This window comes from Oreochromis niloticus, linkage group LG4 (assembly GCF_001858045.2).
Source record: "Oreochromis niloticus isolate F11D_XX linkage group LG4, O_niloticus_UMD_NMBU, whole genome shotgun sequence".
NCBI classification, from domain to species: Eukaryota; Metazoa; Chordata; class Actinopteri; order Cichliformes; family Cichlidae; genus Oreochromis; species Oreochromis niloticus.
This window is the reverse complement of record NC_031969.2, coordinates 28,955,919-29,016,866: the sequence shown is the minus strand read 5'-3', so window position 1 is coordinate 29,016,866 and position 60,948 is coordinate 28,955,919. Positions and strand designations below refer to the sequence as shown.

The 60,948-nt window shown below is 40.9% G+C and overlaps 4 long non-coding RNA genes across 5 annotated transcripts; 3 read left to right on the top strand and 1 right to left on the bottom strand.

Annotated features, from left to right (window-relative positions):
* Positions 1-15,695: 15,695 nt before the first annotated feature.
* On the bottom strand, positions 15,696-27,324 carry LOC109202050 (uncharacterized). Its single transcript, XR_002062033.2, has 4 exons — positions 27,116-27,324; positions 25,391-26,975; positions 24,834-24,953; positions 15,696-19,209 (listed from the first exon to the last, which is right to left on the bottom strand). It is a non-coding gene; the product is annotated as an uncharacterized LOC109202050 (long non-coding RNA).
* On the top strand, positions 21,132-24,241 carry LOC112846718 (uncharacterized). Its single transcript, XR_003219850.1, has 2 exons — positions 21,132-21,960; positions 23,930-24,241. It is a non-coding gene; the product is annotated as an uncharacterized LOC112846718 (long non-coding RNA).
* A 304-nt stretch (positions 27,325-27,628) lies between the features above and the next one.
* Positions 27,629-32,765, top strand: LOC109202048 (uncharacterized). Of its 2 annotated transcripts, none has more exons than XR_002062030.2 (2): positions 27,629-30,124; positions 32,097-32,765. It is a non-coding gene; the product is annotated as an uncharacterized LOC109202048 (long non-coding RNA). The 2 variants fall into 2 exon arrangements; XR_002062029.2 differs by having other exon boundaries at positions 27,631-30,124; positions 32,093-32,765.
* Positions 32,766-53,826: 21,061 nt separating this feature from the next.
* LOC109202049 (uncharacterized) lies at positions 53,827-56,846 on the top strand. The gene is made up of 2 exons (XR_002062031.1): positions 53,827-54,212; positions 56,179-56,846. It is a non-coding gene; the product is annotated as an uncharacterized LOC109202049 (long non-coding RNA).
* Positions 56,847-60,948: the final 4,102 nt, after the last annotated feature.

Genomic DNA, 60,948 nt, shown 5'->3' with positions numbered 1-60,948 from the left:
TAGGAACAACAAGTAAGCCTGCAGAGCGAGAGCGAAGTGCTCTAATGGGGTGATATGGTACTACAAGGTCATTAAGATAAGATGGGGCCTGATTATTTAAGACCTTGTATGTGAGGAGCAGGATTTTGAATTCAATTCTGGATTTAACAGGAAGCCAATGAAGGGAAGCCAAAACAGGAGAAATATGCTCTCTCTTTCTAGTCCCTGTCAGTACCCTTGCTGCAGCATTTTGGATCAGCTGAAGGCTTTTCAGCGAGTTTTTAGGACATCCTGATAATAGTCAATTACAGTAGTCCAGCCTGGAAGTAATAAATGCATGAACTAGTTTTTCAGCATCACTCTGAGACAGGATATTTCTAACTTTAGAGATGTTGCGCAAATGGAAGAAAGCAGTCTTACATATTTGTTTAATATGTGCATTGAAGGACATGTCCTGGTCAAAAATGACTCCAAGGTTCCTCACAGCATTACTGGAGGCCAAGGTAATGCCATCCAGAGTAAGAATCTGCTTAGATACCATATTTCTAAGATTTTCAGGGCCGAGTACAATAACCTCAGTTTTATCTGAATTAAGAAGCAGAAAGTTAGCGACCATCCAGGTCTTTATGTCTTTAAGACATTCCTGCAGTTTAACTAATTGGTGTGTGTTACCTGGCTTCATGGATAGATAGAGCTGCGTGTCATCTGCATAGCAGTGAAAATTTATGCTATGTCTTCTAATGATGCTGCCTAAGGGAAGCATGTATAATGTAAATAGAATTGGTCCTAGCACTGAACCCTGTGGAACACCATAATTGACATTAGTGTGTGAAGAGGACTCTCCATTTACTTGAACAAATTGGAGTCTATTAGATAGATATGATACAAACCACTGCAGTGCAGTACCTGTAATACCTACAGCATGTTCTAATCGCTCTAATAGGATATTATGGTCGACAGTATCGAACGCAGCACTGAGGTCTAGCAGGACAAGCACAGAGATGAGTCCACTGTCAGAGGCCATAAGACGATCATTTGTAACCTTCACTAAAGCTGTTTCTGTGCTGTGATGAGCTCTGAAACCTGACTGAAACGCTTCAAATAAGCCATTCCTCTGCAGATGATCTGTTAGCTGTTTGACAACTACTCTTTCAAGGATGTTTGATATGAAAGGAAGGTTGGAGATTGGCCTATAATTAGCTAAGACAGCTGGGTCTAGAGATGGAACCATATTTCTCTTTTAGTTCAGTGAACTTCACTCATAGGCCGTCAAAGCCTCATCTGAACATGGATGCACCACTTGCATAGGTTTAATATCTGTAAACGAACTGTTAATCCCACAAATCACTGCAAAATCATAGAAACCATAGAAAACATAGTTTCATGTTAATTCTGGACCCCTCCTCTTGACGCATGGACACTCCCATGAGTCAACTCATCAAAACTACATTCCTGTCTTAAAGAAAAAGGTTAGCTAGATAATTTCCCAGGCAACATCAGGGCTTCTCCTCTGAAGCAGCACCACTCTGGACCTATAACCCTGCAATAAAAGATGTCAGTGTGTTTTGCACATTAAGTTTGCTTAACACCTGGCTCCGCCAGGAGCCTGCATACACACCATCGTGGCCTGGAAAACAATATCTGGAAGTGTAATCAAACTTCACACTTGTAAACAATTGTAGATCATAAGAGTAATAAAGTATTCAGCATCAAAGACAAGTATCATGTGCAGGTCTTCTCAAATCATTAAACCATAATTATTGCCATAATTCGCCCCAGACATGGATCATCCCATGTGGTTAGTCAACATTATTGTAATCGGTGACTTTCTTTAAGCAAAGTCACTCCACTCATTTATCACTATGAGCTCAATAGTGGCCAGCTAATGAGCCCCTATTATTAAACTATTCCATAAACACTGCATCTCTCATTTGTTTTCTCATGTCACTTGGCTGTCTCTGCTGAATCCTCTACATGCACTCTTAGAAAATACAAACATTAGCAAAACACATGGACCCTCCTGGTGGTCAGGCGCAGGTCGACAGGTTCCAGAGGTGCTATAAAAAGACCATAAAGTTAACCATCCATAGCTGTGAAACGGAGTGACACTGGTTTCAACACAGTATGCGTCTCATATGTTATACTCATAGTCAAAGTAATCTTCAACATTTCCCCAACAACACAGTGTAATAGCATCACCAACTCATAACCTGTAAACACAGTTTCCTTCACACATAAACCCAGGAATCCTGTGGTAGAAAAACATTAACCAGTTGTGTCCTGTTAGAAATCTCATAATCAAACCACATGATGAACCCTCTGTGGTAGAAAAGAGAATGTGAATGTTAGCGCTGCGCAGATGTATACACACTTTCTCACAGTGATCTCTGTGAGCAACACAAGGTGATGAATAACACCCTCGGTAAATTCAAAACACCCAAAAACATTACAACTAAAAAGGTTAAATTTGCAGAATTCACATAGTGATGTGACCCAAGTTTCCTTTTCTGGTCTCCTCCTGCAACAAGAGACCGATACAGAGATACACCCACACCTTTATCAGGTGGGGGTTAACTTCGCACAGTGGTGTTACGTCAGTCAAGTCTCGTCAGCTTTTACCAGTCAGTCAGTTCCCCATTTTTATTTTCATTCATTCATTCATTCATTCATTCATTCATTCATTCATTCTTTGCTGATAGTGGAATTTATCGTCACATTCCATTTCCACCCTCAGCAAAATGACGTCATTTCAAAAAGAAAAAGAAGAATTTTGGATCGGATTACCTCGCTGAATCCTTTTTGGGCAGGGACTCATTTTCTAATAGAGATTGAAAATGTGATGTCATTGAGGGGTAAAACCACAAAGGATTGTGGGAACCCGTGGCAAGAGGTACTAGCGCACGCAGGCTTTCAATTGAAATCAGTTACACAGCGATAAAAAGAAACACAAAAAATGGCAAGAAGCTGTTGTATTATTAACTGCAATAGCCGGTCGCATGACAGCCACGGGAAGCCGACGGGTAAAGAGATCGGTTGTTATCGAATTACGTCGTGGAAGAGAAATTGTTCAAGCCATGTTTCCGAAGTAACAAAGAGGCGACGGATGGCCTGGATTGCAGCCATTCAAAGACCAAATATAACGTCCCAGAACACTCGAGCTCACATGTTAGTCTGCTCCAAGCATTCCCACAAAGGTCAGTCTTCTGTTGTAGTTAATACGCCATTTTTCATAACATAATTGGTGATATAGGTTACAAGCAAGTCTGGCGCTGAACAGAAATTGTCGCGCTATGCTCCTTTATTGTGCATAAATAGTGAATTGTCCTGACACAATATTGCGTTTCGCTTCTGTTATTACCATGGTACATTGACAAAAACATATACTTTTATTCACAGGATAAAACGGTTGTTTTGTATCACTAATTGCCCAGTACGATTACAGCATACAATATTATTGTCACTGCTTCATTTCTGTAATGCTACCAGAAATTATTTCCACTACTAATTAATTACCGTTGAGCTCAAAGGTCCTATTAATAAACGGTTAACGAATGTGTATTTATGACGATTTGTGAGACTGGTAAACTTGCCGTTGTTCGTACGATGGTCTTTCGTTCTACACGGTGCATTTCAAGGTCCTGTACCCATCCGTCGGTAAACTGTACCTGGGCTTGTTGCAGTGACCTGAAGTTACTAAACTTCACGAGTGTATGCACTCACTCCAAGAACCGTATAATTATAAATATGAGCGTGGTGAAAGTTGGGCAGCACACTAACGTCTTTTGTCCACTCTGTGTGCTCATAAGGGTCTGACCCTTTCACTCCTTTGATTTTTTCCTCGTATCTTTTCTTTGACTTTTCATCAAGTCTGTCTTTGTACGGTCCGGCATTGTTCTCCTTCGTTTTGTACATAACTTTTTTGGGGGGCAAAGAAAAAGCAAGAAGGTATTGGAACCAGAGAATAAACGTTTTGCGGTGCTGCAAATGCTTGCATTTGATGCGGTACTTGGATTGTTTTGCCACGGGTTACCGGCATGCAATGCGCGAAAGGCACGTGGTCTGTCAATCTCTATTGTCCCAAATAAGTGACTTTCTCCTGAGCCCATTTTAATGTGGAGAAACTCACTTGCAACAGTTTTCCCGACGACATGTCGTATAGCGCTTTCGTTCTAATCGTGCAGATCTGCTCAAATGACAGAGATTATCAAAAAAAACTTTCAGTGCACTGTGAAAGTATCAAAATAAAAAGGCCTTGTTAAGTCATGACACATGCTCCTCATCTCAGGAGGGTAAATCATACCAAATCTAATTGGCAGGCTCAACTTTGCAACAAAAGAAAAAACCACCAGCTAAATTAATTTCAAAACATCCATACTATCAGCCGCACAACACACAACATAACCCTAATGTCTTATTAGATATGGGTTTAATCCCCAGGTCTGTGCTTTTCACTCATTTAGGCCACAGACCCATTTTATAACTTGGTTTTAAAGCCTCTACTTCTAAATATATATATAGTTGACTCATATGTGAGAATGCTATTCATAGACTTCAGCTCAGCATTCAACACCATAATACCACAACAACTCATCTGTAAACTGGACAGACTGGGCCTTAGCACCTCCCTCTGCAACTGGCTGCTGGATTTCCTCAGCCAGAGGCCTCAAGCGGTGCGTGTGGGCAACAAGGTCTCAAACAGCATCACCCTGAGCACGGGGGCTCCACAAGGCTGTGTGCTCAGTCCTCTGCTCTTCACCCTGCTGACACATGACTGCACAACAACCTACAGCTCTAACCACCTTGTGAAGTTTGCGGACGACACAACGCTGGTGGGGCTCATCACCAAGGGCGATGAGACCCACTACAGGAAAGAGGTTGAGCTCCTGACCACGTGGTGCAGAGACAACAACCTCCTGCTAAATGTTAGCAAGACCAAGGAGGTTATTGTCAACTTCCAGAGAGGCCCCACCTGTCACCCCCCATTGACCATCGACGGCGCTGCGGTGGAGAGGGTGAGCAGCACCAAGTTCCTGGGGATGCACATCAGCGAGGACCTCTCCTGGACCACCAACACAGCATCACTGGCCAAGAAAGCACAACAGCGCCTCTACTTCCTGCGCAAACTCAAGTGGGCAAGTGCTCCACCACCCATCCTGACCACATTCTACAGAGGAACCATTGAAAGCATCCTTTCCAGCTACATCACTGTGTGGGGCGGTAGCTGCACTGACTATAACAGGAAAGCTCTACAGCGCATTGTGAGAACAGCTGAGAGGATAGTTGGTGTACCACTCCCCTCCCTGCAAGACATCTACACCACCCGCCTTACCCGCAAAGCCATCACAATTGTCAACGATGCAACCCACCCCGCGCACTGTCTGTTCAGCCTCCTGCCCTCCGGAAAAAGATACAGAAGTCTCCGCTCCCGCACTACCAGGCTCACCAACAGCTTCATCCACCAGGCTGTGAGACTGCTGAACTCTCTCCCCTCCCGGCTCCCAGCCAGCAGAACCACCAGACTGGCAGGAGTATAGGAAGACAGACTGGACCCCCCCCCCCACACACACTCCACAACAAGGAAACACTCTCCACATTCCTGACTGGAAACGACTACCTCTGCATTACAATTGCACACACCTGCTGCTATATATTTTTAGTATTTTTAGTATTTTTAGTATTTTCTTTAGCACTATTTATATTATTTATATTACTATTACTGCTGCTACAGTCTTATGCTGCATTAAAACAAAAACACTTACCAACCACAACCTGGGACTACGTCAAGTAGACTAGTACACTACTTTCCAGGGCGCACTGTGGAACACTTTATTATATGTTATGTGTAGGTCCTGTCTTGTTATATCCTGTATGTTACCTAAATGTTGTGCATCTGCACTTTATTGTTGTCTATGTCTACGCATGGGACAGTGTGAAACGTAATTTCAATTCCTTTGTATGGCAAGTACATCTGAAGAAATTGACAAATAAAACTGACTTTGACTTTGACTTTGACCTTAATCTTACAGAGAATGTGATGATTTTATGGATAATTAAAGTCAGTCATATATCCACAAACACAACAAGCTGAAAGTCAGTGATGCTGCTCAGTTTGCAGTCCTGAATATCACGGCACAAGCAGGATTCACTGCACTGTTAATGTTAGCTATGTTATATTGCTGCCTCTGTTTGGTGGTGTCGAGCCAAACGGACTTTAACGTGTGTTTGAACGAGCTGACGGTTCACTCGTTAAGCTGAAAGAAAGATACTTTAATCACAGGAGTCACACATGTGTCCACTGTACCATCTGGAACTCTTCTTGTTTAGCACTCGTAATAACACAAACACTAAATCCTCCTTCTCTTGTGCTGTTTTGTAGCAGTGTATACACCTGAGACTGTCACCTGTCTGTCTGTCTTGCACTCTCTCTCTTTTTCTTTCTCTCTGATTGTGGAATAAAAGTATGAACATGTGTTTATAAGTTACACTTGTGTTTGAATCCTGCAGCTTATCACACATTTGATTTCCATGTGTGACAACTGCAAGTGTCCAGAGTGAGGACAGACTGAGGGACCCACTGCTGCACATCATCTGTGAGGCTTTGCACCCCTGATGATCCACCAGGACAAACTCAGCAGTGTGTGAGGAAGAGGAGGAGGAAGAGCCAGCAGCAGCTGACAGATGGAGAGAATAGACAGACTGTTCCCTGTTTGTGAAGGACTGCTAGAAAAGTTTATCATAACTAATTGTCTGTCCTGAATCAGTCTTATTAGGTAATGTTCAAATAATGTTATCATTCCAGTGTTTTCAGTGTGGGAGAAAGTACTCAGGGCCTTCAAGTTACACACTATGAAAGGCAGAAACAAGTTTAATATTCAGAAACCTAAAGTATGTATCAGCAGCAGAATGGAGCTAAAAATAAATGTTTGTTTCAGTTCTATGAAGCTTTGAGTATTTTGGATTAGTAGCACTGCTGTGTTTGTTGCATCATATTGCTGTAATTGTTTATATGCTTTATATATTCTGAGGTAAGTTGATCTATAGTGTTACATCATATTCTATAAGGATGTTATGTGTTTGTATACTTTCTGCCCAGTTTGACCCATTTAGCAGAAGTCAGCCTGTTTAAGGCTCTGATATCTATTCTGTATGACTTAAAGCAGTTATGACATGGTCTGATTTTTCTCACCCAAAAAAGGAATATCTAATATATCAGTCTACTCTTCATTCTATCAGAAACAGTTATCACAGCTCGTACATTTTCTTTTTACACATATATGTAAGCATTGAGCCAAATTTAGTAATGCCAACACATTTTTTTTTTCGTCTGTCCCATTTGGTTCTTAAGCCGTCAGAATTGTTGTCTGAAGACCAACAAGGATACCAAATGGATTTATTTTGCCAAATGGATCATCATGGCATTGCCGTATTGGTCCATTTGATCAAACTTTGTTGTTATTATTTATTTTATTTTCAGTTGTTACAGATGGGACAGACATGACTGGGGGATAGGAAAGGGAGAAAGAAAGAGAGAAAGGAAAAGAAAAACAGAAGGGAAAAGGGACAGTGAGAAAGGGCACTTACAAAGACAAAGAAAGAAAAAAAAAAAAAATCTCCTGGATCACCTGTTGAGAGAAAAAGAAGAGAAGACAAGCAAAAAAAACCCCAAACAAAAACAAAGCAACATACTAAACACAACACCATCACGTTAATCTAGCTAAGTGTGAACAGCAGTAAATACTAAATATTGAATGTTGTTGTGCAGCACGCAGGACAGACAGCGCACAATGTGCTTTGAAGTAGCAGCTAAGAAAGGTGTAGTTTATGTCTACGAACAGTGAACACCCGTGTGCACACCTGTGTGGATCAACGCGCTTGTATACAAAAGGTTTCCCCATGTAACGGTCTGCTAGAGGGTGTGGAGGCCCATAGCCCCGTCCCCCAGGGCATGAAGCAGGCATGGAGGAGATCCAGGCTCCAGACATCCAGAGGCCCCAGAGTGCGAGAGCCCAAGGAGTACCACCGGAGGGGCATCTGTGCCACCTTCCTGGGAAGGGCTGAGGAGATCCCCAGACGAGGGGTCACCCAGTAGCCACGGAGCAGAAGCCAGAGGGGGCTGCACCGGCGTGCCCGCCGGCTCTGCCGGCAGCCAGCTGTGCCAGAGTGAACCGAGTTGCAGGCCCCGAGGCCGGAGGCCCGAGGGCCCCCTTTGCCCCGGAAGAGGCCTGACCGAGCGACAGGCACCAGGCCCCGCCAAGTAGCCACCGGGAGTGAGCTGGTGGATACCTGAGGGCCCAGCCCCGGACACCAAGAACCACCAATGCACCAACCCCTGAGGGCATCAGTCACCAGCAGGGAGTGTGGTGAGGGGAGATAGGCCTCCACACTTGGAGGGCCTGGGAGTACCCAGGGAGGTGGAGTCTAAGACCCGACCTGACATATAGACACAGACAAACAGGCACACACAGACATAAACATGCTTTCCCACCCTCATGCACACATATACAAACACTCAGCACTCACCCAACGTAGGGATAGACATACATAGACATGTACACACAATCATACTCCCCAAACATACTCTATGCCCGGGTCCAGGTACCCTCGCCCCAGAGGGGGAAACGGCACCCAGACCCAAGAGATGTGACCCTTTCCCCGGGGTGGAGGCAAGCAGACCGCCCCAGGCTCCGCAGCAGCAGGGAGGCCAATCGGACAGCCAACACCTCCTCCCAGCCCCCGCCCCGATGGCTAGTAGAGAACGGGGGTGTGTGAAGACCCCATACCTCCCTCCTCCCGCTCATGTGTAGTGTTGCTGCGTGTTGTTCTAAAGTGCATTTAAAACAAGGGAGGGCATGGTGCTGCTGCCAGAGAGCAGCAGGTGTTAGCACGGCCCCTCCCGAGAACCCTCAATGTCTACATGGATTTAAAATTGAGAGGTGGGCACCGGCGCCAGAGGTAGGGTTGAATACACAGACCGTCCTCTCAAGGCCCTATATATATATGTGTGTGTGTGTGTGTGTGTGTGTGTGTTATGAGAGTGTGAATAATGTGGATGTCTAAGTTGTGAAATAAAATTGAGGCACAGGTGGCCAGAAGGGGACAGAGGGGGGGGGAATGCCTCCCCTGCACCCTGGTGACACACCCGCACCCCAAGGCCCTACCTGTGTGGGTGGGTGTGGTGGAGCGGGAAGAGGGAGGCAGCCGGGGATGGGGAGGAAAAGAAGGGAGAGGCAAGATGCCCCTCCTTAGGGCCAGCTCCCCGGCTGACCCCAGTAGGCACCCCCGTCCTCTAGTACCCACCAAGGCAAGAGAGCCCAGGCCCATCCAGACCGGGGCCTATGGCAACAGCACCGCTAAGCCCTACAGGACCTGGGGAAGCCCACCCCACCCCACCGCAGAGGAAACTATACCCACCCCAACATTCAATCATCTCCAGACTACAAAAGACAACAGACACCCAGGTTAGGTTTATTCTCCACCTCTCCTGTGTCTCTCCCCCACCTGCAGAGTGGACTTCTGCAAGGATGGAACAACCTCCCTGCCAGTTGAAGAGTCCCCCAGTTAGGCCGATGCACCAGAGGCCCCTGCGCCAGGGCTGAGCCCCGTGCACCACCCGCCCACAACCTCGGCGACACACCGACGAGGACCGAAGCCCCCAAGGCCCAGCCAGAGCCCCATCACGGAGACGAAGCACCCCCGAACCCCAAGCCCCCCGCCTGCCCCGGATCCACTCAGGGGCAGCCAGGCCACCAGGCCAGTAACCTACGTCCGCCAGTACAAACCATCCCCCAGCCCCGCTGTACGCAGCCACGAGGAGAACACCCTCTAAGAGCGACCAGAGCCACTCACCAGGTTATGACCACAACCCCCCGGGTTGAGCCCTCCAGGGATAACGTCTCTAGGGGTTCTCCTGGCGCCCTAAGCCCATCCCAACCTCCACATCAACCACAATAACGAAGGCAGGACCAAACCATGACCCCCCCACCCCCACTAGGTGATGAAGCCAATCAAAGGAGCCCAAAGGGATTGATCAAATGTGGTGGCAGAGGCTCTATCAAGACTAATGTGATCTATTAGATGGTTTTTATATTGATTAGAATTAAGATTATTTTTATTTTTCCAGTTAAGGAGGACCGTTTTCTTGGCAATGCATAGGGCTGTAAAAACAATGTGTGCTGTGTTTATTTCTGCAGTGACCTCATCCAAGTTGCTCAGCAAGCACACTAAAGGGGAGGCTGGAATGTTACATTTCAGACACTTTGATAAGTCTTCACATATCTCACGCCAAAACTTCTGCACTGGTGGACAGAACCAAAGGGCGTGGATGTAATTGTCTGGTGTATTGCCTTGACAGTGTGAGCAGTTGTTGGAAGATGTAAAGCCCATCTTGAACATCCGGTGACCAGTATAGTGCACTCTATGTAGTATTTTGTATTGTATTAATTGCAGACTGGGATTTTTAATCAGTTTAAAGGTTTTTAAGCATACCTGAGACCAGAAGTTTTGGTCTAAGCTTACTGATAAATCTGCTTCCCACTTTGCAATAGGAAGGGATATTGATTCATCTATTTTAGAAAGTGTTCTGTATATTTTAGATAATAATTCGGGGGATTTAAGAGTAAGAAAGTGTACCGCACTTGGTGGTGTTTGTAATTCAGCTTGACTGAGGTTAAATCTCTTTTTTACTATGGATTTAATTTGTTGATATTCTAAAAATCTTTTCTTGTTGATCCCATATTGTGTAGCTAGCCTGTCAAATGGAATAAATTCTGTTCCCTCTAATATATGTTCTAAGTATTTAATTCCTTTACAACTCCATTCTGGAAAATTAATCATATTATTGTTTTGTAATATGTCAGGGTTGTTCCAGATAGGTGTACGTTTGCATGGGATTAATGAGGACGCTGTCATTTTTAGAAACTCCCACCATGCTGTCAGAGAAGAGCTGATGTTGATGCTTTTAAAGCATTCATGTCTTTTGATGTTTGAGCTGATAAATAGTAGGTCTGAAATTTCTAGATTATTACATAGTGCCTGTTCTACATCTAGCCAGGGCTCATCTAAGAAGGTGTGTTTAAACCATCTAGAGATGAACTGAAGCCTGTTGGCTAAAAATAGTGATTAAAGTTAGGCAGATCTAATCCTCCTTTATCCTTGGTCCTTTGTAATGTTTTTAAGCTGATACGTGGGGGTTTGTCTTTCCAAAGGAATTTAGAAATACATGAGTCTAGAGATCTGAACCAATCTTGTGATGGCTTATTTGGGATCACTGAAAACAAATAGTTTATTTTTGGTAAGACCATCATTTTTATAGCGGCGACCCTTCCCATGAGTGATATGGGTAAAGAGTTCCATCTAGCCAGATCGCTTTCTACTGTCTTTAAAAGCGGGATGTGGTTTAATTTAGTTAATTCTGAAAGCTTAGGAGAGACATTAATACCTAAATATTTTATATTTCCAGATTGCAGTGGTGTAGGAGAAGAATTATGGAAGGAGCAATTAATAGGAAGAACTGTAGATTTTGACCAGTTGATTGAATAATCTGAGACTTTTGAAAAAGAATTTATCAATTCAATCACCCCAGAGATATTGGTTTGTGAGTTTTGGAGAAAAAGTAACACATCATCCGCATAAAGGCTGATTTTATGTTCCACATTCTTGCATTTTATGCCCTTAATTACTGAATTCTGTCTAATTGCTGCTGCTAGTGGCTCAATAAAAATTGCAAACAGTGAAGGGGAGAGTGGGCATCCCTGCCTGGTGCCCCTCAGGAGACAGAAGCTGGAGGATGTTTGATCATTTGTTCTGACACAAGCTGTTGGGGAATTATATAATATTTTTAACCAGTTTATGAAAGAGGTTCCAAAACCAAATTTGTGTAAAGTTGCAAATAGAAATTTCCAGTTAACTCTGTCAAATGCTTTTTCTGCATCAAGAGACAATATTATGGTTTCAATGTTTTTACTGCATGAGTAGTCTGTTAAATTAAGTAATCTACGTGTATTTGTTGATGAGTGCCTACCTTTTATGAAACCAGTTTGGTCAGGATGAATTAAAAGGGGGGTCATTTTCTCTAATCTCTTTGAGAGAGCTTTGCAGATTATTTTAAGGTCTACATTAATAAGGGATATTGGACGATAGCTTGAGGGATGTACAGGGTCTTTGCCTGGTTTTAGTAAGAGACTGATATTTGCAGAGTTCATATTTGGTGGTAGTCTACCATTTTCTTTGATTTCCTGCAACATTCTGTAAAAAACTGGTGCTAGAATCGTCCAGAATTCTTTGTAGAATTCTGCAGGAAAGCCGTCTGGACCTGGAGCCTTATTATTGGGCATACTTATCAGGGCTTCCTGGAGTTCACCTGGCGTCAGTGGCGAATCCAGTGCCATTGCTTGGGTGTCTAATAATTTTGGAAGAGTTATGTTGTCCAGAAACTGATCAATTTCGTTTTTAGATGGGTTTATTTGTGGTGTATATAAAGTTTCATAGAAATCCCTAAAAATTTTGTTTATTTTTTTAAGATCATATATTGTATTCCCAGATAAATCTTTAACAGCACATATAGTTGTTTTTTCTTTATTGATTTTTAACTGGTTAGCAAGAAATTGTCCGGATTTGTTACCGTGTTCATAATTTTGCAGGCGAAGTCTTTGTACTAAGAATTTAGTCTTTTTATTAATAATTTCATTTAATTCTAGTTTTGTTTTGCATAAATTGTTTAATATTTCTTGATCTTGGTGTGATAAATAGGCTTTTTCTAAGGATTTGATGTTTTTTTCCAGTTCTTGAATATTTTTGTTTTCTTCTTTCTTCTTATGTGATGAGAAAGAGATTATTTTACCTCTCATCACGGCTTTCCCTGCTTCCCAGAGGACAGATGCTGATGTTCCAGGAATGTCATTAAAGTCTAAATATGAAGTCCATTCTTTTTTAAAGTATTTGATAAACTCTTCATCTTTAAGCAGTGATGTATTAAATCTCCAGTTTTTACTTGGTGTGGTATTATTCTTCTGCATTAGTGTTAAAGATACAGGAGCATGATCGCTGACAGCTATAGGATGAATCTCAGTGTCTGAAATGTCACTCAGCAATGAGCTGCTGACCAAAAAATAATCCAGACGAGAGTAGGAGTGATGAACATGTGAGAAGAAAGAATATTCCTTACTGTTGGGGTGGAGGGAGCGCCATGCATCGCAAAGACCAAAGTCGCTCATATACCGTTTGATTATATTTGTGGACTGCCAATTACGCTGAGTTCCTGTTGTATTGAGCCTATCCATTTCTTCATTTAGTCCCAGGTTGAGGTCTCCCCCAAGAACAATTGTGCAATCTAGGTGTTCGGAGAGTGCACTAAAAAAAACGTGGAAGAATGAGGGGTCATCAACATTCGGACCATATACACTTACAATACCTAGCTTTTGGTTAAGTATAGATAGTTTGACTATTAGGAATCTGCCCTCTGGATCTATAACTGTATCGAGTACTGTGAAATTAATATTTTTATGTATTAGAATTGCTACTCCTCTTTGTCTAGAATTATAACAGGCTGAGAACACATTAGGAAACTCAGGTGTTTTAAGTTTATTCAAACCTGTGACAGGCATGTGGGTTTCTTGTAATAAAACAACGTCTGCCTGTAGTTTTTTAAGTTGGTTAAGTATTTTTAACCTTTTTTCCCTAGAGCCAGCTCCATGCACATTCCATGAGACAAACCTTAGCGTGCCCATAGTTGTGTGTTTGTGGCTAATGACATATGCTGTGTGTCTTGCTTAGACGGGTGAGGAAAATGGAAACACATCATATTTTTTTTTTTTTTTTTTTGTAAATAAAGAGAAGAAAATGCGCAGCGTGAAGCTCCATAGGTCTGACTATGTGTGTGCATAATAACTAAAATGAGCAAATGTGTGCGTGTGTGTCCTATATCTGTGTGCACTGTGTGGCTGTTGTAAATTTGTTGCCTTTAAACGTATGTGTGTGCGTGATCGTGCAGAGTGAGCATGTAGAAATAGACAGTGTCGTTTGTGGATGGATAGGGAAACAGGTGATCGACATAGTGAAAGCAAAGAGAAGCAAGGAAACCAAAGAGCAAGGTGAGCGACAAGAGAGAGAGAGAGGGAAAAAGAAATAAAAACGGAAACATTCCAATTAAAGCATTGGCGGAGAGTGACGGTGACGTTATACTAAATTAGCAAACTGATATTACATAGTTAAGCAAAAGTTAATACAAGAGAGTGTGAGTGAAGAGAATAGCGTAGCGGATTCTTATCTGGTGTGCGGTCAATACAGCCATGGAGTGATGCCGGGGTCGCGGTAGAGCTGTCCGTCCACGTAGAGCCGGTCCACGGCGATGACAGCCCGGGAGCCTTTCTGAATAAAACTACGTCGGACTGGGAACAGGACCCTGCGTCGTTCCAGGATCTCTCTGGGGAACTGGTCGTTCACGCTGAAGTCCGTTCCTTTCAGCTCTCTGCCGCGACTCTTCACCTGCTCCTTCTGCTTAAAGTGGCCGAATTTGGCCACAATAGGACGTGGTCTCCCGCTTCCTGTTTTCGGAGCCCCGATGCGATGCACTCTTTCAAACCCTATGTTTTTCACCGTGTCCTCCGGCAGCTTCAGGTGGATTTTAATGAAGTTTCTCACGGTCGTTTCCGGGTCCTCTCCGGCAGACTCTGGAATACCAGAAAACACAAGATTATCTCTCATGCTACGGGCTTGTAAATCCATAACGGTCTCTTTTATTTTTTTATTTTCTATGTTTAATTGGGTCACATTTTCGGTTAGAGATTTGACCGAGTCCCGTAGCGTGGCGTTTTCTGCAGCAAGTGTTTCCACCTGCTTCTGGCTGAACTCCAGGGATTCTTTTAGAGATTGAAATTCCCGGTGTAAGATCTCTACCAGGGACAGCCTCGCATCAAAACTGGACAATCGCTTATCGATTGACTCCAGGATGTCGACGATATCTTTGCCGGCAGGCGATGTTGTGCCGGGGGAGTCTGCCGGGCGATATCTTTTAGATGATGGCGTCTCAGTTTTGGCCGGGGAAGACATGCTCTGGGCCTTCTTCATTACTAAATTTTCGAAGCACCGGTCGATGTATTCTTGGAGAGCGTCTATACTCTCCTCGTTGTCCTCCAGGGTGTTAGAGATGATTAGGACAGATGTTGTTAGTTATATGACAGTTGGTTAGTTTATTTGGCAATACTGAAGATTAAAGAAACTTTGTTAAATTCTAGGCTACCATTCGTTTGTTTTGTTTTTTCCGCCAAATCTCCGGCGTCTGACGTCACCTACAACATGGGTCCTTACCTTACCGCCGTCACTTCCGTCACTTACCTCCTCTTCCGTCCTCTACCTCCATCATCTGTGAGGCTTTGCACCCCTGATGATCCACCAGGACAAACTCAGCAGTGTGTGAGGAAGAGGAGGAGGAAGAGCCAGCAGCAGCTGACAGATGGAGAGAATAGACAGACTGTTCCCTGTTTGTGAAGGACTGCTAGAAAAGTTTATCATAACTAATTGTCTGTCCTGAATCAGTCTTATTAGGCAATGTTCAAATAATGTTATCATTCCAGTGTTTTCAGTGTGGGAGAAAGTACTAGGTATTCCTCATAAAACATGTTTGTGACATGAGGCTCTTTGCATTTTTATTTATTTTTTCATTAATTTTAAGAAATTGCACTTTTTGTATCACTTGTATCACTTTCGTATGCTTGCGCAGCATATACTGCAGAAGCTGGGTCTTCCCTCTGAAAGGCACAAGTTGTTCATCCACTGTAACACAATCACTGAGGATGAATTGCAGTCTGCAGTTGACCAGGAACAGGCCCCATATGTAGCAGAAAGCTGCCATGTGGTTTATTTTCAGTCGGTAGGCTCTGGTCCTCTTGTCATCAAAGTGCAAGAAACGGCGAATATCTTTAAATTGACATAGTGGCCTTTTACAATGGGTTATGCAGAGGACTCCCAAAAAACACACCAACTGGTACATCCCAGTTCTTCTCACTTCCTGCAAGAATGGTCAATCAAATGAAGGCTTGGAGCTTATGTTTGATTACATTTTTCCACTCTTTTCCCCTGTCTGTGGCGACTCTTCGTGCCTCCATGTTTATGCATGTCAGAACCTCTTCTATTATATTATCAGACATGAACATCTTCCATGCATTTACTGGGGAGACAGTACTAAACCCAGGTGCAAGTCCTGGCTGACTAATTCAGAATATTGTGGCTAAAGCAGTAAGAGGGGCTCATTCTGTTAGACTCAATATCCATTTCCTCTTCAGAGGACTCATCAGAGGACTCCTCTGTATCTGACTGGCCTTGTTCAGTGGGGGGGGACAATAGTCTGGGTCCTCTATATCTTAGATGTCAGATTCTGAGTCAGTGACTCCGATGGGCTCTTCATCCCATCCGTCCTGGATCATTTGTAGGTCCACAGGGATCCTAGCTGGCCTCATATTCAGCCATGTTACTTTAAATATTAAAAAAAACATCAGAAAGGACAATTTTTGAAATGCACAGGAAACTATAAACAGGGCTGCACATAAATGGTCCGCAGGTGCACAGTCGATGTCAAAATAAAAGACGCGTACCAGATAAGAAGTTGGAATGCTCGTTTTCGTACATTAGATGTTCTGGAGGAGGACAGACATTTGTTCAGAACTCTTAAAGATGTCGAATAAGCAAGCTCTGTAAGCAATTACTTTGGTATTCCTCCACCACAAAAGAAGCGCATATTCTCTGAATTTCCGAGAATACTTTAATTTTGACAGCGAATGCACACCTGCGGACCACTTATGTGCAGCGCTGACTATAAATCATGTATGTTACTGTGTAACATACAGTAACATACATGATGTAAAAATTAATTCTTGATCCATCAGAAGTGTAAGTGGGTCAGTCAGAGTTGCTAAGAATGAAAGTTTCATAGAAGATTCCATAGTAACTGCTTGGGGTCATTTTCGACCCCACTTGTGGAAGAGTGGGGTAGTGATACAAAATCTGCATTTTTTTTAAATTAATGAAAAAATAAATAAAAATGCAAATGGCCTCATGTTACAAACATGTTTTATGAGGAATACCTGGAATATGAATATACTACAACTTTGCTTTTTAAAGATTTTGAAGAAAAACAACCCATGGGGTCATTTTTGACCCCACGTGTGCATCTAAGGGTTAAATAAATGTGAATGACTAGAAAAAGTTGTTTCCTAAAGAAAACTGCCCAAAATCAAAATATTTAACTCCAAAATAAAGTTTATTTCAAGCCACTGAGGTTACAGTGATCCTGAAATATATGTACATGTGCTTTGCAGTACATTAGGCAGGTCAGTTCTTTATTAACGAGGCCACATATTACTGAATAAAGTGAATAATCGATGGATCCACATCCATAAGCACATTTCTCCATTTGTTTTACGTTGAGCTCGAGTGTGTGTGTGACCGTTCTCATCTCCGTGCGGGCGGGTACATGGACGGGGCGGACACTTGCTGACTCGCGACGATGGCAGAGAACGAAAGGCCTGAAACGAAGGATGTCAGAACTGCAACAGAGAGGCTCGCACACGCCACTCATTAAAAGCAGCTGCAGGCTCAGAGGGCTCAGCGAGATGAGGTGGGCGGGCTCAAAGGGGCAAAGTGGGCGGGAAGATCCAGAAGATCCCTATCCAGCTGTGAATCATGGGAGGAGGGATCAGCTTGGTTTGGGGTGACCTGCGGCACCAGGTATTACCCCGTCCTCCTCTGCTACAAACATTTTCAGCGAGTGTATGAACACACTGCAGGGCTGACATCACACTGCAGGGCTGACATCATCTATCTACATTTACACCTGAAACAGGTCTTTGTGTGATATTGTTGCATATTTGTCTGTTTGATACATGTTTTAGATTATAAAACTTGTTTGCATTTTAGACAAAGATAAAGATATTACAAAAAGTATTGTTTAAATTATGGTTTTATTTATAAAGGGAAAAACACTCTCCAAACCTGCCCTATCTGCAAAAGTAACTGCCTCCTAAACCTAATAACTGGTTGTTCCACCCTCTGCAGCAGGAACTGCAATCACGTGTTTGTGATCCTTCATCCAGACCATCAACCTTTCTGACTGAAGGTCATTTCTGCCAGCAGGACTTTCATCAGCAACACAACACTTAATGCTAAACACAAAGTTACAAAACTCAGTTCACAACTACGCAGTCTGATCTAAAAAAATTTTGGTGAGCCCAGACGGCACAGCGGTTACCCTCTAACCTGAAACCGATTTTTAAAAAGTCTCTTCTCTTTTCTTTCCTTCTGTAATCCATGTATGAAGCAAACACCTGTCAGTATTTCCTTCAACAGGACACAGTAATGTGCAAAAGTGTTGAGCTGCCCTTCACATTTGATTCAAAGAATGTTTAAAAATATGTTTTTGATATTATATAATATTTCAATTTTAATATTATATACCTCCCAATCAAGGGTTCATACGCCTTTTTCTGGCTCGAATTCAAGCACTTTTTAAGCACTTTCAAGGTCCATGTTCAAGCTTTCCCAGCACATGGCCGAAAAAACAAACAAACAGAAAGCATGTTTCACTTTGCATCACCTCACTAAGACCATGTGAAAATGAAAACGAATCATCTTAGGTTGACTCAAAAAGTCTTTCTTCCCCACAAAACAGGAAAACTGCACCAAACATCACATATTTCAAGCACCCGTATGAACCCTGTTTACAGATAAATACAGATTCAATGAAACTGCACATTAATCCCATAAACATGAAGCTCTGACCTCCTACGTGACTGAAGGTTGATCAGTGACGAAATCAGTGGATCCTAACAGTGAGTCCGGAACACACTTCCTAGTTGCCCTGCACAGTGCCTCAGGACTCCACTGCTGATGTTGTCAGGGCCAAGATGATGAAAAGCTGTGGGAATTCTCTGAGGAGGTAGTAGGGGCACAGGGAAACAACCAGAAGCTCGATGTCTCAGGTGCACAGCTTCTCCCTCACGGTGACTGGGCGGGTGCTCAAGTTAAAAAGGGGCACATTAAACCAGGCTGAATAACAACAACACACATTCATCAAGAATCTAATATGAGATCGCATCATACTATATCAGTGTTGTGAGGTGGCGATAAGGCAAAGCAAATATAGCCTATGTTTTACCTGGTGGGGTAAAATGTTGCTGTTGAGGGGTTTCTGCTGCTCCCGCTGCTGATAGTGCTGGAGGGCAGGGCTGTGTTGATCTGGGACTGTAGACAGGAAAACGTCCATAGGAGAGATGGTCGCTGATTAAACAAGTGTTATGAGATAATAACAAAATGCAAAGACTGGGGAAAGCGCTTGGAACCATAAGGCAACAAAAACTGTGGTAAATAAACTAGGCTCTGCCTGTGAATCACTCTTTGCCTCTCTTCCTCCTCCCATCTCCTCATCTCATCTATCACTCTCCACTTGCTGTCCATCTGAGAACAAGGCGCAATTTGCTATTGCAATAAACTATTATTTAATTATCCACACTTAACAACTCTTGCACTTAATCTATAATAAAATGATGACAGAAAATATAATAAAATATATTTGAAATAAAAATGTAATCAGTTTCTTAATGTATGTTCTTTAAAACACAGTGTGTGTTTATTAAATATCATAATTATAGTAATCCATAATTATGTGGATATGCATATTACATATATACACACAGAAGCAGACAGGATAAGACTAGCGTCATATCTGAGACAATAACCAGGGCCGGACTGTTTCTGAAACCTCCATCATTTTCATTGTGCAACAACACGGCAGCAGAGGACAATTTGATTTTGTCTTGGGAATAAAGCACTACTGGAAATCACAGGTCTCAGATCAACACACGATCTGCTCAACGATCTGTGCCACAGTAAATCTTATGCAGTGCTAATTTTAAAACTCTCACATATTTGGACAATCTATAATCTTCTACCACAAAAACATACAATTGTTCATTGAAGTAAACACACAGAGCAGCAGTGGATCTTTTAAAAATGTGTTTTCTTTATTTTGATTTGCTGCTAACTGCAAGGTTTTTATTTGTAGTTTTTGTAATAGGAAGCACTGCAAAAACTACAAATAAAAAACAAAGTGCAGTTAACAAATGTAGTGCTCTCCACTATGTAAAACCCTCACCTGAATTTTTAGGTTTTTCAGTTCAAGCCAATTAAATGAAACCCAAAAATTCAATCCCAACAATCAAATGATCCCCTATGAGCAAGCACTCTGGCAACGGTGGAGAGGAAAAACTCCCTTTTAACAGGAAGAAACCTCTGGCAGAACCAGGCTCAGGGAGGGGCGGTCTTCTGCCATGACTGGTTGGGGTGTGAGGGGCAAAATAAAATCAAACATAAAGGAGAAAAAGTTGTGCACAGCATATTTTAGAAGGGTGCCGGCCTCGAGGCAGACCAAAGAAACGGTGGATGGAAAAAATCAAGGAAGATGGAGAAACCTTTGCCGAAGAACGGACCCTGCACCAGCGGGAACAGCGCCAGGATGAAGGTGGACTGTGGCTGGAAAACATTATTACTGTTTTTAAAGGGTAACTGGTCCACATCCACAATTACAGTAGGGCTGTAATTGTGGATGTGGACCACAATCCACAATTATAGCGAGCGGGACATTCACTTTAGCTGAAAAGCTGTGAGATGGCCCAGCAAGCTGCAGGAACAACAATGGCCACTGCGGCAAGACCTGAACCTACTTTAAGTAGGCGCTGATTATTTTCCACAGTTTTCATGAGTTCTGCATTCGCTTTCCTGCTATTTTCGAGCTCTTCCCTGAGCTTTGTGTTGTCTTTCCTGCTATTTTGAGCTCTTCCATGAGCTTTGCGTTTTCTTTCTTGCTATTTTCAAGCTCTTCCCAGAGCTTTGCGTTTTCTTTCCTGCTATTTTCAAGCTCTTCACTGAGCTCTGCGTTGTCTTTCCTACTATTTTCGAGCTCTTCCTTGAGCTTTGTGTTCTCTTTCCTGCTGTTTTCGAGTTCTTCCAGGAGCTTTGCGTTTTCTTTCCTGCTATTCTCAAACTCTTCACTGAGAACTGCGTTTTCTTTCCTACTATTTTTGAGCTCTTCTCTGAGATCTGTGTTTTCTTTCTTAATATTTTTGAGCTCTTCCATGAGTTCTGAGTTGTCTTTCCTGCTATTTCGAGCTCTTCAAAGAGCTTTGCGTTTTCTTTCCTACTATTTTTGAGCTCTTCCCTGAGAACTGCGTTGTCTTTCTTAATATTTTCGAGCTCTTCCTTTTGGTCTGCAGTTTTTCTACGTTTGTTCTCAAATTTAAGCAACATGTCTTTGTGAGTCTGAGACAGACTCATCTCACTAGCCTCAAGCTGCAGTCTTAGTGACTCATCTTCACTATCGCTTCCAGAAGGTAAGTCATTTAATGATTCCCGTGACATTTTTTTTTAAAGGTTTAAAGCACGGTGTCACAGGTTAAACACGTATTAGCTTTGTCTAAAACAACTGGCTGTTTCTGAAAATGCTCCAATGTAAACTGTTAAAGGCGCTCCCCTATTTAAGGACTCGGAGACCGTGAAGTCGACCGTGACGTCAGAATGGTCCTTTGAAGGTCAAAGGATCAAAGAGCGAGGGGGCGTTCCAAGATGGCCGAGTAAGTACACGCTTACTGCCGAGCTTAGCAAACGTAACCCTATAATACGGTAGGAACACTGTGTCAACTCAGACCTCAGAAGCGTTTTAGGTATTTAAGCCAGAAAAGGACTGATTTTGATCAATAAAGCGACAAAATGTCACAGCGTGACAATAAAAGACCCTCGGCTAGCTCCACAACGAAGCTACTGCTAAAGGCTAATGCTAGCCAAACAGCCGGGTCGGTAAACCCACTGCTTGACAACTGCCATGACTACACGGCTCTTTCACTACCTCTCCCAATAACCGAGGACGTAATGGACGAGTTTCCACCTCTACCCGTCTCACCCAGCCAGTCTCCGGCGCCAAAGAAAGCGTTGCATTCAAAGGTAGATAGCGTGGATATTGTTGAAGCTCTATCGAAGCTAATAAACGAAAGAATGGATGACCTTGCATTACAGATTGTCGAGATCAGAAAAACTGTGGACTTTGCATGTGAAGAGATAAAAGATGTCAAATGCAGAGTGGGCACTTTGGAGCAGAAAATCTCCAAAGAGGAAGGGCGTATGGATAAAAACCAGCAAAGAATCACAGATCTCCAGCGATACTCCAGACGGTGGAACCTCGGGCTGTTTGGTGTCAAAGAAGAGCAACAGGAGGATACATGGAGAGTTGCTGTTGAGATTTGTCAGGCCGTGTTGCCTGAATGTAATGTTGCAGGTTTATAATGAAAGTATTGAAAGGGGCACTCTTCCCCCCTTAATTCCCAAACCTAAGAAGGACCTACTTTTTATAGAAAACTGGAGACCAATAAGCCTCCTATATAATGATTATAAAATATTAGCTCTATTGCTAGCTAGATGAATGAAATATATTTTGGATGATATTGTAGATGAGACACAGTCTGGATTTATGACAAACAGGCACATCTCCAATAATATTAGACTCGTCTTGGATATTCTGGACTACTCAGCATTAATATCTGATGACTCATTTATCCGTCTCCTGGACTTCTATAAAGCCTTTGACTCAATTGAGCATGAATTTATATTTCTTACACTTCAGGAATTTGGTTTTGGTGATATCTTCTGCAAAGCTATCAAAACTCTGTATTCCAATGCTAATAGTTCTATTAGAATGAAAAATGGCACCACTTCTTGTTTTAGTCTTAATCGAGGGGTACGCCAGGGTTGCCCAATTAGCCCTTATCTTTTTTTACTTTGCACCCAAATTCTTGCCTCTCATATTTCGAATAGCACTGTGAAAGGTATAAATATAGCAGACAGAGAGACTGTGATCAGTCAACTGGCAGATGATACCACAATTTTTCTTAAAAATGCCAGCCAAGTGCCAATTGCTTTACATGTAATAGAGTATTTCTCAAAAGGGTCTGGATTGGTGCTAAACTTAAATAAATGTCAATTATTACCTGTCAAAGAGAGTAATGTTCAGAGTATTTGTAATATAACAGTTAAAAATGAAGCAACATATTTAGGTCTGATTATCTGCAAAGATCCAAAAGACAGAATTTCACTAAATTTTCCCCCAATTATTAAAAAATCTCAAACCAATTTAAATCAATGGTTGCAGAGAGATTTAAGAGGAAGGGTATTGCTCTCAAAAGCAGAAGGTCTGTCTCGACTGACTTATGCAGCAATTTCTCTGCACAGCAAAACTTGTAAGGATATTGACCGAATGCTCTTCAACTTCCTCTGGAAAAACGGGACACATTACATCAGAAAAAGTGTAGCGATGAATGACTATGAACACGGTGGTCTCAATGTTTTGGATTTTACTACTCTAAACAATACATTTAAGATTTATTGGGCTAAACATTTTCTTAAAAATCCGGTATCCATTTGGAATTTTATTCCTCAGCACATCTTCTCTAAGTTTCTCTAAATTTTATCTTCGGTTGTGATTATAATATAGATAAGCTTCCAGAAAACCTGTCGATGTTTCACAAACAAGTTCTGTTAGCTTGGTCCCTTATATATAAACACAACTTTACACCCCATACGTATTTAATTTGGAATAATAGGAACATTGCATAAAAATAAATCATTATTTTTTTCTATGTGGGTTGAGAAACGGATTGTTTTAGTGAATCAGCTGTTTAATCCTAATGTGCAGCTTATGTCCTATTCAGAATTCTTAAACACCTATAAATTTCCAGCCACACCCAAAGAATATGCCATATTATTTGATGCAATACCTACGAGTATTATAATGCTTTTTAAAGGTATCCAACCTTGCATATCATCTGTTTCTCTCCCCAACCCTTTGGATTCACACATAGATTCTTCCTATCTAACAAACCATAGTAAAAGTAATAAGAATATTCGTGCTTTGTTCCAGACAGAATCTCCAACTATTCCACATGTGGTCTCTTATTGGAATTCCTTTGTCAGTGACATCAACTGGAAAAGAGCATGGACAATTCCTAACAAGTATCTGGTAACGAATAAAGTGAAGGAAGTCTCATTTAAAATGCTGCATAAATTTTATCCTGCTAATCATTATGTGACAAAGTTCAAAAGGGACATAAATGTGAACTGTGGATTTTGTGGAAGCCAACCTGAGACTGTGCAGCACCTCTTCTGGATCTGTTCATACACTAGAACATTTTGGAAAGACTTCAGTAGATTCATTGCTGGACATCTCTACAAAGACTTTACTGTGAAATGGGACAATGTTGTATTTTGTTTCTTTCGAAGGCAAAAGAAAGATGTTTACTTTATAATAAACTTTTTATCTTAGCTAAATTTTATTTTCACAAATGCAAATACAGTAATCAAAAGCCTAATTTTAAACATTACTATAATGATGTTTTATGTTACATAAAATTGATTTGTGGATGACTTAACAAAAATGCTATGAAAACTATTACCATTTGTAGTAATTACAAATTATTTGAATGTATGTAATTCTTTGTATTACACCCCTGGCATATGTTAATTTTGCTCTGGTTGTGTACACGTTCTGTATACTGTTTCTCAATAAAGTTTAATAATAATTTTAAAAAAGGATCAAAGAGTGCTGTGGATCATTCTGCGCATGCTCAGATCATACATAATGACATGAAATTAATTTTTAAATCTAACAAAGGTGGCTTCCCTCTAACAAAGGTGAATTTTGCAACACCTGGTGGTGATTCACCGCTATCAACCCTTAAGCTCGTGAATTGGCTCTCTAGCTTTTACGTTTATGATCGATTGCTACTGTTGTCTATCGCATATGTATCATTTGGAACCCAGCTTACCTGTAAAAACAGAGAAACAGCAGGTATCACGAACGACATGGTGCGCCAGCTCTGCACTACTCTTCTAGCGAGGTGTCGGCTACTGATGTGTAAGACACCGAGCGCCCTCTGCTGGCGGAACTTGTATTACAGCAAAATAGACATTAACAGTAGTTTTTCCCAAAAGGAAGTGACATGAAGCATAAAAATAAAATGGGGGGCTGCAATTTTCATGTATTCATCTATATCATGGTGCCACAAATGCCCAAAACTTAATTTAGCATATTAAATTAATGTGAATGACTAGAAAAAGTTGTTTCCTAAAGAAAACTGCCCAAAATCAAAATATTTAACTCCAAAATAAAGTTTATTTCAAGCCACTGAGGTTACAGTGATCCTGAAATATATGTACATGTGCTTTGCAGTACATTAGGCAGGTCAGTTCTTTATTAACGAGGCCAAATATTACTGAATAAAGTGAATAATCGATGGATCCACATCCATAAGCACATTTCTCCATTTGTTTTACGTTGAGCTCGAGTGTGTGTGTGTGTGTGTGTGTGTGTCACCGTTCTCACCACCGTGCGGGCAGGTACATGGACAGGGCGGACGCTTGCTGACTGGCGACGATGGCAGAGAACGAAAGGCCTGAAACGAAGGATGTCAGAACTGCAACAGAGAGGCTCGCACACGCCACTCATTAAAAGCAGCTGCAGGCTCAGAGGGCTCAGCGAGATGAGGTGGGCGGGCTCAAAGGGGCAAAGTGGGCGGGAAGATCCAGAAGATCCCTATCCAGCTGTGAATCATGGGAGGAGGGATCAGCTTGGTTTGGGGTGACCTGCGGCACCAGGTATTACCCCGTCCTCCTCTGCTACAAACATTTTCAGCGAGTGTATGAACACACTGCAGGGCTGACATCATCTATCTACATTTACACCTGAAACAGGTCTGTGTGTGATATTGTTGCATATTTGTCTGTTTGATACATGTTTTAGATTATAAAACTTGTTTGCATTTTAGACAAAGATAATAAAGATATTACAAAAAGTATTGTTTAAATTATGGTTTTATTTATAAAGGGAAAAACACTCTCCAAACCTGCCCTATCTGCAAAAGTAACTGCCTCCTAAACCTAATAACTGGTTGTTCCACCCTCTGCAGCAGGAACTGCAATCACGTGTTTGTGATCCTTCATCCAGACCATCAACCTTTCTGACTGAAGGTCATTTCTGCCAGCAGGACTTTCATCAGCAACACAACACTTAATGCTAAACACAAAGTTACAAAACTCAGTTCACAACTACGCAGTCTGATCTAAAAAAATTTTGGTGAGCCCAGACGGCACAGCGGTTACCCTCTAACCTGAAACCGATTTTTAAAAAGTCTCTTCTCTTTTCTTTCCTTCTGTAATCCATGTATGAAGCAAACACCTGTCAGTATTTCCTTCAACAGGACACAGTAATGTGCAAAAGTGTTGAGCTGCCCTTCAATTGTTTATATTTGGATTCAAAGACAAACATTCTTTTAAACACATTTGATTCAAAGAATGTTTAAAAATATGTTTTTGATATTATATAATATTTCAATTTTAATATTATATACCTCCCAATCAAGGGTTCATACGCCTTTTTCTGGCTCGAATTCAAGCACTTTTTAAGCACTTTCAAGGTCCATGTTCAAGCTTTCCCAGCACATGGCCGAAAAAACAAACAAACAGAAAGCATGTTTCACTTTGCATCACCTCACTAAGACCATGTGAAAATGAAAACGAATCATCTTAGGTTGACTTAAAAAGCATTTCTTCCCCCACAAAACAGGAAAACTGCACCAAACATCACATATTTCAAGCACCCGTATGAACCCTGTTTACAGATAAATACAGATTCAATAAAACTGCACATTAATCCCATAAACATGAAGCTCTGACCTCCTACGTGACTGAAGGTTGATCAGTGACTAAATCAGTGGATCCTAACAGTGAGTCCGGAACACACTTCCTAGTTGCCCTGCACAGTGCCTCAGGACTCCACTGCTGATGTTGTCAGGGCCAAGATGATGAAAAGCTGTGGGAATTCTCTGAGGAGGTAGTAGGGGCACAGGGAAACAACCAGAAGCTCGATGTCTCAGGTGCACAGCTTCTCCCTCACGGTGACTGGGCGGGTGCTCAAGTTAAAAAGGGGCACATTAAACCAGGCTGAATAACAACAACACACATTCATCAAGAATCTAATATGAGATCGCATCATACTATATTAGTGTTGTGAGGTGGCGATAAGGCAAAGCAAATATAGCCTATGTTTTACCTGGTGGGGTAAAATGTTGCTGTTGAGGGGTTTCTGCTGCTCCCGCTGCTGATAGTGCTGGAGGGCAGGGCTGTGTTGATCTGGGACTGTAGACAGGAAAACGTCCATAGGAGAGATGGTCGCTGATTAAACAAGTGTTATGAGATAATAACAAAATGCAAAGACTGGGGAAAGCGCTTGGAACCATAAGGCAACAAAAACTGTGGTAAATAAACTAGGCTCTGCCTGTGAATCACTCTTTGCCTCTCTTCCTCCTCCCATCTTCTCATCTCATCTATCACTCTCCACTTGCTGTCCATCTGAGAACAAGGCGCAATTTGCTATTGCAATAAACTATTATTTAATTATCCACACTTAACAACTCTTGCACTTAATCTATAATAAAATGATGACAGAAAATATAATAAAATATATTTGAAATAAAAATGTAATCAGTTTCTTAATGTATGTTCTTTAAAACACAGTGTGTGTTTAATAAATATCATAATTATAGTAATCCATAATTATGTGGATATGCATATTACATATATACACACAGAAGCAGACAGGATAAGACTAGCGTCATATCTGAGACAGTAACCAGGGCCGGACTGTTTCTGAAACCTCCATCATTTTCATTGTGCAACAACACGGCAGCAGAGGACAATTTGATTTTGTCTTGGGAATAAAGCACTACTGGAAATCACAGGTCTCAGATCAACACACGATCTGCTCCACGATCTGTGCCACAGTAAATCTTATGCAGTGCTACTTTTAAAACTCTCACATATTTGGACAATCTATAATCTTCTACCACAAAAACATACAATTGTTCATTGAAGTAAACACACAGAGCAGCAGTGGATCTTTTAAAAATGTGTTTTCTTTATTTTGATTTGCTGCTAACTGCAAGGTTTTTATTTGTAGTTTTTGTAGTAGGAAGCACTGCAAAAACTACAAATAAAAACAAAGTGCAGTTAACAAATGTAGTGCTCTCCTGTATGTAAAACCCTCACCTGAATTTTTAGGTTTTTCAGTTCAAGCCAAATAAATGAAACCCAAAAATTCAATCCCAACAATCAAATGATCCCCTATGAGCAAGCACTCTGGCAACGGTGGAGAGGAAAAACTCCCTTTTAACAGGAAGAAACCTCTGGCAGAACCAGGCTCAGGGAGGGGCGGTCTTCTGCCATGACTGGTTGGGGTGTGAGGAGCAAAATAAAATCAAACATAAAGGAGAGCACAGAATATTTATGACAGGTTGGTGGGCTGTGGCTGGAGTCCAAAGATGCTCGAGTCCCACCTAAGGTGATTCGAAGCGATGAGAACCTTGTACCAAAAATGGCTATGAGGATCGACCCAGAAGGGCAGACCGAAGAAACGGTGGATGGACAAAATCAAGGAAGACATTAAGACCGTCAACGCATCACCCGTCACGCCTTGGACAGAAGCAAATGGAGAAACCTTTGCTGAAGAGCGGACCCTGCACCAGCGGGAACAACGCCAGGATGAAGGTGGACTGTGGCTGGAAAACATCATTACTGTTTTTAAAGGGTTTCTGGTCCACATCCACAATTACTGTAATTGTGGATGTGGACCAGAATCCACAATTGTAGCGATCATGATAGTAATCATGATCCCACAGAGCGGGACATTCACTTTAGCCGAAAAGCTTTGAGATGGCCCAGCAAGCTGCAGGAACAACAATGGCCGCTGTGGCAAGACCTACTTTAAGTAGGCTTTTGGCACCATGACACCACGAACCATGGGTCTCAGCCTCCTCAGGTTCAGGAGCATTGCTATTTATTATACACTGTGCTTCTTCCACTAGGCGCTGATGATTTTCCACAGTTTTCCTGAGTTCTGCGTTTTCTTTTATAATATTTTCGTACCCTCTTCTGAGTTCTGCGTTTTCTTCCTTGAGTTCTGCGGTTTTTTTTGTAATATTTTCGTACCCTCTTCTGAGTTCTGCGTTTTCTTCCCTGAGTTCTGTGTCTTCTTTTGTAATATTTTCGTACCCTCTTCTGAGTTCTGCGTTTTCTTCTCCGAGTTCTGCGGTTTTTTTTGTAATATTTTCGTACCCTCTTCTGAGTTCTGCGTTTTCTTTTCCAAGTTCTGCGGTTTTTTTGTAATATCTTGGTACTCTCTTCTGAGTTCTCCGTTTTTTGTTTGTATATTTTCGTACCCTCTTCTGAGTTCTGTTTGTTTTTCCCTCATTTTTTTTATCTCTTCCCTGTGTTCTCTCCTACTGTCTTTATACTCTTCGTTGATTTTATCTCGGTCCCTTCTAACGTCAGACAGCTGAGTAGCAATTATACTGTCTAACTCAGCATTTAGCTTTACTAATTCATTAATCTGAGACAGTCTAATATTAAAAGCCTGAAGCCACAGCCTTAGTAATTCCAATCCACTATTGCTTCCAGAAGGTAAGTTATTTAATGATTCCGGTGACATTTTTTAAAGGTTTAAAGAACGGTGTCACGGGTTAAATACGTATTAGCTTTGTCTAAAACAACTGGCTGTTTCTGAAAATGCTCCAATGTAAACTGTTAAAGGCGCTCCCCTATTTAAGGACTCGGAGACCGTGAAGTCGACCGTGACGTCAGAATGGTCCTTTGAAGGTCAAAGGATCAAAGAGCGAGGGGGCGTTCCAAGATGGCCGAGTAAGTACACGCTTACTGCCGAGCTTAGCAAACGTAACCCTATAATACGGTAGGAACACTGTGTCAACTCAGACCTCAGAAGCTTTTTAGGTATTTAAGCCAGAAAAGGACTGATTTTGATCAATAAAGCGACAAAATGTCACAGCGTGACAATAAAAGACCCTCGGCTAGCTCCACAACGAAGCTACTGCTAAAGGCTAATGCTAGCCAAACAGCCGGGTCGGTAAACCCACTGCTTGACAACTGCCATGACTACACGGCTCTTTCACTACCTCTCCCAATAACCGAGGACGTAATGGACGAGTTTCCACCTCTACCCGTCTCACCCAGCCAGTCTCCGGCGCCAAAGAAAGCGTTGCATTCAAAGGTAGATAGCGTGGATATTGTTGAAGCTCTATCGAAGCTAATAAACGAAAGAATGGATGACCTTGCATTACAGATTGTCGAGATCAGAAAAACTGTGGACTTTGCATGTGAAGAGATAAAAGATGTCAAATGCAGAGTGGGCACTTTGGAGCAGAAAATCTCCAAAGAGGAAGGGCGTATGGATAAAAACCAGCAAAGAATCACAGATCTCCAGCGATACTCCAGACGGTGGAACCTCGGGCTGTTTGGTGTCAAAGAAGAGCAACAGGAGGATACATGGAGAGTTGCTGTTGAGATTTGTCAGGCCGTGTTGCCTGAATGTAATGTTGCAGGTTTATAATGAAAGTATTGAAAGGGGCACTCTTCCCCCCTTAATTCCCAAACCTAAGAAGGACCTACTTTTTATAGAAAACTGGAGACCAATAAGCCTCCTATATAATGTTTATAAAATATTAGCTCTATTGCTAGCTAGATGAATGAAATATATTTTGGATGATATTGTAGATGAGACACAGTCTGGATTTATGACAAACAGGCACATCTCCAATAATATTAGACTCGTCTTGGATATTCTGGACTACTCAGCATTAATATCTGATGACTCATTTATCCGTCTCCTGGACTTCTATAAAGCCTTTGACTCAATTGAGCATGAATTTATATTTCTTACACTTCAGGAATTTGGTTTTGGTGATATCTTCTGCAAAGCTATCAAAACTCTGTATTCCAATGCTAATAGTTCTATTAGAATGAAAAATGGCACCACTTCTTGTTTTAGTCTTAATCGAGGGGTACGCCAGGGTTGCCCAATTAGCCCTTATCTTTTTTTACTTTGCACCCAAATTCTTGCCTCTCATATTTCGAATAGCACTGTGAAAGGTATAAATATAGCAGACAGAGAGACTGTGATCAGTCAACTGGCAGATGATACCACAATTTTTCTTAAAAATGCCAGCCAAGTGCCAATTGCTTTACATGTAATAGAGTATTTCTCAAAAGGGTCTGGATTGGTGCTAAACTTAAATAAATGTCAATTATTACCTGTCAAAGAGAGTAATGTTCAGAGTATTTGTAATATAACAGTTAAAAATGAAGCAACATATTTAGGTCTGATTATCTGCAAAGATCCAAAAGACAGAATTTCACTAAATTTTCCCCCAATTATTAAAAAATCTCAAACCAATTTAAATCAATGGTTGCAGAGAGATTTAAGAGGAAGGGTATTGCTCTCAAAAGCAGAAGGTCTGTCTCGACTGACTTATGCAGCAATTTCTCTGCACAGCAAAACTTGTAAGGATATTGACCGAATGCTCTTCAACTTCCTCTGGAAAAACGGGACACATTACATCAGAAAAAGTGTAGCGATGAATGACTATGAACACGGTGGTCTCAATGTTTTGGATTTTACTACTCTAAACAATACATTTAAGATTTATTGGGCTAAACATTTTCTTAAAAATCCGGTATCCATTTGGAATTTTATTCCTCAGCACATCTTCTCTAAGTTTCTCTAAATTTTATCTTCGGTTGTGATTATAATATAGATAAGCTTCCAGAAAACCTGTCGATGTTTCACAAACAAGTTCTGTTAGCTTGGTCCCTTATATATAAACACAACTTTACACCCCATACGTATTTAATTTGGAATAATAGGAACATTGCATAAAAATAAATCATTATTTTTTTCTATGTGGGTTGAGAAACGGATTGTTTTAGTGAATCAGCTGTTTAATCCTAATGTGCAGCTTATGTCCTATTCAGAATTCTTAAACACCTATAAATTTCCAGCCACACCCAAAGAATATGCCATATTATTTGATGCAATACCTACGAGTATTATAATGCTTTTTAAAGGTATCCAACCTTGCATATCATCTGTTTCTCTCCCCAACCCTTTGGATTCACACATAGGAAGAATCTATCTAACAAACCATAGTAAAGTAATAAGAATATTCGTGCTTTGTTCCAGACAGAATCTCCAACTATTCCACATGTGGTCTCTTATTGGAATTCCTTTGTCAGTGACATCAACTGGAAAAGAGCATGGACAATTCCTAACAAGTATCTGGTAACGAATAAAGTGAAGGAAGTCTCATTTAAAATGCTGCATAAATTTTATCCTGCTAATCATTATGTGACAAAGTTCAAAAGGGACATAAATGTGAACTGTGGATTTTGTGGAAGCCAACCTGAGACTGTGCAGCACCTCTTCTGGATCTGTTCATACACTAGAACATTTTGGAAAGACTTCAGTAGATTCATTGCTGGACATCTCTACAAAGACTTTACTGTGAAATGGGACAATGTTGTATTTTGTTTCTTTCGAAGGCAAAAAGAAAGATGTTTACTTTATTATAAACTTTTTATCTTAGCTAAATTTTATTTTCACAAATGCAAATACAGTAATCAAAAGCCTAATTTTAAACATTACTATAATGATGTTTTATGTTACATAAAATTGATTTGTGGATGACTTAACAAAAATGCTATGAAAACTATTACCATTTGTAGTAATTACAAATTATTTGAATGTATGTAATTCTTTGTATTACACCCCCTGGCATATGTTAATTTTGCTCTGGTTGTGTACACGTTCTGTATACTGTTTCTCAATAAAGTTTAATAATAATTTTAAAAAAGGATCAAAGAGTGCTGTGGATCATTCTGCGCATGCTCAGACATAAAAATAAGAATTAAAAGTGCTAAGAGGATAGATATGTACATGAGTGCAGGTGGTGATCAGAGCCAAACATGGAATGATGCAGTGAACACAGTGTAGGGTCATGTGTTAGTGGTGGGAACAGTCATATGGTTGTTGTTCATGAGTCCAACAGCACAGGGGAAGAAACTGTTCTTATGGCGAGACGTTCTGGTGCGAATGGACCGGAGCCTCCTGCCTGAGGGAGCAGGTCAAACAGACTGTGTCCAGGGTGAGAAGGGTCAGCTGTGATCCGAGCTGCACGCCCCAGTGTCCTGGAGGTGTACAGGTCCTGCAGAGATGGGAGTTTGCAGCCAATCACCTTCTCAGCAGAGCGCACAACACGCTGCAGTCTCTGTTTGTCCCTGATAGTGGCTCCAGCGTACCACACGGTGATGGAGGAGGTGAGGATGGACTCTATGATTGCAGTGTAGAATTGCATCATCGTCCGTGTTGGCAGGTTGAATTTCTTCAGCTGCCTCAGGAAGTACATCCTCTGCTGGGCTTTCTTTATGACGGAGGTGATGGTGGCCTCCCACTTCAGGTCCTGGGTGATGGTGGTACCCAGGAAGCGGAATGAGTCCACAGAGGTGATGAGGGTGTCAGTCAGGATGATGAGGGGGGGGGAGTGGGGCTGTGTGCTTCATGAAGTCCACAATAATCTCCACTGTCTTCTGGGCATTCAGCACCAGGTTGTTGTGGCTGCACCAGGACACCAGACGTTCAACCTCCCTCCTGTAGGCAGACTCATCCCCGTCTGAGATGAGTCCAATAACGGTGGTGTCATCTGCAAACTTGATTAGCTTGACAGACTGGTGGTTGGAGGTGCAGCAGTTAGTGTACAGGGAGAAGAGCAGAGGAGAAAGAACACAGCCCTGAGGGGAGCCGGTGCTGATGGTCCGGGAGTCCGAGACATTCTTTCCCAGCCTCACATGCTGTCTATCGCATAGTGGGCGGGAAGATCCAGAAGATCCCAATCCAGCTGTGAATCATGGGAGGAGGGATCAGCTTGGTTTGGGGTGACCTGCGGCACCAGGTATTACCCCGTCCTCCTCTGCTACAAACATTTTCAGCGAGTGTATGAACACACTGCAGGGCTGACATCATCTATCTACATTTACACCTGAAACAGGTCTTTGTGTGATATTGTTGCATATTTGTCTGTTTGATACATGTTTTAGATTATAAAACTTGTTTGCATTTTAGACAAAGATAAAGATATTACAAAAAGTATTGTTTAAATTATGGTTTTATTTATAAAGGGAAAAACACTCTCCAAACCTGCCCTATCTGCAAAAGTAACTGCCTCCTAAACCTAATAACTGGTTGTTCCACCCTCTGCAGCAGGAACTGCAATCACGTGTTTGTGATCCTTCATCCAGACCATCAACCTTTCTGACTGAAGGTCATTTCTGCCAGCAGGACTTTCATCAGCAACACAACACTTAATGCTAAACACAAAGTTACAAAACTCAGTTCACAACTACGCAGTCTGATCTAAAAAAATTTTGGTGAGCCCAGACGGCACAGCGGTTACCCTCTAACCTGAAACCGATTTTTAAAAAGTCTCTTCTCTTTTCTTTCCTTCTGTAATCCATGTATGAAGCAAACACCTGTCAGTATTTCCTTCAACAGGACACAGTAATGTGCAAAAGTGTTGAGCTGCCCTTCACATTTGATTCAAAGAATGTTTAAAAATATGTTTTTGATATTATATAATATTTCAATTTTAATATTATATACCTCCCAATCAAGGGTTCATACGCCTTTTTCTGGCTCGAATTCAAGCACTTTAAGCACTTTCAAGGTCCATGTTCAAGCTTTCCCAGCACATGGCCGAAAAAACAAACAAACAGAAAGCATGTTTCACTTTGCATCACCTCACTAAGACCATGTGAAAATGAAAACGAATCATCTTAGGTTGACTCAAAAAGTCTTTCTTCCCCACAAAACAGGAAAACTGCACCAAACATCACATATTTCAAGCACCCGTATGAACCCTGTTTACAGATAAATACAGATTCAATGAAACTGCACATTAATCCCATAAACATGAAGCTCTGACCTCCTACGTGACTGAAGGTTGATCAGTGACGAAATCAGTGGATCCTAACAGTGAGTCCGGAACACACTTCCTAGTTGCCCTGCACAGTGCCTCAGGACTCCACTACTGATCAGGGCCAACATCTTGGCCCTGATGTTGTCAGGGCCAAGATGATGAAAAGCTGTGGGAATTCTCTGAGGAGGTAGTAGGGGCACAGGGAAACAGCCAGAAGCTCGATGCCTGAAGTGCACAGCTTCTCCCTCACGGTGACTGGGCGGGTGCTCAAGTTAAAAAGGGGCACATTAAACCAGGCTGAATAACAACAACACACATTCATCAAGAATCTAATATGAGATCGCATCATACCATATCAGTGTTGTGAGGTGGCGACAAGGCAAAGCAAATATAGCCTATGTTTTACCTGGTGGGGTAAAATGTTGCTGTTGAGGGGTTTCTGCTGCTCCCGCTGCTGATAGTGCTGGAGGGCAGGGCTGTGTTGATCTGGGACTGTAGACAGGAAAACGTCCATAGGAGAGATGGTCGCTGATTAAACAAGTGTTATGAGATAATAACAAAATGCAAAGACTGGGGAAAGCGCTTGGAACCATAAGGCAACAAAAACTGTGGTAAATAAACTAGGCTCTGCCTGTGAATCACTCTTTGCCTCTCTTCCTCCTCCCATCTCCTCATCTCATCTATCACTCTCCACTTGCTGTCCATCTGAGAACAAGGTGCAATTTGCTATTGCAATAAACTATTATTTAATTATCCACACTTAACAACTCTTGCACTTAATCTATAATAAAATGATGACAGAAAATATAATGAAATATATTTGAAATAAAAATTTAATACAATCAGTTTCTTAATGTATGTTCTTTAAAATACAGTGTGTGTTTATTAAATATCATAATTATAATAATCCATAATTATGTGGATATGCATATTACATATATACACACAGAAGCAGACAGGATAAGATGATGTTTACTTTATAATAAACTTTTTATCTTAGCTAAATTTTATTTTCACAAATGCAAATACAGTAATCAAAAGCCTAATTTTAAACTATAATTATGTTTTGTTACATGAAATTGATTCGTGGATCACTTTAAAAAAATGCTATGAAAACTATTACCATTTGTAGTAATTACAAATTATTTGAATGTATGTAATTCTTTATATTACACCCCCTGGCATATGTCAATTTTGCTCTGGTTGTATACACGTTCTGTATACTGTTTCTCAATAAAGTTTAATAATAATTTTTTTTAAAAAGGATCAAAGAGTGCTGTGGATCATTCTGCGCATGCTCAGATCATACATAATGAAATGAAATTCATTTTTAAATCTAACAAAGGTGACTTCCCTCTAACAAAGGTGAATTTTGCAACACCTGGTGGTGATTCACCTTTATCAACCCTTAAGCTCGTGAACTGGCTCTCTAGCTTTTACGTTTATGATCGATTGCTACTGTTGTCTATCGCATATGTATCATTTGGAACCCAGCTTACCTGTAAAAACAGAGAAACAGCAGGTATCACGAACAGTGATGGGAATAACGGCGTTACAAGTAACGACGTTACTAACGGCATTACTTTTTTCAGTAACGAGTAATCTAACTAATTACTATTCCTATCGTTACAACGGCGTTACAGTTACTAACAAGGAAACGCGGTCCGTTACTATTTTTCAACAAACAGACGGTTGACGCTGTGTTCAGCTTACTGCATCTTCTGGACGCTACAGCTTTAAGCAGCTGCGCGCTCCCGCGGACGGTAATCACGAGCACTGTGTAGCACAACACCTGGAGCTAAGGAGGCAAAACAATCGCATGAGTGCTGCTGTTTGACTGAGGAAGAATAAAGTAGTCGTGGTAAGCCAATCACATGACCACTTAAAGACAAAGCAACAAGGTGCCAGTTTTTAAACTGTTGATAGGCCACGTAAAACCAGAGTCATGATAAACAATATATACGCGGCGTTTTTTCCTCAATAGTTTCGCCACGTTAGCGCTAGCAAGCACTCTCTGCTTATGAGCAAAAAAACAAAACAAACAAAAGTTTTAGGAGTGTGTCAGAGAGAGAGAGAGAGAGAGGGAGAGAGAGATTTGTGCAGTTTAGTTAATGTGTTGTCGTGTGTAGTTAGTGTGTAGTGTTGTGTATAGTTTTGTGTTGTGTGTCAGAACAATGAGGCGACTGCTGTCTCCAGGTAGAAACAGCAGTGATACACCTGCTGCTGTCAGACCTGCAGGTATCAGGCTGTGATGTTCTCCTTTGTAGTGGACAGAAATTATGTTTTTGGAGTGGCACAAATAATTTGTGGCATCTTATTGAAGAACAGCTGATTGTTCTGTAAATAGTTTGAAATGGTTATTTTAAAAAAGGGTAAAAGGTAAATGGAAGCAAATAACTTTGTTGTTTGCAAAACTTGTGCATAGGATTTTAAAATTGACAATTAATATTTGCATTTGAAGTTATGAAACATGATTCATTAAACATGTTTATGGTTGTTACAGTAAAAATATAACTTTTTCTACTCTGATTTTATGTTTTTTGTCTGATTTTAGATGAATTCTGGTTATACAGTATGACAAAATGAGAACATAACTGTAAATTCAGGCACGTGAGGTTGCGCTAAAAAGAATGATACCAAACAAGGCAAAGCAAATAGTTTTTAAAGGTAAAATGTGGAGGGAAAATCAAGAGTAGTAAAAAAAAAAGGGCAATTATACTCTGGACGCCAGAGGGTTAAACGTTCTTTGTTTGTTTTTTTAAGTAACGCAATAGTTACTTTTCCAAGTAATTAATTACTTTTAGAATAATGTAACTCAGTTACTAACTCAGTTACTTTTTTGAAGAAGTAACTAGTAACTGTAATTGAATTACTTTTTCAAAGTAACTTGCTCAACACTGATCACGAACGACATGGTGCGCCAGCTCTGCACTACTCTTCTAGCGAGGTGTCGGCTACTGATGTGTAAGACACCGAGCGCCCTCTGCTGGCGGAACTTGTATTACAGCAAAATAGACATTAACAGTAGTTTTTCCCAAAAGGAAGTGACATGAAGCATAAAAATAAAATGGGGGGCTGCAATTTTCATGTATTCATCTATATCATGGTGCCACAAATGCCCAAAACTTAATTTAGCATATTAAATTAATGTGAATGACTAGAAAAAGTTGTTTCCTAAAGAAAACTGCCCAAAATCAAAATATTTAACTCCAAAATAATGTTTATTTCAAGCCACTGAGGTTACAGTGATCCTGAAATATATGTACATATGCTTTGCAGTACATTAGGCAGGTCAGTTCTTTATTAACGAGGCCAAATATTACTGAATAAAGTGAATAATCGATGGATCCACATCCATAAGCACATTTCTCCATTTGTTTTACGTTGAGCTCGAGTGTGTATGTGTGTGTGTGTGTCACCGTTCTCACCACCGTGCGGGCAGGTACATGGACAGGGCGGACGCTTGCTGACTGGCGACGATGGCAGAGAACGAAAGGCCTGAAACGAAGGATGTCAGAACTGCAACAGAGAGGCTCGCACACGCCACTCATTAAAAGCAGCTGCAGGCTCAGAGGGCTCAGCGAGATGAGGTGGGCGGGCTCAAAGGGGCAAAGTGGGCGGGAAGATCCAGAAGATCCCTATCCAGCTGTGAATCATGGGAGGAGGGATCAGCTTGGTTTGGGGTGACCTGCGGCACCAGGTATTACCCCGTCCTCCTCTGCTACAAACATTTTCAGCGAGTGTATGAACACACTGCAGGGCTGACATCATCTATCTACATTTACACCTGAAACAGGTCTGTGTGTGATATTGTTGCATATTTGTCTGTTTGATACATGTTTTAGATTATAAAACTTGTTTGCATTTTAGACAAAGATAATAAAGATATTACAAAAAGTATTGTTTAAATTATGGTTTTATTTATAAAGGGAAAAACACTCTCCAAACCTGCCCTATCTGCAAAAGTAACTGCCTCCTAAACCTAATAACTGGTTGTTCCACCCTCTGCAGCAGGAACTGCAATCACGTGTTTGTGATCCTTCATCCAGACCATCAACCTTTCTGACTGAAGGTCATTTCTGCCAGCAGGACTTTCATCAGCAACACAACACTTAATGCTAAACACAAAGTTACAAAACTCAGTTCACAACTACGCAGTCTGATCTAAAAAAATTTTGGTGAGCCCAGACGGCACAGCGGTTACCCTCTAACCTGAAACCGATTTTTAAAAAGTCTCTTCTCTTTTCTTTCCTTCTGTAATCCATGTATGAAGCAAACACCTGTCAGTATTTCCTTCAACAGGACACAGTAATGTGCAAAAGTGTTGAGCTGCCCTTCAATTGTTTATATTTGGATTCAAAGACAAACATTCTTTTAAACACATTTGATTCAAAGAATGTTTAAAAATATGTTTTTGATATTATATAATATTTCAATTTTAATATTATATACCTCCCAATCAAGGGTTCATACGCCTTTTTCTGGCTCGAATTCAAGCACTTTTTAAGCACTTTCAAGGTCCATGTTCAAGCTTTCCCAGCACATGGCCGAAAAAACAAACAAACAGAAAGCATGTTTCACTTTGCATCACCTCACTAAGACCATGTGAAAATGAAAACGAATCATCTTAGGTTGACTTAAAAAGCATTTCTTCCCCCACAAAACAGGAAAACTGCACCAAACATCACATATTTCAAGCACCCGTATGAACCCTGTTTACAGATAAATACAGATTCAATAAAACTGCACATTAATCCCATAAACATGAAGCTCTGACCTCCTACGTGACTGAAGGTTGATCAGTGACTAAATCAGTGGATCCTAACAGTGAGTCCGGAACACACTTCCTAGTTGCCCTGCACAGTGCCTCAGGACTCCACTGCTGATGTTGTCAGGGCCAAGATGATGAAAAGCTGTGGGAATTCTCTGAGGAGGTAGTAGGGGCACAGGGAAACAACCAGAAGCTCGATGTCTCAGGTGCACAGCTTCTCCCTCACGGTGACTGGGCGGGTGCTCAAGTTAAAAAGGGGCACATTAAACCAGGCTGAATAACAACAACACACATTCATCAAGAATCTAATATGAGATCGCATCATACTATATCAGTGTTGTGAGGTGGCGATAAGGCAAAGCAAATATAGCCTATGTTTTACCTGGTGGGGTAAAATGTTGCTGTTGAGGGGTTTCTGCTGCTCCCGCTGCTGATAGTGCTGGAGGGCAGGGCTGTGTTGATCTGGGACTGTAGACAGGAAAACGTCCATAGGAGAGATGGTCGCTGATTAAACAAGTGTTATGAGATAATAACAAAATGCAAAGACTGGGGAAAGCGCTTGGAACCATAAGGCAACAAAAACTGTGGTAAATAAACTAGGCTCTGCCTGTGAATCACTCTTTGCCTCTCTTCCTCCTCCCATCTTCTCATCTCATCTATCACTCTCCACTTGCTGTCCATCTGAGAACAAGGCGCAATTTGCTATTGCAATAAACTATTATTTAATTATCCACACTTAACAACTCTTGCACTTAATCTATAATAAAATGATGACAGAAAATATAATAAAATATATTTGAAATAAAAATGTAATCAGTTTCTTAATGTATGTTCTTTAAAACACAGTGTGTGTTTATTAAATATCATAATTATAGTAATCCATAATTATGTGGATATGCATATTACATATATACACACAGAAGCAGACAGGATAAGACTAGCGTCATATCTGAGACAGTAACCAGGGCCGGACTGTTTCTGAAACCTCCATCATTTTCATTGTGCAACAACACGGCAGCAGAGGACAATTTGATTTTGTCTTGGGAATAAAGCACTACTGGAAATCACAGGTCTCAGATCAACACACGATCTGCTCCACGATCTGTGCCACAGTAAATCTTATGCAGTGCTACTTTTAAAACTCTCACATATTTGGACAATCTATAATCTTCTACCACAAAAACATACAATTGTTCATTGAAGTAAACACACAGAGCAGCAGTGGATCTTTTAAAAATGTGTTTTCTTTATTTTGATTTGCTGCTAACTGCAAGGTTTTTATTTGTAGTTTTTGTAGTAGGAAGCACTGCAAAAACTACAAATAAAAACAAAGTGCAGTTAACAAATGTAGTGCTCTCCTGTATGTAAAACCCTCACCTGAATTTTTAGGTTTTTCAGTTCAAGCCAATTAAATGAAACCCAAAAATTCAATCCCAACAATCAAATGATCCCCTATGAGCAAGCACTCTGGCAACGGTGGAGAGGAAAAACTCCCTTTTAACAGGAAGAAACCTCTGGCAGAACCAGGCTCAGGGAGGGGCGGTCTTCTGCCATGACTGGTTGGGGTGTGAGGAGCAAAATAAAATCAAACATAAAGGAGAGCACAGAATATTTATGACAGGTTGGTGGGCTGTGGCTGGAGTCCAAAGATGCTCGAGTCCCACCTAAGGTGATTCGAAGCGATGAGAACCTTGTACCAAAAATGGCTATGAGGATCGACCCAGAAGGGCAGACCGAAGAAACGGTGGATGGACAAAATCAAGGAAGACATTAAGACCGTCAACGCATCACCCGTCACGCCTTGGACAGAAGCAAATGGAGAAACCTTTGCTGAAGAGCGGACCCTGCACCAGCGGGAACAACGCCAGGATGAAGGTGGACTGTGGCTGGAAAACATCATTACTGTTTTTAAAGGTTTCTGGTCCACATCCACAATTACTGTAATTGTGGATGTGGACCAGAATCCACAATTGTAGCGATCATGATAGTAATCATGATCCCACAGAGCGGGACATTCACTTTAGCCGAAAAGCTTTGAGATGGCCCAGCAAGCTGCAGGAACAACAATGGCCGCTGTGGCAAGACCTACTTTAAGTAGGCTTTTGGCACCATGACACCACGAACCATGGGTCTCAGCCTCCTCAGGTTCAGGAGCATTGCTATTTATTATACACTGTGCTTCTTCCACTAGGCGCTGATGATTTTCCACAGTTTTCCTGAGTTCTGCGTTTTCTTTTATAATATTTTCGTACCCTCTTCTGAGTTCTGCGTTTTCTTCCTTGAGTTCTGCGGTTTTTTTTGTAATATTTTCGTACCCTCTTCTGAGTTCTGCGTTTTCTTTTCCAAGTTCTGCGGTTTTTTTTGTAATATCTTGGTACTCTCTTCTGAGTTCTCCGTTTTTTGTTTGTATATTTTCGTACCCTCTTCTGAGTTCTGTTTGTTTTTCCCTCATTTTTTTTATCTCTTCCCTGTGTTCTCTCCTACTGTCTTTATACTCTTCGTTGATTTTATCTCGGTCCCTTCTAACGTCAGACAGCTGAGTAGCAATTATACTGTCTAACTCAGCATTTAGCTTTACTAATTCATTAATCTGAGACAGTCTAATATTAAAAGCCTGAAGCCACAGCCTTAGTAATTCCAATCCACTATTGCTTCCAGAAGGTAAGTTATTTAATGATTCCGGTGACATTTTTTAAAGGTTTAAAGAACGGTGTCACGGGTTAAATACGTATTAGCTTTGTCTAAAACAACTGGCTGTTTCTGAAAATGCTCCAATGTAAACTGTTAAAGGCGCTCCCCTATTTAAGGACTCGGAGACCGTGAAGTCGACCGTGACGTCAGAATGGTCCTTTGAAGGTCAAAGGATCAAAGAGCGAGGGGCGTTCCAAGATGGCCGAGTAAGTACACGCTTACTGCCGAGCTTAGCAAACGTAACCCTATAATACGGTAGGAACACTGTGTCAACTCAGACCTCAGAAGCTTTTTAGGTATTTAAGCCAGAAAAGGACTGATTTTGATCAATAAAGCGACAAAATGTCACAGCGTGACAATAAAAGACCCTCGGCTAGCTCCACAACGAAGCTACTGCTAAAGGCTAATGCTAGCCAAACAGCCGGGTCGGTAAACCCACTGCTTGACAACTGCCATGACTACACGGCTCTTTCACTACCTCTCCCAATAACCGAGGACGTAATGGACGAGTTTCCACCTCTACCCGTCTCACCCAGCCAGTCTCCGGCGCCAAAGAAAGCGTTGCATTCAAAGGTAGATAGCGTGGATATTGTTGAAGCTCTATCGAAGCTAATAAACGAAAGAATGGATGACCTTGCATTACAGATTGTCGAGATCAGAAAAACTGTGGACTTTGCATGTGAAGAGATAAAAGATGTCAAATGCAGAGTGGGCACTTTGGAGCAGAAAATCTCCAAAGAGGAAGGGCGTATGGATAAAAACCAGCAAAGAATCACAGATCTCCAGCGATACTCCAGACGGTGGAACCTCGGGCTGTTTGGTGTCAAAGAAGAGCAACAGGAGGATACATGGAGAGTTGCTGTTGAGATTTGTCAGGCCGTGTTGCCTGAATGTAATGTTGCAGGTTTATAATGAAAGTATTGAAAGGGGCACTCTTCCCCCCTTAATTCCCAAACCTAAGAAGGACCTACTTTTTATAGAAAACTGGAGACCAATAAGCCTCCTATATAATGTTTATAAAATATTAGCTCTATTGCTAGCTAGATGAATGAAATATATTTTGGATGATATTGTAGATGAGACACAGTCTGGATTTATGACAAACAGGCACATCTCCAATAATATTAGACTCGTCTTGGATATTCTGGACTACTCAGCATTAATATCTGATGACTCATTTATCCGTCTCCTGGACTTCTATAAAGCCTTTGACTCAATTGAGCATGAATTTATATTTCTTACACTTCAGGAATTTGGTTTTGGTGATATCTTCTGCAAAGCTATCAAAACTCTGTATTCCAATGCTAATAGTTCTATTAGAATGAAAAATGGCACCACTTCTTGTTTTAGTCTTAATCGAGGGGTACGCCAGGGTTGCCCAATTAGCCCTTATCTTTTTTTACTTTGCACCCAAATTCTTGCCTCTCATATTTCGAATAGCACTGTGAAAGGTATAAATATAGCAGACAGAGAGACTGTGATCAGTCAACTGGCAGATGATACCACAATTTTCTTAAAAATGCCAGCCAAGTGCCAATTGCTTTACATGTAATAGAGTATTTCTCAAAAGGGTCTGGATTGGTGCTAAACTTAAATAAATGTCAATTATTACCTGTCAAAGAGAGTAATGTTCAGAGTATTTGTAATATAACAGTTAAAAATGAAGCAACATATTTAGGTCTGATTATCTGCAAAGATCCAAAAGACAGAATTTCACTAAATTTTCCCCCAATTATTAAAAAATCTCAAACCAATTTAAATCAATGGTTGCAGAGAGATTTAAGAGGAAGGGTATTGCTCTCAAAAGCAGAAGGTCTGTCTCGACTGACTTATGCAGCAATTTCTCTGCACAGCAAAACTTGTAAGGATATTGACCGAATGCTCTTCAACTTCCTCTGGAAAAACGGGACACATTACATCAGAAAAAGTGTAGCGATGAATGACTATGAACACGGTGGTCTCAATGTTTTGGATTTTACTACTCTAAACAATACATTTAAGATTTATTGGGCTAAACATTTTCTTAAAAATCCGGTATCCATTTGGAATTTTATTCCTCAGCACATCTTCTCTAAGTTTCTCTAAATTTTATCTTCGGTTGTGATTATAATATAGATAAGCTTCCAGAAAACCTGTCGATGTTTCACAAACAAGTTCTGTTAGCTTGGTCCCTTATATATAAACACAACTTTACACCCCATACGTATTTAATTTGGAATAATAGGAACATTGCATAAAAATAAATCATTATTTTTTTCTATGTGGGTTGAGAAACGGATTGTTTTAGTGAATCAGCTGTTTAATCCTAATGTGCAGCTTATGTCCTATTCAGAATTCTTAAACACCTATAAATTTCCAGCCACACCCAAAGAATATGCCATATTATTTGATGCAATACCTACGAGTATTATAATGCTTTTTAAAGGTATCCAACCTTGCATATCATCTGTTTCTCTCCCCAACCCTTTGGATTCACACATAGGAAGAATCTATCTAACAAACCATAGTAAAAGTAATAAGAATATTCGTGCTTTGTTCCAGACAGAATCTCCAACTATTCCACATGTGGTCTCTTATTGGAATTCCTTTGTCAGTGACATCAACTGGAAAAGAGCATGGACAATTCCTAACAAGTATCTGGTAACGAATAAAGTGAAGGAAGTCTCATTTAAAATGCTGCATAAATTTTATCCTGCTAATCATTATGTGACAAAGTTCAAAAGGGACATAAATGTGAACTGTGGATTTTGTGGAAGCCAACCTGAGACTGTGCAGCACCTCTTCTGGATCTGTTCATACACTAGAACATTTTGGAAAGACTTCAGTAGATTCATTGCTGGACATCTCTACAAAGACTTTACTGTGAAATGGGACAATGTTGTATTTTGTTTCTTTCGAAGGCAAAAAGAAAGATGTTTACTTTATTATAAACTTTTTATCTTAGCTAAATTTTATTTTCACAAATGCAAATACAGTAATCAAAAGCCTAATTTTAAACATTACTATAATGATGTTTTATGTTACATAAAATTGATTTGTGGATGACTTAACAAAAATGCTATGAAAACTATTACCATTTGTAGTAATTACAAATTATTTGAATGTATGTAATTCTTTGTATTACACCCCTGGCATATGTTAATTTTGCTCTGGTTGTGTACACGTTCTGTATACTGTTTCTCAATAAAGTTTAATAATAATTTTAAAAAAGGATCAAAGAGTGCTGTGGATCATTCTGCGCATGCTCAGACATAAAAATAAGAATTAAAAGTGCTAAGAGGATAGATATGTACATGAGTGCAGGTGGTGATCAGAGCCAAACATGGAATGATGCAGTGAACACAGTGTAGGGTCATGTGTTAGTGGTGGGAACAGTCATATGGTTGTTGTTCATGAGTCCAACAGCACAGGGGAAGAAACTGTTCTTATGGCGAGACGTTCTGGTGCGAATGGACCGGAGCCTCCTGCCTGAGGGGAGCAGGTCAAACAGACTGTGTCCAGGGTGAGAAGGGTCAGCTGTGATCCGAGCTGCACGCCCCAGTGTCCTGGAGGTGTACAGGTCCTGCAGAGATGGGAGTTTGCAGCCAATCACCTTCTCAGCAGAGCGCACAACACGCTGCAGTCTCTGTTTGTCCCTGATAGTGGCTCCAGCGTACCACACGGTGATGGAGGAGGTGAGGATGGACTCTATGATTGCAGTGTAGAATTGCATCATCGTCCGTGTTGGCAGGTTGAATTTCTTCAGCTGCCTCAGGAAGTACATCCTCTGCTGGGCTTTCTTTATGACGGAGGTGATGGTGGCCTCCCACTTCAGGTCCTGGGTGATGGTGGTACCCAGGAAGCGGAATGAGTCCACAGAGGTGATGAGGGTGTCAGTCAGGATGATGAGGGGGGGGGAGTGGGGCTGTGTGCTTCATGAAGTCCACAATAATCTCCACTGTCTTCTGGGCATTCAGCACCAGGTTGTTGTGGCTGCACCAGGACACCAGACGTTCAACCTCCCTCCTGTAGGCAGACTCATCCCCGTCTGAGATGAGTCCAATAACGGTGGTGTCATCTGCAAACTTGATTAGCTTGACAGACTGGTGGTTGGAGGTGCAGCAGTTAGTGTACAGGGAGAAGAGCAGAGGAGAAAGAACACAGCCCTGAGGGGAGCCGGTGCTGATGGTCCGGGAGTCCGAGACATTCTTTCCCAGCCTCACATGCTGTCTATCGCATAGTGGGCGGGAAGATCCAGAAGATCCCAATCCAGCTGTGAATCATGGGAGGAGGGATCAGCTTGGTTTGGGGTGACCTGCGGCACCAGGTATTACCCCGTCCTCCTCTGCTACAAACATTTTCAGCGAGTGTATGAACACACTGCAGGGCTGACATCATCTATCTACATTTACACCTGAAACAGGTCTTTGTGTGATATTGTTGCATATTTGTCTGTTTGATACATGTTTTAGATTATAAAACTTGTTTGCATTTTAGACAAAGATAAAGATATTACAAAAAGTATTGTTTAAATTATGGTTTTATTTATAAAGGGAAAAACACTCTCCAAACCTGCCCTATCTGCAAAAGTAACTGCCTCCTAAACCTAATAACTGGTTGTTCCACCCTCTGCAGCAGGAACTGCAATCACGTGTTTGTGATCCTTCATCCAGACCATCAACCTTTCTGACTGAAGGTCATTTCTGCCAGCAGGACTTTCATCAGCAACACAACACTTAATGCTAAACACAAAGTTACAAAACTCAGTTCACAACTACGCAGTCTGATCTAAAAAAATTTTGGTGAGCCCAGACGGCACAGCGGTTACCCTCTAACCTGAAACCGATTTTTAAAAAGTCTCTTCTCTTTTCTTTCCTTCTGTAATCCATGTATGAAGCAAACACCTGTCAGTATTTCCTTCAACAGGACACAGTAATGTGCAAAAGTGTTGAGCTGCCCTTCACATTTGATTCAAAGAATGTTTAAAAATATGTTTTTGATATTATATAATATTTCAATTTTAATATTATATACCTCCCAATCAAGGGTTCATACGCCTTTTTCTGGCTCGAATTCAAGCACTTTAAGCACTTTCAAGGTCCATGTTCAAGCTTTCCCAGCACATGGCCGAAAAAACAAACAAACAGAAAGCATGTTTCACTTTGCATCACCTCACTAAGACCATGTGAAAATGAAAACGAATCATCTTAGGTTGACTCAAAAAGTCTTTCTTCCCCACAAAACAGGAAAACTGCACCAAACATCACATATTTCAAGCACCCGTATGAACCCTGTTTACAGATAAATACAGATTCAATGAAACTGCACATTAATCCCATAAACATGAAGCTCTGACCTCCTACGTGACTGAAGGTTGATCAGTGACGAAATCAGTGGATCCTAACAGTGAGTCCGGAACACACTTCCTAGTTGCCCTGCACAGTGCCTCAGGACTCCACTGCTGATGTTGTCAGGGCCAAGATGATGAAAAGCTGTGGGAATTCTCTGAGGAGGTAGTAGGGGCACAGGGAAACAGCCAGAAGCTCGATGCCTGAAGTGCACAGCTTCTCCCTCACGGTGACTGGGCGGGTGCTCAAGTTAAAAAGGGGCACATTAAACCAGGCTGAATAACAACAACACACATTCATCAAGAATCTAATATGAGATCGCATCATACCATATCAGTGTTGTGAGGTGGCGATAAGGCAAAGCAAATATAGCCTATGTTTTACCTGGTGGGGTAAAATGTTGCTGTTGAGGGGTTTCTGCTGCTCCCGCTGCTGATAGTGCTGGAGGGCAGGGCTGTGTTGATCTGGGACTGTAGACAGGAAAACGTCCATAGGAGAGATGGTCGCTGATTAAACAAGTGTTATGAGATAATAACAAAATGCAAAGACTGGGGAAAGCGCTTGGAACCATAAGGCAACAAAAACTGTGGTAAATAAACTAGGCTCTGCCTGTGAATCACTCTTTGCCTCTCTTCCTCCTCCCATCTCCTCATCTCATCTATCACTCTCCACTTGCTGTCCATCTGAGAACAAGGTGCAATTTGCTATTGCAATAAACTATTATTTAATTATCCACACTTAACAACTCTTGCACTTAATCTATAATAAAATGATGACAGAAAATATAATGAAATATATTTGAAATAAAAATTTAATACAATCAGTTTCTTAATGTATGTTCTTTAAAATACAGTGTGTGTTTATTAAATATCATAATTATAATAATCCATAATTATGTGGATATGCATATTACATATATACACACAGAAGCAGACAGGATAAGATGATGTTTACTTTATAATAAACTTTTTATCTTAGCTAAATTTTATTTTCACAAATGCAAATACAGTAATCAAAAGCCTAATTTTAAACTATAATTATGTTTTGTTACATGAAATTGATTCGTGGATCACTTTAAAAAAATGCTATGAAAACTATTACCATTTGTAGTAATTACAAATTATTTGAATGTATGTAATTCTTTATATTACACCCCCTGGCATATGTCAATTTTGCTCTGGTTGTATACACGTTCTGTATACTGTTTCTCAATAAAGTTTAATAATAATTTTTTTTAAAAAGGATCAAAGAGTGCTGTGGATCATTCTGCGCATGCTCAGATCATACATAATGAAATGAAATTCATTTTTAAATCTAACAAAGGTGACTTCCCTCTAACAAAGGTGAATTTTGCAACACCTGGTGGTGATTCACCGTTATCAACCCTTAAGCTCGTGAACTGGCTCTCTAGCTTTTACGTTTATGATCGATTGCTACTGTTGTCTATCGCATATGTATCATTTGGAACCCAGCTTACCTGTAAAAACAGAGAAACAGCAGGTATCACGAACGACATGGTGCGCCAGCTCTGCACTACTCTTCTAGCGAGGTGTCGGCTACTGATGTGTAAGACACCGAGCGCCCTCTGCTGGCGGAACTTGTATTACAGCAAAATAGACATTAACAGTAGTTTTTCCCAAAAGGAAGTGACATGAAGCATAAAAATAAAATGGGGGGCTGCAATTTTCATGTATTCATCTATATCATGGTGCCACAAATGCCCAAAACTTAATTTAGCATATTAAATTAATGTGAATGACTAGAAAAAGTTGTTTCCTAAAGAAAACTGCCCAAAATCAAAATATTTAACTCCAAAATAAAGTTTATTTCAAGCCACTGAGGTTACAGTGATCCTGAAATATATGTACATATGCTTTGCAGTACATTAGGCAGGTCAGTTCTTTATTAACGAGGCCAAATATTACTGAATAAAGTGAATAATCGATGGATCCACATCCATAAGCACATTTCTCCATTTGTTTTACGTTGAGCTCGAGTGTGTATGTGTGTGTGTGTGTCACCGTTCTCACCACCGTGCGGGCAGGTACATGGACAGGGCGGACGCTTGCTGACTGGCGACGATGGCAGAGAACGAAAGGCCTGAAACGAAGGATGTCAGAACTGCAACAGAGAGGCTCGCACACGCCACTCATTAAAAGCAGCTGCAGGCTCAGAGGGCTCAGCGAGATGAGGTGGGCGGGCTCAAAGGGGCAAAGTGGGCGGGAAGATCCAGAAGATCCCTATCCAGCTGTGAATCATGGGAGGAGGGATCAGCTTGGTTTGGGGTGACCTGCGGCACCAGGTATTACCCCGTCCTCCTCTGCTACAAACATTTTCAGCGAGTGTATGAACACACTGCAGGGCTGACATCATCTATCTACATTTACACCTGAAACAGGTCTGTGTGTGATATTGTTGCATATTTGTCTGTTTGATACATGTTTTAGATTATAAAACTTGTTTGCATTTTAGACAAAGATAATAAAGATATTACAAAAAGTATTGTTTAAATTATGGTTTTATTTATAAAGGGAAAAACACTCTCCAAACCTGCCCTATCTGCAAAAGTAACTGCCTCCTAAACCTAATAACTGGTTGTTCCACCCTCTGCAGCAGGAACTGCAATCACGTGTTTGTGATCCTTCATCCAGACCATCAACCTTTCTGACTGAAGGTCATTTCTGCCAGCAGGACTTTCATCAGCAACACAACACTTAATGCTAAACACAAAGTTACAAAACTCAGTTCACAACTACGCAGTCTGATCTAAAAAAATTTTGGTGAGCCCAGACGGCACAGCGGTTACCCTCTAACCTGAAACCGATTTTTAAAAAGTCTCTTCTCTTTTCTTTCCTTCTGTAATCCATGTATGAAGCAAACACCTGTCAGTATTTCCTTCAACAGGACACAGTAATGTGCAAAAGTGTTGAGCTGCCCTTCACATTTGATTCAAAGAATGTTTAAAAATATGTTTTTGATATTATATAATATTTCAATTTTAATATTATATACCTCCCAATCAAGGGTTCATACGCCTTTTTCTGGCTCGAATTCAAGCACTTTTTAAGCACTTTCAAGGTCCATGTTCAAGCTTTCCCAGCACATGGCCGAAAAAACAAACAAACAGAAAGCATGTTTCACTTTGCATCACCTCACTAAGACCATGTGAAAATGAAAACGAATCATCTTAGGTTGACTTAAAAAGCATTTCTTCCCCCACAAAACAGGAAAACTGCACCAAACATCACATATTTCAAGCACCCGTATGAACCCTGTTTACAGATAAATACAGATTCAATAAAACTGCACATTAATCCCATAAACATGAAGCTCTGACCTCCTACGGACTGAAGGTTGATCAGTGACTAAATCAGTGGATCCTAACAGTGAGTCCGGAACACACTTCCTAGTTGCCCTGCACAGTGCCTCAGGACTCCACTGCTGATGTTGTCAGGGCCAAGATGATGAAAAGCTGTGGGAATTCTCTGAGGAGGTAGTAGGGGCACAGGGAAACAACCAGAAGCTCGATGTCTCAGGTGCACAGCTTCTCCCTCACGGTGACTGGGCGGGTGCTCAAGTTAAAAAGGGGCACATTAAACCAGGCTGAATAACAACAACACACATTCATCAAGAATCTAATATGAGATCGCATCATACTATATCAGTGTTGTGAGGTGGCGATAAGGCAAAGCAAATATAGCCTATGTTTTACCTGGTGGGGTAAAATGTTGCTGTTGAGGGGTTTCTGCTGCTCCCGCTGCTGATAGTGCTGGAGGGCAGGGCTGTGTTGATCTGGGACTGTAGACAGGAAAACGTCCATAGGAGAGATGGTCGCTGATTAAACAAGTGTTATGAGATAATAACAAAATGCAAAGACTGGGGAAAGCGCTTGGAACCATAAGGCAACAAAAACTGTGGTAAATAAACTAGGCTCTGCCTGTGAATCACTCTTTGCCTCTCTTCCTCCTCCCATCTCCTCATCTCATCTATCACTCTCCACTTGCTGTCCATCTGAGAACAAGGCGCAATTTGCTATTGCAATAAACTATTATTTAATTATCCACACTTAACAACTCTTGCACTTAATCTATAATAAAATGATGACAGAAAATATAATAAAATATATTTGAAATAAAAATGTAATCAGTTTCTTAATGTATGTTCTTTAAAACACAGTGTGTGTTTATTAAATATCATAATTATAGTAATCCATAATTATGTGGATATGCATATTACATATATACACACAGAAGCAGACAGGATAAGACTAGCGTCATATCTGAGACAATAACCAGGGCCGGACTGTTTCTGAAACCTCCATCATTTTCATTGTGCAACAACACGGCAGCAGAGGACAATTTGATTTTGTCTTGGGAATAAAGCACTACTGGAAATCACAGGTCTCAGATCAACACACGATCTGCTCAACGATCTGTGCCACAGTAAATCTTATGCAGTGCTAATTTTAAAACTCTCACATATTTGGACAATCTATAATCTTCTACCACAAAAACATACAATTGTTCATTGAAGTAAACACACAGAGCAGCAGTGGATCTTTTAAAAATGTGTTTTCTTTATTTTGATTTGCTGCTAACTGCAAGGTTTTTATTTGTAGTTTTTGTAATAGGAAGCACTGCAAAAACTACAAATAAAAAACAAAGTGCAGTTAACAAATGTAGTGCTCTCCACTATGTAAAACCCTCACCTGAATTTTTAGGTTTTTCAGTTCAAGCCAATTAAATGAAACCCAAAAATTCAATCCCAACAATCAAATGATCCCCTATGAGCAAGCACTCTGGCAACGGTGGAGAGGAAAAACTCCCTTTTAACAGGAAGAAACCTCTGGCAGAACCAGGCTCAGGGAGGGGCGGTCTTCTGCCATGACTGGTTGGGGTGTGAGGGGCAAAATAAAATCAAACATAAAGGAGAGCACAGCATATTTTAGAAGGGTGCCGGCCTCGAGGCAGACCAAAGAAACGGTGGATGGAAAAAATCAAGGAAGATGGAGAAACCTTTGCCGAAGAACGGACCCTGCACCAGCGGGAACAGCGCCAGGATGAAGGTGGACTGTGGCTGGAAAACATTATTACTGTTTTTAAAGGGTAACTGGTCCACATCCACAATTACAGTAGGGCTGTAATTGTGGATGTGGACCACAATCCACAATTATAGCGAGCGGGACATTCACTTTAGCTGAAAAGCTGTGAGATGGCCCAGCAAGCTGCAGGAACAACAATGGCCACTGCGGCAAGACCTGAACCTACTTTAAGTAGGCGCTGATTATTTTCCACAGTTTTCATGAGTTCTGCATTCGCTTTCCTGCTATTTTCGAGCTCTTCCCTGAGCTTTGTGTTGTCTTTCCTGCTATTTTTGAGCTCTTCCATGAGCTTTGCGTTTTCTTTCTTGCTATTTTCAAGCTCTTCCCAGAGCTTTGCGTTTTCTTTCCTGCTATTTTCAAGCTCTTCACTGAGCTCTGCGTTGTCTTTCCTACTATTTTCGAGCTCTTCCTTGAGCTTTGTGTTCTCTTTCCTGCTGTTTTCGAGTTCTTCCAGGAGCTTTGCGTTTTCTTTCCTGCTATTCTCAAACTCTTCACTGAGAACTGCGTTTTCTTTCCTACTATTTTTGAGCTCTTCTCTGAGATCTGTGTTTTCTTTCTTAATATTTTTGAGCTCTTCCATGAGTTCTGAGTTGTCTTTCCTGCTATTTTCGAGCTCTTCAAAGAGCTTTGCGTTTTCTTTCCTACTATTTTTGAGCTCTTCCCTGAGAACTGCGTTGTCTTTCTTAATATTTTCGAGCTCTTCCTTTTGGTCTGCAGTTTTTCTACGTTTGTTCTCAAATTTAAGCAACATGTCTTTGTGAGTCTGAGACAGACTCATCTCACTAGCCTCAAGCTGCAGTCTTAGTGACTCATCTTCACTATCGCTTCCAGAAGGTAAGTCATTTAATGATTCCCGTGACATTTTTTTTTTAAAGGTTTAAAGCACGGTGTCACAGGTTAAACACGTATTAGCTTTGTCTAAAACAACTGGCTGTTTCTGAAAATGCTCCAATGTAAACTGTTAAAGGCGCTCCCCTATTTAAGGACTCGGAGACCGTGAAGTCGACCGTGACGTCAGAATGGTCCTTTGAAGGTCAAAGGATCAAAGAGCGAGGGGCGTTCCAAGATGGCCGAGTAAGTACACGCTTACTGCCGAGCTTAGCAAACGTAACCCTATAATACGGTAGGAACACTGTGTCAACTCAGACCTCAGAAGCTTTTTCGGTATTTAAGCCAGAAAAGAACTGATTTTGATCGATAAAGGGACAAAATGTCACAGCGTGACAATAAAAGACCCTCGGCTAGCTCCAACAACGAAGCTACTGCTAAAGGCTAATGCTAGCCAAACAGCCGGGTCGGTAAACCCACTGCTTGACAACTGCCATGACTACACGGCTCTTTCACTACCTCTCCCAATAACTGAGGACGTAATGGACGAGTTTCCACCTCTACCCGTCTCACCCAGCCAGTCTCCGGCGCCAAAGAAAGCGTTGCATTCAAAGGTAGATAGCGTGGATATTGTTGAAGCTCTATCGAAGCTAATAAACGAAAGAATGGATGACCTTGCATTACAGATTGTCGAGATCAGAAAAACTGTGGACTTTGCATGTGAAGAGATAAAAGATGTCAAATGCAGAGTGGGCACTTTGGAGCAGAAATCTCCAAAGAGGAAGGGCGTATGGATAAAAACCAGCAAAGAATCACAGATCTCCAGCGATACTCCAGACGGTGGAACCTCGGGCTGTTTGGTGTCAAAGAGAGTTGCTGTTGAGATTTGTCAGGCCGTGTTGCCTGAATGTAATGTTGCAGGTTTATAATGAAAGTATTGAAAGGGGCACTCTTCCCCCCAGCCTTACTCAAGGACTTATTACTTTAATTCCCAAACCTAAGAAGGACCTACTTTTTATAGAAAACTGGAGACCAATAAGCCTCCTATATAATGATTATAAAATATTAGCTCTATTGCTAGCTAGATGAATGAAATATATTTTGGATGATATTGTAGATGAGACACAGTCTGGATTTATGACAAACAGGCACATCTCCAATAATATTAGACTCGTCTTGGATATTCTGGACTACTCAGCATTAATATCTGATGACTCATTTATCCGTCTCCTGGACTTCTATAAAGCCTTTGACTCAATTGAGCATGAATTTATATTTCTTACACTTCAGGAATTTGGTTTTGGTGATATCTTCTGCAAAGCTATCAAAACTCTGTATTCCAATGCTAATAGTTCTATTAGAATGAAAAATGGCACCACTTCTTGTTTTAGTCTTAATCGAGGGGTACGCCAGGGTTGCCCAATTAGCCCTTATCTTTTTTTACTTTGCACCCAAATTCTTGCCTCTCATATTTCGAATAGCACTGTGAAAGGTATAAATATAGCAGACAGAGAGACTGTGATCAGTCAACTGGCAGATGATACCACAATTTTTCTTAAAAATGCCAGCCAAGTGCCAATTGCTTTACATGTAATAGAGTATTTCTCAAAGGGTCTGGATTGGTGCTAAACTTAAATAAATGTCAATTATTACCTGTCAAAGAGAGTAATGTTCAGAGTATTTGTAATATAACAGTTAAAAATGAAGCAACATATTTAGGTCTGATTATCTGCAAAGATCCAAAAGACAGAATTTCACTAAATTTTCCCCCAATTATTAAAAAATCTCAAACCAATTTAAATCAATGGTTGCAGAGAGATTTAAGAGGAAGGGTATTGCTCTCAAAAGCAGAAGGTCTGTCTCGACTGACTTATGCAGCAATTTCTCTGCACAGCAAAACTTGTAAGGATATTGACCGAATGCTCTTCAACTTCCTCTGGAAAAACGGGACACATTACATCAGAAAAAGTGTAGCGATGAATGACTATGAACACGGTGGTCTCAATGTTTGGATTTTACTACTCTAAACAATACATTTAAGATTTATTGGGCTAAACATTTTCTTAAAAATCCGGTATCCATTTGGAATTTTATTCCTCAGCACATCTTCTCTAAGTTTCTCTAAATTTATCTTCGGTTGTGATTATAATATAGCTAAGCTTCCAGAAAACCTGTCGATGTTTCACAAACAAGTTCTGTTAGCTTGGTCCCTTATATATAAACACAACTTTACACCCCATACGTATTTAATTTGGAATAATAGGAACATTGCATAAAAATAAATCATTATTTTTTTCTATGTGGGTTGAGAAACGGATTGTTTTAGTGAATCAGCTGTTTAATCCTAATGTGCAGCTTATGTCCTATTCAGAATTCTTAAACACCTATAAATTTCCAGCCACACCCAAAGAATATGCCATATTATTTGATGCAATACCTACGAGTATTATAATGCTTTTTAAAGGTATCCAACCTTGCATATCATCTGTTTCTCTCCCCAACCCTTTGGATTCACACATAGGAAGAATCTATCTAACAAACCATAGTAAAAGTAATAAGAATATTCGTGCTTTGTTCCAGACAGAATCTCCAACTATTCCACATGTGGTCTCTTATTGGAATTCCTTTGTCAGTGACATCAACTGGAAAAGAGCATGGACAATTCCTAACAAGTATCTGGTAACGAATAAAGTGAAGGAAGTCTCATTTAAAATGCTGCATAAATTTTATCCTGCTAATCATTATGTGACAAAGTTCAAAAGGGACATAAATGTGAACTGTGGATTTTGTGGAAGCCAACCTGAGACTGTGCAGCACCTCTTCTGGATCTGTTCATACACTAGAACATTTTGGAAAGACTTCAGTAGATTCATTGCTGGACATCTCTACAAAGACTTTACTGTGAAATGGGACAATGTTGTATTTTGTTTCTTTCGAAGGCAAAAAGAAAGATGTTTACTTTATTATAAACTTTTTATCTTAGCTAAATTTTATTTTCACAAATGCAAATACAGTAATCAAAAGCCTAATTTTAAACATTACTATAATGATGTTTTATGTTACATAAAATTGATTTGTGGATGACTTAACAAAATGCTATGAAAACTATTACCATTTGTAGTAATTACAAATTATTTGAATGTATGTAATTCTTTGTATTACACCCCCTGGCATATGTTAATTTTGCTCTGGTTGTGTACACGTTCTGTATACTGTTTCTCAATAAAGTTTAATAATAATTTTAAAAAGGATCAAAGAGTGCTGTGGATCATTCTGCGCATGCTCAGATCATACATAATGACATGAAATTAATTTTTAAATCTAACAAAGGTGGCTTCCCTCTAACAAAGGTGAATTTTGCAACACCTGGTGGTGATTCACCGCTATCAACCCTTAAGCTCGTGAATTGGCTCTCTAGCTTTTACGTTTATGATCGATTGCTACTGTTGTCTATCGCATATGTATCATTTGGAACCCAGCTTACCTGTAAAAACAGAGAAACAGCAGGTATCACGAACGACATGGTGCGCCAGCTCTGCACTACTCTTCTAGCGAGGTGTCGGCTACTGATGTGTAAGACACCGAGCGCCCTCTGCTGGCGGAACTTGTATTACAGCAAAATAGACATTAACAGTAGTTTTTCCCAAAAGGAAGTGACATGAAGCATAAAAATAAAATGGGGGGCTGCAATTTCATGTATTCATCTATATCATGGTGCCACAAATGCCCAAAACTTAATTTAGCATATTAAATTAATGTGAATGACTAGAAAAAGTTGTTTCCTAAAGAAAACTGCCCAAAATCAAAATATTTAACTCCAAAATAAAGTTTATTTCAAGCCACTGAGGTTACAGTGATCCTGAAATATATGTACATGTGCTTTGCAGTACATTAGGCAGGTCAGTTCTTTATTAACGAGGCCAAATATTACTGAATAAAGTGAATAATCGATGGATCCACATCCATAAGCACATTTCTCCATTTGTTTTACGTTGAGCTCGAGTGTGTGTGTGTGTGTGTGTGTGTGTCACCGTTCTCACCACCGTGCGGGCAGGTACATGGACAGGGCGGACGCTTGCTGACTGGCGACGATGGCAGAGAACGAAAGGCCTGAAACGAAGGATGTCAGAACTGCAACAGAGAGGCTCGCACACGCCACTCATTAAAAGCAGCTGCAGGCTCAGAGGGCTCAGCGAGATGAGGTGGGCGGGCTCAAAGGGGCAAAGTGGGCGGGAAGATCCAGAAGATCCCTATCCAGCTGTGAATCATGGGAGGAGGGATCAGCTTGGTTTGGGGTGACCTGCGGCACCAGGTATTACCCCGTCCTCCTCTGCTACAAACATTTTCAGCGAGTGTATGAACACACTGCAGGGCTGACATCATCTATCTACATTTACACCTGAAACAGGTCTGTGTGTGATATTGTTGCATATTTGTCTGTTTGATACATGTTTTAGATTATAAAACTTGTTTGCATTTTAGACAAAGATAATAAAGATATTACAAAAAGTATTGTTTAAATTATGGTTTTATTTATAAAGGGAAAAACACTCTCCAAACCTGCCCTATCTGCAAAAGTAACTGCCTCCTAAACCTAATAACTGGTTGTTCCACCCTCTGCAGCAGGAACTGCAATCACGTGTTTGTGATCCTTCATCCAGACCATCAACCTTTCTGACTGAAGGTCATTTCTGCCAGCAGGACTTTCATCAGCAACACAACACTTAATGCTAAACACAAAGTTACAAAACTCAGTTCACAACTACGCAGTCTGATCTAAAAAAATTTTGGTGAGCCCAGACGGCACAGCGGTTACCCTCTAACCTGAAACCGATTTTTAAAAGTCTCTTCTCTTTTCTTTCCTTCTGTAATCCATGTATGAAGCAAACACCTGTCAGTATTTCCTTCAACAGGACACAGTAATGTGCAAAAGTGTTGAGCTGCCCTTCAATTGTTTATATTTGGATTCAAAGACAAACATTCTTTTAAACACATTTGATTCAAAGAATGTTTAAAAATATGTTTTTGATATTATATATTTCAATTTTAATATTATATACCTCCCAATCAAGGGTTCATATGCCTTTTTCTGGCTCGAATTCAAGCACTTTTTAAGCACTTTCAAGGTCCATGTTCAAGCTTTCCCAGCACATGGCCGAAAAAACAAACAAACAGAAAGCATGTTTCACTTTGCATCACCTCACTAAGACCATGTGAAAATGAAAACGAATCATCTTAGGTTGACTTAAAAAGCATTTCTTCCCCCACAAAACAGGAAAACTGCACCAAACATCACATATTTCAAGCACCCGTATGAACCCTGTTTACAGATAAATACAGATTCAATAAAACTGCACATTAATCCCATAAACATGAAGCTCTGACCTCCTACGTGACTGAAGGTTGATCAGTGACTAAATCAGTGGATCCTAACAGTGAGTCCGGAACACACTTCCTAGTTGCCCTGCACAGTGCCTCAGGACTCCACTGCTGATGTTGTCAGGGCCAAGATGATGAAAAGCTGTGGGAATTCTCTGAGGAGGTAGTAGGGGCACAGGGAAACAACCAGAAGCTCGATGTCTCAGGTGCACAGCTTCTCCCTCACGGTGACTGGGCGGGTGCTCAAGTTAAAAAGGGGCACATTAAACCAGGCTGAATAACAACAACACACATTCATCAAGAATCTAATATGAGATCGCATCATACTATATCAGTGTTGTGAGGTGGCGATAAGGCAAAGCAAATATAGCCTATGTTTTACCTGGTGGGGTAAAATGTTGCTGTTGAGGGGTTTCTGCTGCTCCCGCTGCTGATAGTGCTGGAGGGCAGGGCTGTGTTGATCTGGGACTGTAGACAGGAAAACGTCCATAGGAGAGATGGTCGCTGATTAAACAAGTGTTATGAGATAATAACAAAATGCAAAGACTGGGGAAAGCGCTTGGAACCATAAGGCAACAAAAACTGTGGTAAATAAACTAGGCTCTGCCTGTGAATCACTCTTTGCCTCTCTTCCTCCTCCCATCTCCTCATCTCATCTATCACTCTCCACTTGCTGTCCATCTGAGAACAAGGCGCAATTTGCTATTGCAATAAACTATTATTTAATTATCCACACTTAACAACTCTTGCACTTAATCTATAATAAAATGATGACAGAAAATATAATAAAATATATTTGAAATAAAAATGTAATCAGTTTCTTAATGTATGTTCTTTAAAACACAGTGTGTGTTTATTAAATATCATAATTATAGTAATCCATAATTATGTGGATATGCATATTACATATATACACACAGAAGCAGACAGGATAAGACTAGCGTCATATCTGAGACAATAACCAGGGCCGGACTGTTTCTGAAACCTCCATCATTTTCATTGTGCAACAACACGGCAGCAGAGGACAATTTGATTTTGTCTTGGGAATAAAGCACTACTGGAAATCACAGGTCTCAGATCAACACACGATCTGCTCAACGATCTGTGCCACAGTAAATCTTATGCAGTGCTAATTTTAAAACTCTCACATATTTGGACAATCTATAATCTTCTACCACAAAAACATACAATTGTTCATTGAAGTAAACACACAGAGCAGCAGTGGATCTTTTAAAAATGTGTTTTCTTTATTTTGATTTGCTGCTAACTGCAAGGTTTTTATTTGTAGTTTTTGTAATAGGAAGCACTGCAAAAACTACAAATAAAAAACAAAGTGCAGTTAACAAATGTAGTGCTCTCCACTATGTAAAACCCTCACCTGAATTTTTAGGTTTTTCAGTTCAAGCCAATTAAATGAAACCCAAAATTCAATCCCAACAATCAAATGATCCCCTATGAGCAAGCACTCTGGCAACGGTGGAGAGGAAAAACTCCCTTTTAACAGGAAGAAACCTCTGGCAGAACCAGGCTCAGGGAGGGGCGGTCTTCTGCCATGACTGGTTGGGGTGTGAGGGGCAAAATAAAATCAAACATAAAGGAGAGCACAGCATATTTTAGAAGGGTGCCGGCCTCGAGGCAGACCAAAGAAACGGTGGATGGAAAAAATCAAGGAAGATGGAGAAACCTTTGCCGAAGAACGGACCCTGCACCAGCGGGAACAGCGCCAGGATGAAGGTGGACTGTGGCTGGAAAACATTATTACTGTTTTTAAAGGGTAACTGGTCCACATCCACAATTACAGTAGGGCTGTAATTGTGGATGTGGACCACAATCCACAATTATAGCGAGCGGGACATTCACTTTAGCTGAAAAGCTGTGAGATGGCCCAGCAAGCTGCAGGAACAACAATGGCCACTGCGGCAAGACCTGAACCTACTTTAAGTAGGCGCTGATTATTTTCCACAGTTTTCA